Raw genomic sequence first — 72089 nt, 5'->3', positions numbered from 1 at the left:
TTCCTACCATAAAATTGTCAGAATTTCTGGTCTAGCCAATAAGTACAGTTTATTATTCAAAGTCTCCCCTATTTCTCTATTCGACAGTTTCGACCCCTCTACATTAAAATAATTATCTCTTCGTACAATATTTAGATAATGTTCTTGCTTGTTTCTTTCAAAAATATACTCATTAAGGATTTTAAGCATATAAATTATAACCCATAATTATTTTTTTACAATTTTTAATGATTTTTCCAAATCAGAACAAGGGATTCCGAAATCATTCTGACTCTATCTCACAAAAATTTAAATATCTCATAATATGAATTTTTTTTGCTTACAACGTTTCCCTTTATATGAAAATAAACTTAATAAGATTTTATTTCATATCTTATTCAACTTATAATTCGATTTCCACCAATTTTGGTGATTTTTCAAAGTCACACAACTGCTGCTGTCCAAAACTGTTTTATTACTAAATTTCACTCTTTCATGTTTTCTTTGTAGTAACTTTCATTATAACACTTACTCTATATCAATCTTACCAAAGCTCGATCACATTTTGAGCACGTTGCTCATAAGTTTACACACACGAACCTTCACTTATTCATTACATAGTCATGTTCATATGTATTTTCACTTAGTAAATTTCCTGTTGAACTCATTGAAATAATAATAGATACTCGATGGCCTATACATATTACCACCCTTGTAATTGAAGCTCTCTGGTATGCATAGTAGCCTACACTTAGTACTACACATGCGACCTAATAATCTGGTACACGTAGTAGCCTACAGTTAGTACTACACACGTGACCTAACCATCTGATACACGTAGTAGCCTACACTTAGTACTACACGCGTGATCAAAGCTATCGGGTACGCATAGTAGCCTGCACTTAGTACTACACATGCGACCTAACAATCTGGTACACGTAGTAGCCTACACTTAGTACTACACACGTGACCTAAAACCGTCTTAAACTCATAGTAGCTTGTACATAGTACTACACATGTGTTCTCACAATGGATCATTTGTATCTTTTCTATTCCGAAGGTCCAACCGGGAAATTCTTCACTTTTCAACATTTTACTAATTCATTTTTATTCAATTTCGATTCGTAATTTACATCAAATGATCATTCTATAGGCAGCTACATCTTATATAATAACAAAAGATAATAACATAAAAAAAAGAATCGATATATTATTTACATACAAACTTACTCGTTTCAAAGAAATGTCATGTTTCATCAAATTTCCATTATATTCAATCATCCAATCACATGTTATCGACATTTGAGCTATCGATTACTTCATGGGTACATCACGTTCCCATACATAATATCATTAACATACAAATCATTTCAACCAAAGCAAAATAGATTTCAAGTGTAACAACAATAAGATGAATATCATGCTTATTTAATCACATAAACTTACTTGTCGAAATCTTGTCGGGTACAACCGTGTAGCAATTCACATAACTGTAATAGTAATTTAACATTCATCACATTTTCCACATCATATTCATCATCCATAAATTATTCTAATATATTAAATCATACATATTATGCCATAATAATAGATAATTACAATTCAAGCATGATATTGCATTATTATTACCATACGAACTTACCTCGGGACCAAAATAGCAAAAAGGAACCTAACCGTCGATTTTCCATTTTTCACCCGATCTAGGTCCAATCCTCATTTTCCTTGATCTATAATATCACATTTAGTCTTATTAGTCACATTATTTAATGTGATCCAAAAACCATATTTTGGCGAAATTACATTTTTGCCTTAAAACTTTGTCAACATTACACTTTTTCCCCAAGTCTCGTAAAGTGATTTTTATTCAATTTTCTCACTCTATAGGCCTAGCTGAACCATTTTCATAACTATAGAAAACTACAATTCTCATCAAAGCACCCTTTTATATCACTTTTACAACTTTTACAAAATGGTCCTTTTGGACGTTTTCATTGAAATCACTTAGTAAAAGTCGTTTATTTAACACCCAACACTCATTTTCTACCACTAGACCTCAAAATGCATGCATGTCACACATGTTTCAATTTTTAAACATGAACCCTAGCTCAAATTAATGGAAGAAATAGATAGATCTTGTTAAGGAGATTGCAAAACGTAAAAATCATTAAAAACGGGGCTAGAACGGACTTACAATCAAGCTTGGAAGCTTGAAAAACCCTAGCCATGGTTTCTCCATGCAAGTTTTGGCCAAGAGGTTGAAGATGGATAAAACTTGGCTTTTAATTTTGTTTTTAATTCATTTTAATAACTAAATGACCAAAATTCCCTTAATGAAAAACTTTGGAAACATGCTTAACCATGTCCATTTTTGTCCACCAACTTAACCAATGGTCTAATTACCATATAAGGACCTCCAATGTAAAATTTCATAATAATTGGACACCTCTAGCATATAGATTTCAACTTTTTCACTTTTTACTATTTAGCCCTTTTGACTAAATTGAGTGCCCAAACGTCAAAATTTTCGAACGAAATTTTCATGAAATCATTCCGTGAAATTTAGACCATAAAAATATAATAAAAATAAAATTTTCCTCATCGAATATGTGGTCCTGAAACCACTATTCTGACTAGGCCCAAATTCGGGATGTTCCATTTCTCCCCCTTTGGGGATTTTCGTCCCTAAAAATCTTACCAGAAAAATGGTTTTGGTTTTTCACTTATTTTTCTCAATCCTATAATCGATGTCAAAGAACTTTCACTCAAGCAGAGCTTTTACTACTAGCTCTTAATTCCACATACAAGAATCATGAGTGGTTTTCGCTTTACACAACTTTCACTGAAACTTAATCTCTATTAGAAAGTTCATGTACTTAAAAGTCCGATCCATACTATCATGTTACATATACATTCTGTAACAGCCCGATTTAGACCCTAATCAGAACGGTGGTTTCGGGACCACGAACCCGAGTCAGAAAAATATTTAAAAATGATTTTTTGTTTATTTTGTGTGAATTTATATCTGTAAAATTTTCATGATTTAATTTGGTCATTTAGATACCGGATTAAATAAAATGACTTAATCGCGTAAAATAAAAATTAGGTGGTTATTTCTAAAAAGGGCCTAATTTCTATTGGCTTTATTAGTGGAAGCCTTTATGTTGCAATTAGCCCATTAAAAGAAAAAGTGGACGGTAATAAACAAATACATGTGTTATATGATTTTTATATTATTTCATTAAAGTTAATTTAATAAACTAATATAATATAACATATATCATACAATAAAAAGCCATGTTCATTCTACTTTTTTTAACCGAATCTAAAACAAGAAAAAGAAAGAAAACCAAGGTAGGTTTCGGCATATATTCATGCTCAATCAAGGTTCGTTTTTGTTCATTTTTTTGATAATTTCTACGTTTTTGAGATCGTTGCGTAGTAATCTTCAAGACCCATGCTTTAATTTTTGATTTTTATGAATATTTTGAGTTGTGCCATTGTTGATAGCTTGTGATTTTTGTTGTTTGATGATGAAATATGAAATATATGTTTTAGATTAACATATTTTGTATTGGAGTTTTTGATGATTTTGAGTAATTAGGACTAAATTACAAAAATAATAATTTTAGGGATTAAAATGTAAAATAAATGAATTGTATGGGCTTGTATGAGCACTAGGAACATTCAGCCTAACATGAGTATTTTGAGATTTTGCATATTTTGTATTTTGTGCAATAGAGACTAAATTGTAAAAATTGTAAAAATTGTAAATGTCAGGGGTAAAATGGTAATTTGACCATTTATGTGTTTTTGGACTCAATTGAATGAAAATATGTTTGAATCAGCTTAATTTGAATATGTTAGATCAAGAACCAAAGAAATCAGATTTGGATCGGGGAAAAACGAAAGTTGTCGACTAGTCGTCCTGTTTTATTTTACATCATCCGAGGTAAGTTTATAGGCAAACAGACATGTTTAATTGTAGATAAATGTTAAATATATATGCTGGTATGGAAAATATGAATTTATATATGCTTTTTTCGAATGTGAATAAGCTTGGTAACCATGTTCAAGCATTCGTCTCGATCGAGTTACGACGTCTGAAAGCCCCGTATGAACCTTAGGAATAGTTAGGATACATATCTCATGACATAGAATTTTGATATGTGATGTGCGAGTAAGACCCTGTCTGGGACAGTGGCATCGATATGTGGTTACATGTAAGACCACGTCTAGGACGTTGGTATTGTACGATATATGTGTAATTATCCGAGTGACCTATCCAATTTCAAATGGTTCAATGGGCATCGATCAGTTGTGATAAAATGTGCAAAAGTGAGCTAAAATGATCAGGTATGAAATGGTTTATTACCTATTTGAAACAAAGTGAGTAAGTTACTTAATATTTGTTGCAAAATATGCTTGAAGTAAAGTAAGAATATATGTGTGAATGTGAAAAAGGTATTCGGCCTTGTAAATAAATAATATGAACATTATTGAAATTATTTGTGAATATATGCAAATGGTGGTATATTCAGCCATTGATAAATATATATGATTGATATACTTTGACTTACAAGTATATGCATAAAAGTGTATGTATATTTGGTATGATAAAGATGTTTTGGCTTAATCATTGAATGAAAGTTTGTTAATGTACCTTTATATATGAAAGTGTTCATTCGGTCATTTCTATGCTTATGCATAAAAAGTTGTATTTTGATTCATGAGTATAAGTATATGTGTTCACGTAATGATATTTAGCTTTGAAATTGAAGGATATTTTGCATATATATATGTGTGTACTCGGCCATATAATATAAATATGTATGTGATTATTATCCTTTGACCTATGAATTTATGCATATAAGAGTTTATGAACTAGTTATGATAAAGATATTTTGGTTTGAAAATTTAATGATAGTTTGTTAATATATATATTCAATCGGCCATGAGTAATGTACAGGTGAAAGTACATATAAATTACATGAAATTGGAAGCTTAAGATTCAAAGTAACTATGATAGTATAATTTGGTTTAGTTTAAATGATTCTATTATGTAACTAAGTTGTTTATTTGCTTATGACTTACTAAGCTATGAAAGCTTACTCTGTGTGTGTTCATGTTCACCTCTGTTTTATAGATTTCGGATTCAAGTTTCGAGCTCAGGAATCGTCAGAGAAGCTTATCACACTATCGACTGTCTTCGGTATTTTATAAGCTGAATTTTCGAATCTATGGCATGTATAGGCTAGATTATAGTTTGAAATAAAGAATATTGGTTTTGTATAATTTAAGCCATGCGAAAATGGCCTAACTTCATTGTTTAAATTCGGTTTTGTTTGTCTATGATTTAGGTTCATTTTGGTTATTATGCTATGTGTTACGGATGAATATTATATGTGTTTAGGATATCTATCTTGTGCATTGAAATTTGTTGATGATCTTAGATGTGTGTAAATGAGTAACGTGCTATATGTGATTTAGCATTAAAGGTTGTTTGGCTATGTCCGATCATCATATAAGTTTGTCTTGACATGTTCATTATATGGTATGGGAGATTCATGTTTTGAATACATATCTATTTGTAGATAATGACTTACTCTAGTGAAATATAAATTGTAGTATGAGTTGGTTTGAAAATTATACTATAATGTATTATAAATTCGAATATAAGATAAAGGTTTATGAGATGGTTATGACTAAATTGTGATTCGGCATTTGTTTATATAAATATTTATGCATATGATGAATTAACTTAATATGTATCTTATCTTGAGGTATATATGTTTATGTTGGTGCTGAACATGTGTTCCGCTTATGAGTTAATAGGGGACGTGTAACGTGTTATCACTGCTTATGCATTAGTAAATTAAAATGCATGTTATTTATATGAGATATATTTGGTGTAAGCTTATCAAGTTTAGTAAAAATAGGTATTGACTTATAAAGTGATTGAATAAAGTTGGAAGTGAACAATTGCTAAAGTATTTTTGTTAAACACATTTGTATTCGGCTATATGCATTGAAAAATGACCAAATGAATAGTAATTTACACAATAGTAAATTATGAAAATTATATGAGTTTATATGTGATGTATAAATATCCTACTTGATAATAATTGAATGTCAAGTAGTACGTAAGTTAGTCCTTTAATTATGGTTATAAGTTGACTGAACATGCATTAATATAAAAGTGTTGAATATGATATGATCAAATTGAAATGATTAAGTGTACTTGTTGTTGTTAGTTCTATCTATATGTGACTTGTTAGTTTGCAATTGAAGTATAAAATAGTTTGTATGTTTGTGCATTCTATAAGTCGTATCCAAGTTATACTCGGCTATGTAGTTTTGAAAAAACAAAAAGAGAATTAAAAATTAATTCGACTATTTATATTAATAATTGATTGGTTTAAAAGTTTGCGCAAGTGTATGTCTATGATTGTTTGAATTTGTGTCATGACTGGTATTACCTTGTAACCCCAATTCGGCAACGGATACTGGTTAGGGGTGTTACACATTCATACCTGAATCTTTTTCGAATTTGAATAGTGAAACAAGCCAGTTCATCTCGGCCTCATACTCTTTATAATTCCACACAGTCCAATTATTTGCCAATTCAACTCTCAGTTACCTTTCATTTCAAAGCCTCCTCTGTCTTTCCCAAGCAATCATGATATGAAACCTGGATCTCAATCCGATTAGTGGAGACTAGGATCTCAAGGTGTCCAACATTCATAAAGACACGAAATTCCTCGAACCTAATGAGCAAAAATTCAGTACATACCAGCATGATTTACATATCTCGTCAAATATTTAGCAATAAGCTACATGACATTTTTCTCTTTCAAATAAAGGGATGATCCTGATAGGGCCTTGAGGATAATTCTTTCTCATTTTCCATCCTAATGTCAATACTAGTAGAGATAACTCTGGTAGAACCTGATGCTCAGCTTTAACCCCATTAACATTTCAAAATATTTTTACACAAGAATCATACAATAACCATATTTTCATCTTTTAATACCATATGAAACCCAGATCTCAATCCAATTACTGGAGACTAGGATCTCAAGATGTCCAACATTCATAAAGACACGAAATTCCTCGAACCTGATGAGCAAAAATTCAGTACATACCAGCATGATTTACATATCTCGTCAAATATTTAACAATAAGCTACATTACATTTTTCTCTTTCAAAGACAGGGATGATCCTGATAGGGCCTTGAGGATAATCCTTTCTCATTTTCCATCCTAATGTCAATACTGGCAGAGATAACTCTGGTAGAACCTGATGCTCGGCTTTAACCCCATTAACATTTCAAAATATTTTTACACAAGGATCATACAATAACCATCTTATCATCTTTTAATACCCAAGTCATTTACACTATAGCAAACTCAGGTCTTTTTTTGCCATCAGATATTTTAAGCTATCACTTGTCTTGTTGTCTTAAAGCGCATCACCATTCAAACAACAATACATCACTGAAAATTAGGAAGTCTTTGCTCAACCTAGATTAGACCAGTTCAAAGGCTTCAGTTAACAATGTTCTCATCTGTCCAAGCTTTGCCAATCATGAATTAAGCCATTAATTTCACAAGACAAAAATTTTACCACTTAAGCCTTTTCCAATGTTAAATACTTATACGGAAATTTAGAGACATCCAAATACTAAGATCACTAGATCACCATGATCAAATCAAAAGCATAATCATACTTGATATATATATCGCAAGCTAAAAGTCATACTTTAACTATAAGCCATGTTCGACAAGTTGCGAGATAAAGATGACCAAGAATTCAAGCTAAGGAAATCCATAACGGAGAAATCCAAAATATAGAAATCCATCATAAAGAAATCCAAAACAAGAAAATCCAATCAACTTGTAACACCCCTCGCCCGTATCCCTCACCGGAATAGGGTTCGAGGTGTTACCCGACTTAAACTCAGTCAATCACACAAAAACCGTGCTGAAAAATTTCAATCAATTTAAAACTTTTCTTTTCACATGCAATTTATCCCATATATGAGCTTACGAGGTCCAAAACATTAAAACCCTATACATACCATAGACTCGAAATACTAGGATTTACTTACACCGATAACGTGAGCTCGACAGTGTGATAATATCTCCGGCGAACTCCAACCCGAGCAGGTAACTGAAGTCGACAATCTATAAAACAGAGAAATGTAACAACGGAGTAAGCTTTCATAAGCTTAGTAAGTCTTAAGCAATGCAAACAAATAAACGCAATTATACTTCGATTATTTAATTTCTTAAGAGGCCAAATTCTAGGGATATTGCCATCTGGCCGAATATACACAAGCACATAATGCATGTTTCGCATTCTTATCACACTTAATCTGAATTCATATAACATATTTAAATCAAATACCCTCACATACTTTCACACCCTGACCAGTTGTATCATGATCGTTGGTATAGTTTTAACATTTATTCACGTACGTATCACATTACTCACTTATGATTCACTTCAAATCAAACTCACATCTGAGTACATACTGCGTACCTGGCCCACTTTACGTATTAAATGTTCATTTGAAAATCTAGCACGAGGTACCTTAGTCATAGGCTTTTCTCAAATCACCGGCATTTCTCCTACTAGGCTCGAGGCCCGATATCATTTCACCGGCTTTATAGCCTGCTATGCTCGAAAGCCCGAATAGTATCTTACCGACATTATAGTCTGCTAAGCTCAAAGGCCCGAATAATCAAATCAACAAGTTCCATATAACATATTCATATCAATTGAGTACTAACATCATTCGAACGTATATAATTATACATCTCAAACACTTTTCTTTCATCTCATTTTCACACTTAACATTTGATAGCTTATTCATAACATTTCACTCACATTCATTTCAAACTTATCATTTGATTATAAAAGCACATTGCATATTTACCAACATGTTATACTTGCCATTAGGCCATATAAGCATGATACAATACACTATCATTTCATCTTTAACATTCGGCTAAACCCTTATCTTACAAGGAACACCGAATTCACATAACATATCATTTCACCGGCATTACACCTGCTAGGCACGAAGGCCCGAATACACATCACCGGCATGAAGCCTGCTAGGCACGAAGGCCCGAATATAATACCAGCACTAGGCCTGCAGGATTTATCCCTGATATAATACCAGTACGAAGCCTGCGGGATTTAACTCGGATATTTTACCAGCATGAAGCCTGCGGGTCTTTAAGCCCGGATACACATCAAATATCATGCATATTTAATCATATATTAACACATCTCATTCAACATATCACATTTCCATTTCACCATTCAAACTTAACCCATAGTGACCATTCGACTATAAGTCATATGCATAAATTATTTATCATGCAACTTAGTTCAAGTAGAACCAAAAGGTCACGATTCATCTAATATATACATATTGCTCACTGATTCGCACACAACCTTTCAAATTAGCAATTATAAGATGGTTCCGCACATAGCTCATCCTTATCGATAATTTACAATGGTTTTACCCTTACTCACATATATGTCATAGGCATTTTTACCTATGCTTCTCAATTCACATTCATGATTCAATTTCAATCGATTTAACATGCCTAAGTACATATTGCATACCTGAATAATTTACTTTACGGACCGAATCCACATATCATATTAGCCCATAGTCTTATAGCACCATACTTTTAATGGTTTACCTCATCGAAGTTCACATTTAATCACTTTAGTGCCAAGCCATATTCGGCTACCACAAAAGACTAATAATAATAATTTTATACACATCATGGTTTCCTTTAAGTATTTAATAATCACAAATCGTGATATCTCCACCAGCACATATACGACATTGTTTATTCATTGTAACACTCATTTAGTGCATCAAATTTCCAAATCCAATTCAACTTAAGCATAATAGCCATAATCGACTTATAGCCTTAAATCATTACATATTCAGCACATTAACTAAATAAAATTTACATTCCCTTTACCATATTAATTTAACTCTTGGGCATATAAGAAGGAATCAAGCTTAAACACTTAATAACTTACCTCGAATGTTGCCAAACGATTACAACGGCTATTCGATTACTTTCTCTTTTCTCTTATCCGAATTTGCCCCTCTATGCTCTTGAGCTTAAAATTTAAAGATTTTAAACTAGTCATTATTCGACTATTCAAGCATCACTTTCAAAATATAATATATATATATTCAACTTTCACACCTACTGATCATAGTAAGCTTATAAGAAATCAATAAGCAACTCATTAACAAATTTTTGTCAATGTTTACCACATAATCATTATTTCACTGCAAGCTATCTTCCTGAGCAAACGTCACTAAATCATTTATAACTAGAGCTACGAAACTCCAAATCAAGTGCCGTTAATTTTCTATGAAAGTAGACCCATATATATTTTACCCATAAAATTTTCAGGATTTTTCGTTTGGCCAATCAATACCAAATTTTTCTTAAATTTTCCCTTATTTCACTGCTTGACTAATCTGACCACTCTTCACTACGAATCAAATTTCTCATCGTACAGAATTCAAAATATGTTATCGTTTATTTCATTTGCAACTAGACTCATTAAGGAGTCTAAGCATATAAACTCCATCTTATAAACATTTTTTTTACAATTTATAATGATTTTATAAAAACAGAACAAAGGATGTAGAAGTCATTCTGACCCTGTCCCACATCACTTCAAATATCTCATCATCGGAAATTCTTTTGCTTACACGGTTTCTTTTATAAGAAACTAGACTCATTAATATTTAATTAGATAATTTATTCAGCTTCTAACTCATCTCCCACAATTTATGGTGATTTTCCAAAATCACCTTACTGCTGCTGTCCCAAGCAGATTTATTACCAATTCACTCTTTCACACATACCTTGCATGCATGTTATTTAAACATGCATATCACAAAACAATCATCACATACCTATAACTTCACTTAAGCATAATCTTCCTTTCATCATTTTAAAGCACAACATTACTCAATATTATCCAAGTTCACATTCGGCCATAATACACACAACATGTTAGCCGATTCCCCCCAGCATCTAAGGCACATGCATGCTCATTTGCTTGGCTCAACTTCATCTATTCTCCATTTTTTATCAAAAGAACATGAAATAACAACCATTTCTCTCATTTCCATTCATGACCGAATGCTCACAACACAACCAAAAATCAAAAATATGCTTCATGGGTTAAGGTAGAAACAAGAAAAACCCATGAACATCAAAATAGAAGCAAAGCACCATGAACTCACCTTGGATTTTCTTCCCCAAGTGACTGAACATTCAAGAGCTCTTTTCCTCTCCTTTCTCTTCTATTTTCGGCTACCATGAACAAGGATGGACAAACTTTTCCCTTCTATCATTTTGTTATTTTTAGTCTTTATTTTATGACATAAAATAACACATATCAATTAGTACCATAACTTCATGTCTTAAATTATTATTATCTAATGCACATGTTGCTTCCCACCAACATCATGGCCGGCCACTACACATAAAATGGGGAGTCTTACATGCAAATCCTCCCATTTTACACTACAAATTATTTGCCCACTACAATTTGGCCTATAGCATTTTCAGAAATTTTCACATAGGTCCTATTTCATAATTTTACTCTCAAATGACAAAATCAAAGCATGAAATTTTCACACATGCACTTTCACATATAATAAATACAGAGTATAACATTTAATTATTTCTGTGACTCGGTTTTGTAATCCCCGAAACCACTTTCTGACTATGGCCAAATTAGGGCTGTCACACAACTGACAATGCCTTTTTCTATCATTAAGATCAGGGAACATTTCCATATTACAAAAATTCATCAGAGAATATACAACCAGTACAACAAATTTCCAGAAATAAATGGACTCCTAGAGTGCCTTCCGAGAGACAGCCAACATCTACTCACTGTAATTACCATACTAAACATCTCACATTTGAACATTATTCCTTTAACTATTTTCTGCATTAGAATTTCCATATTATTCTTTTCACTAAAGCAGATCAGCTCATGAGGGAATTTCAATCAATACATTTCTCGACGTCATACCAAGATAGGTCGTTTCACCAAAATTAACCTTTTTCACTAACTGCGATGTTATGAAAATTAATTAATCTTTCAGTCAATCCGATATTTTTCTAGCTTATGTCTGTACTTATCAACCCATTGTCAATCTCTAATCAAGTTTGTAACCATTCTATCACTAAACTCTTTGGTTTCTCACCCGAGAACTCATGACTTGACTTTCATATACATATACATGTAACACAATTTTTATCATCATAGCAACATCATCACAACCGTGTCATTCATTTCGGGTAAAATAACTTTTATATTGATTTTACGCCCACTTTCCAGTTATCTTATTTTAACAAGTATACTTATGCATGTATTCCATGTTTTCTGGAAATCATACAAGTCATGCACATGATATCATACAAGGGCCAACAACATGGTTAAGTTTATCACAATCTATACTTTTACCTCGTACACCATCATTTAGACATATCATTACAATCATATAAATTAGTCCAAGCAATTTAACAAATTTACTCAAGCTATAGGAGCTTGCTAATCATAATCATCCAAACAAAATACATGAATATTCATCCCATTAATATTTTTGATAAGTTATCTAAACACATGCATTTACTTGAGTAATTCAGTCACATACATCATGGAATTATCAACCAATCATACGTAAGCTCATTATGCCATATAATCATTTATCTCATTTCAATAATTCATTGCAATCTATCAAATTTTAATATTCAAAAGGGGCAATGACATTTTATCCGTAACAGGATATTATGAATCTCATTCGTACCTTTCCAAGTTTCAGCTCATCATAATTGTACTTTATTCAAATACCTCATTACCACAATCAATATGGTCGAATATAGCTCGATTGGAGGGTACCTTTGTCTAAACAAAACGGCTCTCATATGCATCGGGAGACATCACACTATCATAGATCGGTGGCATGTATAGCTAGACTCTCATACATATACTAGGTAAGTCCAAGAACCGACTAAATCATAGCTCTGATACCACTAAATGTAGCACCCCTTACCCCTGTCTGATGCCGAGATAGGATACGAGGCATTATCAGACTTAAACACAATCAATCATGCGAATTTGGCCATAAAATTTCATTCATATTTCGAAACATTCAATCACATGTAGATAGTCCCTTATTTGGGCCTATGAAACTCAAATCCTACTTAGAAGGGGTTCGAGACTAAATTGAGAACCTCCAAAAGTTTTACATCACTTAGAAAATTTTTCATGTTTTGGAGAGCCACACGGCCGTGTGGGTAGATCGTGTGGCTCTAGACACGCCCGTGTCCTCAACCCGTGTAACACTCTGTTTATGACGTTACAAACAAATAAGGGTCACACGGCCAAGTCACACACCCGTGTGCTAGACCGTGTCTTCCACATGGCTGAGACACACGACCGTGTCTCTGCCCGTGTGGTCAGCACATAGGCTATTTTCCAAGCCTTTTTGTCACCCTTTACATGCACACACACAAACATGGATGCAGAAGCATTCAGCATCCTTAATTATGATGCAGACATTTCATTTACTTATCAACATACATGTGTTACACATTTTCACATAAAATCAAGTCTAGGCACACCATATCTTATTCATTTGGCTTTATCAAATACCTTACCACTTATACCTTTATACCATAGGCATCTTCATGTCTATTTAATTCCAACTTATCATCAAGCATAACCTACTAGCCAAGTCATAACTTTATATAGTGTCCACATTTCACATGCATAAAACAATATGCTTGACTAAGACATTCTACACCAATTCCATATTCAATTTAACATTATTACTATTTCTCACTTTGTACCATTGTACCATGGTGACCAAACTATCCATCAAACGTCCATGTTCAAGGCATTATCATTTTATTTCTACATTACATATTTAAGTCATGGTCATGACCACCTCGATTGGTCATAAAACATGCATTCAACATACATGACATATTACCAACCATGCATGGCAAATAGACATATTCACACCACAATTATTAGACACAACATGAATAGCTAGATTTACAAGTCGAAATCAATAGCTCAATATAGGCCAATACATTTGGCCAAATTATAATAACACATGTTATAAAACTAGGTCCCTATACATGCCACTCACTTGATATTTCTAACTTATGTATAAATACTCCAAAGGTATTGGCTTGATAATGTGATGCTGCCTCTGACGATCTGATAAACGCCAAATTATACATATCTATACCCCAAATACTTAGCAAATTTATGGATGTTTATTACTAGATTTGTGGATTTTGGTGCTCTTAATCTGGTTATTTCATGTTTTGTACTCAGGAGAGCACAAAGAGTCGAAAGGAGCCAAAAACGAGCTAAAGAATGACAAAAATGGACCAAATTGAGAAGATGACACGGCCTAAACCTTGCCACACCAGCATCTCACACGCCCGTGGCCTTCGGGGTTGTCGACCAAGGTTTTCACGATTCACACGGCCTGGCCATTGAACCCACACGGCCGTGTGTAATTTAATGGATCGAACACAGCCTGGTAATCACGTCACACAGTCGTGGCACACGGGCGTGTCCCTTTTTCAAAGAGTTGTATTTTACACGGAAAAGGGTACTTAGGGAGGAAGAAAGCCATTCCAAAGCCTATAAATACGCACTAGATGAGGAGAAAAGGAGAGACGGAGAAGAGGGGTAAGGAATTACCCTAAGGAAGCTGATTGATCCATATCAGAAGCCGGATTCATCAAGACTGAAGATCTATCCTCAATTTCCCTTCAGGAGTTTTGGGTTTCCTTTATATTTTGTATTCTTTATTCTTCTGAGATGTTTTCTTATTTAGTTATGAACTAAATCCCCTAAATACCTAAGGGGAAAGAAACTTAAGACGAATCTTGTTATTATTTTCTGAATCGTATGATAAATATTTAACTTGTTCTTAATTATGTGTTCTTAATTCTTGTTCTGATATCCCAGGATACTGATTCAAGACACGCTCTTATTCAGAAGAGGAATAGACCCTGTCTAAGAGTACATTTGCCATAATTAAGCGGAGTTGATTGTGTGCCTAGAAATAGGGTGACAAGATTTTGTCGGATTAGGGTGAAACCTAATAAGGGGATCCATAGATCGAGTTAATGCAACCCTAGAGTGTTAATTAGAGAAAAGTCTCGGTTATCAATCTGGAGATTAGACGTTATTAGTCTTGAATAGAGATAATAACATAACTTAGGGATCTTTACAGAACAAGTTGAATGAATAAATCGTTCGATTTGGAGCCAGAATAACAAGTAAAGTCTAGGTGGATTTTTCCTTAGGTATTCTCTCAAGTCAATCGATTTTCCCAAAAGCAATTCCCCAATTCTTTTCTCTGTGCATCCTTAGTTTAAATAATTAGTTAATTAAAACAAACCCCTTTTATTCTTAGGCTAGATAATAAAAAGATAGTTATTACTAGTACTTTTGGTTCCCTTGAGTACGATATCCCGGTCTTGCCATTACTATACTATTGCTTGATAGGTGCGCTTGCCTTTTCGTCGTGATAATAGTTAGTCTAGGTTGATCTTCATTATAAATATTTATTACTTGTTAAGAATCACGCGATTAAGTTTTTGGCACCGTTGCTGGGGAACTGAAATATTAAGAACACTAAATTTTTATTACTTTAGCCATTTATTTTTCTTGCAATTTTATTTTATTATTTATTAATTTACTTTTTCTCTCTCGTGGTAGGTTTGTATAGTTTATAACTAGAAAAAACCCGTCAGGACCATTACTTTTTGATGAAGAAATAGATCGTACAATTCGCAAAAATCAAAGAGAAATAAGGCATAGTTTACGATACACGGAGAACGAACGAGAAGACGATACTCAAACCCCAACCAAAGTGATGGCCGAAAATCCAGGCAATCAGCTGCCTCCTGCAATTGCAGCTAATCAAAATCCTGCTCCACGTACTATGTATGATTATGCTAAACCTTTTTTAACAGGAACTGAGTCTAGTATAGTTAGACCTACTATTTCTGCGAATAATTTCGAACTAAAACCTAACACAATTCAGATGATACAACAGTTTGTTCAGTTTGATGGTTTGCAGGATGAGGATCCCAACACGCACTTGGTGAATTTTCTTGAATTTTACGATACATTCAAAATCAATGGCGTTTTTATGATGCCATTTGTCTTCGGTTATTTCCCTTTTCACTAAGAAACAAAGCTAAATAGTGGTTGAACTCGTTACCACGAGGGTCTATCACTACTTGGGAACAAATGACCGAGAAATTTTTACTAATATATTTTCCACCGGCTAAAACGGCTAAATTGCGTAATGATATCTCTTCTTTTGTGCAAATGGATTTAGAAACACTTTACGATGCATGGGAGAGATACAAGGACTTACTGAGAAGGTGCCGTCACCATGGGTTACCGTTTTGCATGCAAGTTCAAACGTTCTACAATGGTGTGAATCCCTCGACAAGACAAATGATTGACGCAGCTCCTAGCGGAACCATCAACAATAAAACACCAGAAGATGCCTATGAATTTATAGAGGAGATGTCACTGAATAACTATCAGTGGCAAGTTATGAGGACAAAGCCAACGAAAATAGTCGGCGTTTATAACATCGATTCAGTCACCATGCTCTCTAATCAGGTAGAACTTCTCAATAAAAAGATTGACGGTTTACTTAGTTCTATGCAGGTACATCCAGTAATGAGGTGTGACTCAAGCGGAGGAGGTGTGCATACAGAATATCAATCTTTCAATCCCACAACCGAAGAGGAACAAGTCAACTATATGGGTAATAATAACTTTAGATCTCAAAATAACCCATACAGTAATACTTATAATGCAAGTTGGAGGAACCACCCAAATTTCTCCTAGGGTGGTCAAGGGAATCAAAAGCCAAAAAATCCTCAAGGTTTTCAATAGCCACCTTATCAACAAGAGAAGAAATCGAACCATCAAGAGATGCTTTCTAAATTCATCTCGGTGTCAGAAACCCATTTCCAAAATACCGAGACAGCACTTAAGAATCAACAAGCATCAATCCAAGGACTCAAAACTCAAATAGGCTAGTTGTCCAAACTAATCTCTGAACGACCACAAGGTAGCCTACCAAGTAATACTAAACCTAATCCGAGGGAACACCTCAATGCAATTAGCACTCAAGATAAGGAAGAATTCATTGCACCTGAACTAGAATTATAGTAAGACAATGCGATGAACAAAGGACGAGAATAGGTAAACAATAATGATCCCAAACAGGTAAGTACAAATCATGAACCTCGTGTGCCATATCCTAAAGTGATGACGAAAGACAGAACAGAAGAACAATTCGGTAAGTTTGTCAAACTCTTAAAGAAATTACATATTAACTTACCCTTTATTGAAGTTCTTTCGCAGATACCCAACTTAGCAAAATTCTTAAAGGAACTTCTGAGCCATAAAAGGAAATTAGATGCTACATCACATGTGAAACTCAATGCAGTCTGCTCAGCTATTCTAAAGACTGAGCTACCTAACAAATTGAAAGATGCAGGGAGCTTTACAATTCCTTGCTTAATTGGTAGTCTATCTGTGAATAATACTTTAGCTGATCTAGGGGCAAGTATAAATGTTATGCCATATAAGATTTTTAAACGAATAGGTCTCGGTAAACCCAAATAGACTAGGATGAGCATACAATTGGCTGACAAAACAGTTAGATTTCCTAAGGGTATTATTGAAGGCGTTCTCGTTAAAATTGATAAATTTATTTACCCAGTAGACTTCGTTGTCTTAGACATGGATGAGGATAACGAGGTACCTTTAATTTTAGGACGACCATTTTTAGAAACTGCCAGAACCATTATTAATGTAGGCACATGAGAGCTAACACTTCGTGCAGGTGACAACACAGTAACACTCCAAGCACGCGACTCAGTCAAAACCTCTAAGACTCAAGATAATGTTATAAAAACTATCGATGATAAAACTAATATTCAATCGTCCTTGCAGGAACTTCCTCAAACAAAGACAACAGAGACAGTGCGCTACTATCATGAAGAGAACAAATACGTCCATGAAGAACGAAGACTACGAATAGAGGAGCTAGACGAATGGCGAGAACAAAAATCGAGAAAATATGATAAACCAAAACTACGCAAAAACAAGCCCGATACCTCTCCTAATCAACTTTAGGTCGGTGATACAGTCTTACTAGATGCCGTTGATCCTCACATTGTCACTACCACACCAAATGAGGAAATCCCTCTTACGGTACTTAGTATTTTTCCATTCAGTGCAGTAGAGGTGAGTCATCCCAAGTTCGGCACTTTTAAGGTAAAGAACACTCGATTAAAACCTTATTTTAAAATTGACAACATGAATGAGGAGTATGAACTCCTCGAACCACCATGATCACTCAACGGAGAGGTAAGTAGAGCTTAGACTATAAATAAGCGCTTCTCGGAAGGTAACCCGAGCACTAACAAATTTTGATTTCTTTATTTTTATTTTCTCACACTTCGAATCAATTAACTTAATCTTTGAATTGCAAAGTTTTTAGCACACACGGCCAGGCACACGGGCATGCCTAAAGCCGTGGCCAAACAGGGGAAGAACGACGACCGTGCGATACGACCGTGTTGAAGCAGGACATGATTTCCCCAAAATACGGGCTGCAATAAATTCCCATAGCTGTGCGACATGGCCGTGGGTGAATTTCATAGGAGATCACGGGCGTGGGAATGAAAACCCATGGGCGTGCCAGGGACAAGGCACTGTACACAAGCAAATGCTTAAGTGTGGGGGTATTTGATAAACGCCAAATTATACATATCTATACCCCAAGTACTTAGCATATTTATGGATGTTTATTACTAGATCTATGGATTTTGATGCTCTTAATCCGGTTATTTCATGTTTTGAACTCAGCAGAGCACCAAGAGTCGAAAAGAGCCAAAAACGAGCTAAAAAGGGACAAAAATAGACTAAATCGAGAAGATGGCACGGCCTAATCCTTGCCACGTGTCCTTCGGGGGTGTCAACCAAGGTTTCACGATTCACACGGCCTGCCCATTAAGCCCACACGGCCGTGTGCAATTTAATGGATTGATCACGGCCTGGTAATCACGTCACATGGCCGTGGCACACGGACATGTCCCTTTTTTAAAGAGTTGTATTTTACACAGAAAAAGGTACTTAGGGAGGAAGAAAGCCATTCCAAAGCCTATAAATAAGCACTAGATGAGGAGAAAAGGAGAGACAGAGAAGAGGGGTAAGGAATTACCATAAGGAAGCCAATTGATCCATCTCAGAAGCCGGATTCATCAAGACTGAAGATCTATCCTCAATTTCCCTTCAGGAGTTTTGGGTTTTCTTTACGTTTTGAATTCTTTATTCTTCTGAGATGTTTTCTTATTTATTTATGAACTAAATCCCCTAAATACCTAAGGGGAATGAAACCTAAGACGAATCTTGTTATTATTTTCTGAATCGTATGATAAAAATTTAACTTGTTCTTAATTATGTGTTCTTAATTCTTGTTTTGATATCCCAGGATACTGATTCAAGACACGCTCTTATTCAGAAGAGAAATATACACTGTCTAAGAGTACATTTTCCATAATTAAGTGGAGTTGATTACGCGCCTAGAAATAGAGTGACAAGATATTGCCGAATTAGGGTGAAACCTAATAAGGGGATCCATATATCGAGTTAATGCAACCCTAGAGTGTTAATTAATGAAAAGTCTCAGTTATTCAATCTAGGGATTAGACGTTATTAGTCTTGAATAGGGATAATAACATATCTTAGGGATCTCTACGGAACAAGTTGAATGAATAAATCATTCGATTCGGAGTCAGAATAACAAGTAAAGTCTAGGTGGATTTTTCCTTAGGTGTTGCCTCAAGTCAATTGATTTTCCCAAAAGTAATTCCCCAATTCTTTTCTCTATACGTCTTTAGTTTAAATAATTAGTTAATTAAAACAAACCCCTTTTATTCTTAGGCTAGATAATAAAAAGATAGTTATTACTAGTACTTTTGGTTCCCTTAGGTACGATATCCCAATCTTGCCATTACTATACTATTGCTCGATAGGTGCGCTTGCCTTTTCATCGTGATAATAGTTAGTCTAGGTTTTATCTTCATTAAAAATATTTATTACTTGTTACGAATCACACGATCACGATCTCCAACCCTGAGCCGACCTGAGAACACTAAGGAATGGAAAGGAGGGAGCTTGCATGAAAAATAATAAGCAATGTATTAACAAGCTATTTTCAAATTCTTTCTAATTATTCAAAGTCCAGTCAAACTATTTTTTCAAGTCACAGTGATTAAATTATTTATATCTGGACCTACGAAACTCCAAATTAAGATCTATTAATTTTTCCTAAAACTACACTCACATATCTTCCTACTATAAAATTTTCATAATTTTTGGTCTAGCCAATCAGTACAGTTTATTATTCAAAGTCTTCCCTGTTTCGCTATTCGACAGTTCTGACCCCTCTATATTAAAATTAATTTTCTCTTCGTACAATTTTTGGATAATGCTCCTCTTTGTTTCTTTAAAAAATAGACTCATTAAGGATTTTAAGCATAATTATTTTATTACAAATTTTAATTATTTTCCCAAATCAGAACAAGGGATTCCAAAATCATTCTGACTCTGTCTCACAAAAATTCAAATATCTCATAATATGAAAACCTTTTGCTTACAACATTTTCTTTATATGAAAATAGACTCAATAAGATTTTATTTCATATCTGATTCAATTTATAATTCGATTTCCACCATTTTTGGTGATTTTTCAAAGTCACACAACAGCTACTATCCAAAAGTGTTTTATTACTAAATTTCACTCTTTCATGTTTTCTTTGTAGTAACTTTCATTATAACACTTACTCCATATCAATCTTACCAAAGTTTGATCACATATCGAGCACATTGCTCATATGTTTACACACATGAACCTTCAATTATTCATTACACAGTCATGTTCATATGTATTTTCACTTAGTAAATTTCTCGTTTAACTCATCGGAATAATAACAGATACTCGGTAGCCTGTACATATTAGCACCCTTGTAATCGAAGCTCTCTGGTATGCATAGTAGCCTGCACTTAGTACTGCACATGTGACCTAACCATTTGAAACACGTAATAGCCTGCACTTAGTACTACACACGTGATCGAAGCTATCGGGTACGCATAGTAGCCTGTACTTAGCACTACACATGCAACCCAACAATCTGGTCACATGTGATCGAAGCTATCAGGTACGCATAGTAGCCTGGACTTAGTACTACACATGCGACCTAACAATCTGGTACACGTAGTAGCCTACACTTAGTACTACACACGTGACCTAAAACCGTCTTAAACACATAGTAGCCTGCACATAGTACTACACATGTGTTCTCACAATGGATCATTCATATCTTTTCTATTCCGAAGGTCCAACCGGGAAATTCTTCACTTTTCGACATTTTACTAATTCATTCTTAGTCAATTTCGATTTGTAATTTACATCAAATGATCATTCCATAGGCAGCTACATCTCATATAATAACAAAAGATAATAACATAAAAAAAAGAATCAATATATTATTTACATACAAACTTACTCGTTTCAAAGAAATATCATGTTTCATCAAATTTCCATTATATTCAATCATCCAATCACATGTTATCGACATTTGAGCTATTGATTACTTCATGGGTACATCACGTTCCCATACACAATATCATTAACATATAAATCAATACAACCAGAGCAAAATAGATTTCAAGTGTAACAACAATAACATGAATATCATGCTTATTTAATCACATGAACTTACTTGTCAAAATCTCATCGGATACAACCATGTAGCAATTCACACAACTCACGTAATAGTAATTTAACATTCATCACATTTTCCACATCATATTCATCATCCATAAATTCTTCTAACATATTAAATCATACATATTATGCCATAATAATAGATAATGACAATTCAAGCATGATAGTGCATTTTTACTACCATACGAACTTATCTCGGGACCAAAATAGCAAAAAGGAACCTAACCGTCGATTTTCCATTTTTCACCCAATCTAGGTCCAATCCTCGTTTTCCTTAATCTATAATATCACATTTAGTCTAATTATTAGTCACATTATTTAATGTGATCCAAAAACCATATTTTGGAAAATTACATTTTTGCCCCTAAACTTTGTCAAAATTACACTTTTGCCCCTAGGCTCGTAAAGTGATTTTTATTCAATTTTCTCACTCTATAAGCCTATCCAAACCGTTTTCATAACTATAGAAACTACAATTCTCATCAAAACACACTTTTATATCACTTTTACAACTTTTACAAAATGGTCCTTTTGGACGTTTTCATCGAAAATCACTTAGTAAAATTCGTTTATTTAACACCCAACACTTATTTTATACCATTATCCATCAAAATGCATGCATGTCACACATGGTTCAATTTTTAAACATGAACCCTAGCTCAAATTAATGGTGGAAATAGATAGATCTTGTTAAGGGGATTGCAAAAACGTAAAAATTATTAAAAATTGAGGTAGAACGGACTTACAATCGAGATTAGAAGAAACCCTAGCCATGGTTTCTCCATATAGGTTTCAGCCAAGAGGTTGAAGATGGACAAAAATTGGATTTTAATTTTGTTTTTTATTCATTTTAATAACTAAATGACCAAAATGCCCTTAATGAAAAACTTTGGAAACATGCCTAACCATGTCCATTTTTGTCCACCAACTTAACCAATGGTATAATTACCATATAAGGACCTCCAATGTAAAATTTCATAACAATTGGACACCTCTAGCATGTAGAGCTCAACTTTTGCACTTTTTACGATTTAGTCCTTTTGACTAAATTGAGTGCCCAAACATCAAAATTTTTGAATGAAATGTTCGCAAAATCATTTTGTGAAATCGTAGACCATAAAAATAAAATAAGAATAAAATTTTACTCATCAAATTTGTGGTCCCGAAACCACTGTTCTGACTAGGCCCAAAATTCGGATGTTATATTACGGTTGATCCTCGAAAAATTGAGGTTGTTTTAGATTGGAAGTAGCCTCGGACTGTGTCAAAAATTCATGCTTTTCTGGGACTGGCTGGGTGGGGTTTTCACTGATTGTTGTGCCCTTAACTAAGTTGCTATGTAAGGGCGTGCCGTTTAACTGGACTGATAAGCAATAAGAGAGCTTTGAAAACTCAAGAAAGTTCTGACTGAGGCCCCTGTCTTAATTCAGCCGGTGTCTTGGAAAGAATTTACTGTTTACAGCGATGCATCACACATTGGATTGGGTTGTGTGTTGATCTAAGAGGGTAATGTGGTAGCTTATGCGTCTCGCCAACTTAACACTCATGAGGTGAATTACCCAACACATGACTTGGAGTTGGCCGCAGTGGTATTCGTATTGAAAATTTGGAGGCATTACTTATACGGTGAAAAGTGTACCATTTACACGAATCACAAGAGCCTTAAGTATCTCCTCACTTAGAAGAAATTAAATCTTAGGTAGCGTAGATGGATTGAGCTGCTTAAGGATTATGACTGTTCGATTGAATACCATCCTGGTAAGGCTAACGTGGTGGTTGACGCACTAAGCTATAGGGCTATGACTGATCTGAGATCAATATTTGCTCGTCTTAGCTTATTTGATGATGGTAGCTTGTTAGCTGAGCTTCAAGTTAAACCAGTATGGATTGAATAGATTAAAAGTAAACAGTTAGAAGATGAGTCATTGGGTCTTCGATTCCTTAGATCAAGAATGGTAATACTGTGGATTTTGGGCTGAATAATGAAGGGGTACTTTGTTTCTGAGTTAGAATTTGCGTACCTAAGGATACTGATTTGAGACAAACTTTACTACAAGAGGCGCTTAGTAGCCCCTATGCTATGCACCCAAGTGGAAATAAGATGTACAAAGATCTCCGTGCGTTTTATTGGTGGCCGGGTATTAAGTGTAAGATTACTGACTTTGTGGGGAAATATTTGATTTGCCAATAGGTTAAACCGGAACATCAGTTGCCTTCTGGGTTGCTTCAGCCAGTTAAGATTCTGCTGTGGAAGTGGGAAAGAGTAACCATGGACTTTGTAAATTGGCTACCCCTAACGCCTTTTAAGAAAGATTCAGTGTGGGTCATCGTGGATCAATTGACCAAAACTACCTATTTTATACCAGTTTGCACAGATTATGCATTACAAAAACTGGCTAAGCTGTATGTATCCGAGATAGTGAGACTACATGGGGTACCAATTTTCATAATATCTAATAGAGATCCTCGCTTCACGTCTCGGCTCTGGAAGAAGTTACATGAAGCTTTGGTTACATAGTTAGACTTCAGTACTGCGTTCCATCCTCAGACAGATGGTTAGTCGGAGAGGGTGATTCAGATACTAGACTGAACCATTTGCATCCTTACCAAAGGTCATAAACATGACTTACTTATTTGCATCCTTACCAAAGGTGCATCTTAAACCGAACCATTTCTCATGAGTTTTGCGTACATACATGTACTACTTCATGACATAATCATTCCTTATCACAACTTTGATATAATCTTTGAATTACCCGTTGAACCACTTAGAATACTAAAGGACGTTCGAAATCATCATGCACCAAATAGAGTGCCAAAGACATGTCCCAAACATGGTCTTACATGGATCCACATATCGATGCCATATCCCAGATATGGTCTTATATGAAATCTCATATCAGTGCTGATACCATGTCCCAGACATGGTTTTACATTGGCTCACATATCAACGCAGATGCCATATCCCAGACATGGTCCTACACTGGCTCACATATCAACACCGATGCCATGTCCCAGACATGGTCTTACACTGGCTCACATATCAACGCCGATGCTATGTCCTAGACATGGTCTTACATTGGCTCACATATTAATGCTGATGCCATGTATCAGACTATAGTCTTACACTAGCTCACATATCAACGTCGATGCCATGTCTCAGACATGGTCTTACATGGGTTCTCATTAACCATGGTGTCATGATATTCGAATCCTAAGCATTCCTCAGGGTTCCCCGGAACTTTCTAGATACAAAGCTATCATCAAGTTTCCATTGAATCATCACAAGCCAATTTCATTAGGGCATACATACATGTATCTTATAATATCAAATATTAAACACATAGTAATGGAATTGTTGAATTACTTATACACATATCGATGCCAATGCCATGTCCTAGACATGGTCTTACATGGGATCTTGTATCAGTGCTGATGCCATGTCCCAGACATGGTCTTATACGGGACCTTATCTCAAAATTTTGTCGAATGTCATCGAGTCATCGTGAATACTTTTCATAAAAACAAATACATATACATATACATATACATATACATTTCATGTAATATTTAAACATTAGACATATAATAATAACAGGATGTTGCATTATTTTTATACAAACTTACCTCGATACCAAAAATAATGAAAATGACCTAACCGTCAAATGTGCGTTTTTCCCCGTTCTTAGTCCAAACCTCATTTTATTTTATCTAAAACATCATATTTAACTTATTTATTAGTCACATTATTCAATGTGATCCAAAAATCATATTATGGAAAATTTATATTTTTGCCCCTAAACTTTGTCATATTTACACTTTTGCCCCTAGGCTCGTAAAATAATTTCTTTGCACTTTAAGCCTAGTCGAATCATTTTGATAACTATAGAAGCCCACAATTTTCCCTAAATCACACTTTTATGATAAATTTTATAACTTTTACAAATAGGCCCTTTATGCATTTTCACCAAAAATCACTTAGTAAAAGTCATTTCTCTAACATCAAACTTACATATTCCTCCATTAATTATCAAAACACACACATGTCACACATGGGTAAAATTTTAAACATGAACCATAACTCAAAATAAGGCTAGAAATAGGTAGATCATGCTTAAAGGATCTCAAAAACATGAAAATCATTAAAAACGGGGTAAGAATGGACTTACTATTGAGCTTGGAAAGCTTGAAAAAAACCCTAGCCATAGCATCCATGCAAATTTTGGAAAAAGGTTGAAGGTGAGCATAAATTTTGCTTTTATTTTCCCTTTTTATTATTTTAATTACCAAATGATCAAAATGCCCCTAACTTAAAAATATTCTATTTCACCCATTTCATGTCCATTTTTGTCCAACAAATTAAAAAACGGTCTTATTACCATTTAAATACCTCTAATGTAAAATTTTATAATAATTGGACACCTCTAGCATGTAGAACTTAACTTTTGCACTTTTTACAATTTAGTCCTTTTAACTAAATTGATGCCCAAACGTCAAAATTTTTGAACAAGATTTTCACAAAATCATTCCGTGAAATCGTAGAACGTAATAATATAATAAAAACAAATTTTCTTACATCGAATTTGTGGTCCCAAAACCACTGTTCCAACTAGGCCAAAAATCGGGCTATTATAGAGATAGTTTGTATGCAAGGATGAATGATGATTTTATCTGAGTGGAAGTATGTAACAGCCTGTTTTCAGTCAAATCAGAATAGTGGTTTTGAAAACAAAAAAATAAGATCAAAATATTTATTTTATATCATTTTAAGTGTTTACAGCATGATAGCATGTATGTGTGAAAGTTTAGTGAAGTAATTTTATCATTTGAATGCTTAATTCAGTAAAAAGGACTAAATCACGTAAAGTGTAAAAGTGGAGTTCTATTAGCTAAAAGTATCTAATAGTTATAGAACCTTAAAGTTAAGGTCCTTATGTTGTAATTAGACCAAAATTAGTGTGAGTGGACAAAGATGGACATGTATAATGAATTTTAATGAATGTATAATAAGGTTAAATAGGTAATTGGTAAATTAAAGTTAAATTAAATTAAATAAACATTAGTATCATCTTTCTTCTTCAGTTTCTCAATCAAAAATAAGCAGAAAATAACTCCATGGATGCATGTTGATTCGGCTAAGCTTGGTAGCTCAATTACTGAGTAAATTTTGTTCTGTTTTGAATGATTTCTATGTTTTTATGATCGTTGCATCTAGTACTAGCTAGCCCAGGGACTATTTTGCAAACATGTTAAAGATTTTGGAAGTTACCGTTGATGAATATGTATGAGTTTTGATGATTGATGATAGATTTTGAATGGTTGTTAATAGTTGGACAAGTTTTGTTAAGTGATTTTTGATGAAAATGCAATATAAGGATTAAAATGTGAAATGTGTATGGTTAGTGGTTAAAATGTGAAATAAATGAAAATTATGGACTTTTAGGGGCATAATAGTAATTCGGCTAGCATGGGTTTAATTGAAATTACATTAATTTGTGATTTTATGAAATAAGGACTAAATTGTGAAAATGTGAAATATGTGGGGCAAAAGTGTAAATGTGTTTTAAAGTGTGTTTTGGACTAAATTGAATAAATATATGATTGAATAAGTTAATTTTGAATTTATTTAGATCAAGAAAGGAGAAATACAGACCTAGATCGGGGAAAGAATAAAGTTACAGAATAGTTGACTCAATTCGCCAGTTTAGCATCTGAAGTAAGTTTGTATGTTATAATTTCATTTCAAATTTATTTTATATGCTTTGATATATCATAAATTGTGATTATGTGACTTCGGACAAGTTTGGTAATGATTCGACAACTGGAAGCTTTGTTGAACCTTAGGAATAGTTTAGGATGCTAGTGACATGTCATAAGGGATACTTTGAGTTGGCTTCGGGCCATGATATAGCACTTCGAGTGTGAGATAAGCCGATTTTGCTTCGGGCCATGCACATCGGCCAATTTGGCTTCAGGCCATGATATTAGTAATTTGGATAAGTTACCTTGATTTGGCTTCGGGCCATGGTATAGGTACTTATCTTGTGAGACCCTTAAGTGTACGACTTCTATTCCGAATGGTTCAAAGAAAGACGAGAATGTATATGAGATTGGTACGAGATGGTCCAGGTATGTGTATTAACTATTTTAGCATTAAATCGAAGAAATGATGATGAAAGTATATAGATTTGTGAATAAGTATTTGAAAGGTTAGATAGTTAAGTAAAGCTATATATTGATGTATTCAAATTATTGAGTTATGTTTATGTGATTGCATTAAGTTTATCTCATACGAGCTTACTAAGCTTTATAGCTTACTTGGTTTATTTTCCCGTGTTTTATAGTGAATTCAAAGCTAGTTCAGATTCAACGGTCGTCGGAGATGACTTCACACTATCTACCTATCATTTGGTACCTAAGAACTTTGGTATTTTAAGTATATGGCATGTATAGGTATTTTGAGTCATTTTGATTATGAGTTGATAGTGATTTTGGTTATTTGTAGTAACTTGTAATGAAATATGTTTTGGTTTGTAAATATAGCCATGAGTGATGGCTTAATTTAGTGGATTTTGTTATGTGCATATATGTGCATATATGGTTGATATGGAAATTGTTAAATGGTTGAATGTTGATATTGGTAATGTTAGTTGCTAGTGAACCAAAGTAAAGAATGCATGTTTTTGAGTAGCTATATTGATGATTTAAGGTTGTGGGATTTTGGCATAAATGAATTGGTTTATTTCACTGCTTGTGTGTATTGAGAAATTTAGTATAGAATACATGATTCATGTTTGAATTGGCAGGTTTAAATGCCTATTTATGTTTTAAAATGGTGCAAATTGATGTCTTGTAGGTACATTTAAATTTGGGTTATAAATAGGCTTGGTAAATAGCCTATTTTTGTCGACACGGGTAGAGACATGGACGTGTGTCTCAGCCGTGTGTGACACACGGTTATGTTACACAGCCTTGTGTCTTCTGGTGTGGTTTTAGAAATCAATTCAGTATGCTCCACACGACCTCACACACGGACGTGTGACATGGCCGTGTGGCAAAAGTCGATATACATTACAGGTTTGGCACGGCATAGCACACGGCCTGGTACATGGGCATGTGTGTTGGCCGTGTGACCCAAGTCAGAGAGTTACATGGGGTTAGACAAGGGCTGGGACACGGCCATATGCTCCCATTTCGAATGTCTACACGGCCTGTGACACGGGCGTGTCTGAGCCACACGGGCGTATGTCTTCTATTTTGAGGAAAATTTTTTAAGTTTCGTAAAAGTTTTATAAGTTATCGGTTTAGTCCTTAACCACTACCAAAGCATGTTTAGGGCATCATAGGCTCGTATTAGGGACAAATTTATTGAGATGGAATGACGATTGTATGATTTGATGAAATGTATGTGAAAAGTATGTTTAATTGTATTGTGAGTCAGGTAATGCTTCGTAAGCTTATTCCAGTGATGAATACGGGTGAGGGGTGTTTCATTTATTGGTATCAGAGATACGGTTTAGTTGATTTTAGGACTAATGTAGCATATGCGAAAGTCCAGCTATACATGCCATATATAAACTATGATAGTGTGATGACTCCTGACATTTTAAAATGTGTTTTTATATAGTAAGTGGATCCCAATCGAGCTATAGCTGATGAGGTTGAGAGTAACGCTCCCGTTCCCCCTTAAGAGACAGTGTTGTCTGATTCTAAACCCGTGTCGGGTAGCTAGGGAGGAGAGGCTTGTGAAGCCTTCTTCAAAATGATGAACGAGTGGTTCACACAATATATTAGAACGGACTCGACTACTCAACAACCTCCACCCCCTCCTAATCCCCAACCGGTTCCCGTAGCTCCTCAAGGTGTCGAGCTTTTAAGATTGAATAGGCCTCCATTTGACAAGATCCGTAAATAAGGGGCTAAAGAGTTTAGAGCTAATGTTGATGATGGTCTTGAGAGAGCAGAGTTTTGGCTTGAAAATACGATTTGAGTGTTTGATGAACTTTCTTGCACATTGACTGAATGTTTAAAATGTGCTATATCACTATTGAGGGACACCGCGTATCAATGGTGGAATACGCTAGTATCAGTTCTGCCAAAAGAGAGTCACCTAGGAGTTCTTTCAGACCGAGTTCAAGAAGAAATATATAAGCCAACGGTTTCTAGATCAAAAACATAAAGAGTTTCTAGAACTGTAATAGGGTTGTATGACCGTAACAGAGTACGAGAAAGAATTTGTGCGGTTGAGTAAATATGCTCGAGAGTATGTTTCTACTGAAGAGATTATGTGTAAGTGGTTTGTCGATAGGCTGAACGAAGACATTAAACTTCTGGTCAGGATTCTAGACTTGAAAGTGTTTGTTGTTCTAGTTGATAGAGCTTGCAAAGCCGAAGATTTTAGCCGAGAAAAGAAGAAAGTTTATTCAGAGGCTAAAGATTCAAAGAAAATACCGATGAATAAACCTTATCATTTTTCATTAAAGAAATTCTGAGATTCGTATAATCGATCAAATGCATCATTGGGTTATCAGAATAGAGATCGTGGAAATCAACATGTGAGTCCTAATGCTCAAGTTACTTCTGTCTCGAGTGTTGGCAGTGTAAGAAATAACAAACCCTAGTGTCAACAATGTGGGAGAAGACATTTTGGTGACTGCTGAAATAAGAGTAGTAATGCTTGCTTCAATCATGGCTCGCCAGATCATTTTATTAGAGATTGCCCAGAATTATCTGACAAAGATAAATTTCAGAATGCTAGATTGAGCAATACGACTGCGAGAGGAAGACCACCGAGAAATACAGGGAATGTGTCCAATGGTAGAGGTGTGACTGGGGACTTAGTTGTGAAATCCAAAGCCAGAGCACCTACTAGAGCCTATGCTATTTTTGCTCACGAAGAGGCGTCGTCCCTAAATGTTATTACCGGTACATTCTCTCTTTACAACTCTAATATGATTGCTTTAATTGATCCTGGATTGACATATTTGTATGTTTTTGAGAATTTAGTATCTAGTAAGAAATTTCCTATTGAATCTACAGAATTTGTAATTAAAGTATTGAACCCCTTAGGAAAGTATGTTCTAGTTGACAAAGTATGCAAGAACTGTCCTTTAATGACTAGAGGTTACTATTTTCTAGCTGACTTGATGCTTTTACCATTTGATGAGTTTGATGTGATTCTGGGCATGGATTGGTTGAATCTACACGATGCAGTTGTAAACTGTAGATGAAAGATTATAGAATTGAAATGTTAGAATAATGAAATTCTTCGAATTGAATCTGATAAACCAGGTGGATTACCAGTTCTGATATCGACTATGTCAACTCAAAGATATGTGAGAAAAGGTTGTGATGCGTACCTAGAATATGTTTTAGATACTAAGGTGTCAGAAAAGAAGATTGAATCGGTGCCTGTGGTTTGTGAATATCCGGATGTGTTTCCAGAAGAATTGCCTAGGTTGCCACCGGTCAGAGAGATTGAGTTTGCTATTGAATTAGTACTAGGAACATCTTCGATATCTATAGCTTCGTACAGAATGGCTCCTATAGAGTTGGAAGAGTTGAAAGCTCAGTTGCAAGATTTAACAGATAGAGGTTTTGCACGATCGAGTTTTTCGCCCTGGGGTGCAACTGTATTGTTAGTAAAGAAGATAGGCAGGTCAATAAGAATGTGTATTAACTATTGTCAGCTCAACAAGATTACGATAAAGAATGAGTATCTGTTACCGAGAATAGACAATTTGTTTGATCAGTTGAAAGGTGCAACAATGTTTTAAAAGATTGATTTGAGATCTGGTTATTATCAGTTGCAAGTTAAAGATTCAGATGTGCAAAAAACTGCATTCAGAATTTAGGTATGGGCATTATGAATTCCTTGTTATGCCTTTTAGATTGACTAATGCTCCTGCCATTTTTATGGATTTGATGAATCAGATATTTAGACCGTATTCAGACAGATTTGTTGTTGTGTTCATTGACGACATTTTGATCCATTCACGAGATGAGTCTGAGCATGCTGAGCACTTGAGGATTGTGTTGCAAACATTTAGAGATAAGCAGCTGTATGCTAAATTCAGAAAATGTGAGTTTTGGCTCCGGGAAGTTAGATTTTTGGGACATATTGTCTTGGTGGATCACATTCGAGTGGATCCGAGTAAGATTTCTGCAATTATTGACTGGAAACCACCTAGAAATATATTTGAGGTTAGAAGTTTTCTTGGATTGGCTAGTTACTATTGATGTTTCATTAAAGGGTTCTCGATGTTTACTACACAGATGACCAGACTGCTACAGAAAGATGTAAAGTTTGAATGGTCCGTGAAATGTCAACAAAGTTTCGATCAATTGAAAGCGTTTTTAACTGAGGCACCAGTGTTGGTTCAACCTGAATCGGGTAAAGAATTTGTTATTTACAGCGATGTGTCATTGAACAGTCTGGGTTGCGTATTGATGCAAGAGGGAAAAGTTGTAGCTTATGCCTCCAGTCAGTTGAAAGCAAATGAAAAAAATTATCTGATGCATGATTTAAAATTGGCCACTATTGTATTTGCATTGAAAATTTGGCGTCATTATTTGTACGATGAAAAATGTCACATCTTTACTGATCAAAAAAGTTTAAAATATATTATGACTCAGAGATTTGAAATTGAGACAACAGAGATGGCTCGAGTTATTAAAAGACTATGAGTTAGTAATCGATTATCATCCAAGGAAAGCGATTGTGGTCGCAGATGCTTTAAGTAGAAAATCGTTGCTTGCTTTGAGAGCAATGAATACATGGTTGACATTATCTAATGATGGTTCGATTTTAGCTGAGTTAAAAGCTAAACCAGTATTTCTTCAACAAATTTACGAAGCTCAGAAATGTGATAATGAATTGCAAGCTATAAGAGTGCAGTGCGAGTCAACTAGTGATTCAGAGTACCAAATCAGATCCGATGATTGTTTGATGTTCCGAGATAGAATCTGCATACCAAAAAATTCAGAGTTAATTCACAAAATTTTATACGAGGCACATAGTGGTTGCTTATCCGTTCATCCTGGGAATACCAAAATGTACAATGATTTGAAGAAGTTGTATTGGTGGTCGGGTATGAAACGAGACATTTCTGAGTTTGTATCAAAGTGTTTGATTTGTCAGCAAGTGAAAGTCGAGCATCAAGTACCTTTGGGTTTGATTCAGCCTGTGATGATACCGGAGTGGGAATGGAATAGAGTGACTATGGACTTTGTATCAGAATTGCCTTTGTCTCCAAAGAAAAAAGATGCAATTTGGATTGTTGTTGATCGACTGACGAAATCGACACATTTCATCCTGGCACGTACTAACTTTTCAGTTGATAAAATGGCTGAGTTGTATGTTTCTGAGATTGTTAGATTGCATAGGGTACCAGTTTCAATTATTTCAATTAGAGATCCGAGGTTCACATCGCGATTTTAGAAGAAATTGCAAAAAGCTTTGGGTATGAAGTTGAATTTCAGTACAACTTTTCATCCACAAACCGATTGTCAGTCTGAGAGAGTAATTTAGATTCTCGAAGATATGCTTAGATGTTATGTTTTAGAGTTCGAAGGCAATTAGGAGCAATATTTGTCGTTGGTTGAATTCATGTATAATAATAGCTATCAATCAAGCATAAAGATGCCACCTTACGAAGCTTTGTATGGTCGCAACTGCCAAACTCATTGTATTAGATCGAGTTTGGTGAGAAACAGATTCACGGGGTTGATTTGGTTAGAGAAACAGAAGAGAAAGTGAAAGTAATTCGTGACTGTTTAAAAACAGCTTCAGATCGTCAAAAATCATATACAGATTTAAAAAGAAAAGACATTGAATTTCAGATTGGTGATAAAGTATTTTTGAAAGTGTCTTCGTGGAAGGAAATTTCAATTTGGTCGTAAAGGTAAACTGAGTTCGCATTTCATTGGGTCGTATGAGATCATCGAAAGAATAGGGTTAGTGGCATATCGACTAGCTTTACCATCAAAGTTAGAAAAGATCCATAATGTATTTCTTGTGTTGATGTTACGTCATTACAGATTTGATCCATCACATGTGATATCTCCATCAGAGATCGAAATTCAATATGATATGATGTACAATGAAGAACTGATCAAAATTCTAGTACATGAGGTTAAACAGTTGAGAAATAAGAGTGTAGCTCTCGTGAAAGTACTTTGGCAACGACACATTGTCAAAGAGGCTACCTGGAACTCCGAGGAAGCTATGAGAAAATAGTACCCTAACCTATTCACTAGTAAGAATTTCAGGGACGAAAATCCCTAAGGGGGAGAGATGTAATAGCCCATTTTTAATCAAATTGGAACAGTGGTTTCGAGACACAAATCCGAGGTCAAAATATTTATTTTGTGTCATTTTAAGTGTTTACAACATGATAGCATGTATATGAGAAAGTTTAGTGAACTAATTTTATCATTTGAATGCTTAATTCGGTAAAAAGGACTAAATCGCGTAAAGTGTAAAAGTTGAGTTCTATTAGCTAAAAGAATCTAATAGCTATAGAACCTTAAATTTAAGGCCCTTATGTTGTAATTAGACCAAAATTAGTGTGAATGGACAAATATGGACATGTATAATGAATTTTAATGAATGTATAATAAGGTTAAATAGGTAATTGATAATTTAAAGTTAAATTAAATAAAATAAACATTTGTATCATCTTTCTTCTTCAGTTTCTCAATCGAAGATAATAAGAAAAGAACTCCATGGATGCATGTTGATTCGGCTAGTAAGTCACTTGGTAAGTAAATTTTGTTCTGTTTTTAATGATTTCTATGTTTTTGTGATCGTTGCATCTAGTACTAACTAGCCCAAGGACTATTTTGCAAACCTGTTAAATATTTTGGAAGTTACCATTGATGAATATGTATGAGTTTTGATGATTTATGATAGATTTTAAATGGTTGTTGATAGTTAGACAAGTTTTGTTAAGTGATTTTTGATAAAAATGCAAAATAGGGATTAAATTGTGAAATGTGTAAAGTTAGTGGTTAAAATGTGAAATAAATGAAAACTTTGGACTTTTAGGGGCATAATAGTAATTCAGCTAGCATGGGTTTAATTGAAATTGCATTAATTTGTGATTTTATGAAATAAGGACTAAATTGTAAAAATGTGAAATATGTGGGGCAAAAGTGTAAATGTGTTTTAAAGTGTATTTTGGACTAAATTGAATGAATAGATGATTGAATAAGTTAATTTTGAATTTATTTAGATCAAGAAAGGAGAAATACAGACTTAGATCGGGGAAAGAATAAAGTTACGGAAAAGTTGACTCGATTCGCCATTTTAGCATCCGAAGTAAGTTCGTATGTTATAATTTAATTTCAAATGTATTTTATATGATTTGATATAGCATAAATTGTGATTATGTGACTTTGGTCAAGTTTGGGAATGATTCGATGATAATTCGGCAGTTGGAAGCTTTGTTGAACCTTAAGAATAGTTTAGGATGCTAGTGACATGTCATTAGGGATATTTTGAGTTGGCTTCGGGCCATGATATAGCACTTCGGGCCATGCATATCAGCTGATTTGGCTTTGGGCCATGATATTAGTAATTTGGATAAGTTACCTTGATTTGGCTTTGGGCTATGGTATAGGTACTTAGCAAGTGAGACCCTTGAGTATCCGACTTCTATTCCAAATGGTTAAACAGGTAAATGAAAGACGAAAATGAATATGAGATTGGTACGAGATGGTACAGGTATGTGTATAAAGTATTTTAGCATTGAATCAAACAAATGATTATGAAAGTATATAGATTTGTGAATGAGTATTTGAAAGGTTTGATAGTTAAGTAAAGCTACATATTGATGTATTAAAATTATTGAGTTATGTTTATGTGATTGCATTAAGTGTATCTCATATGAGCTTACTAAGCTTTATAGCTTACTTTGTTTTTTTTTTCGTGTTTTATAGTTAATTCAAAGCTAGCTTGGATTCAGGGGTCATCGGAGATCACTTTACACTATCTACCTATCATTTGGTACCTAAGAACTTTGGTATTTTAAGTATATGGCATGTATAGGTATTTTGAGTCATTTTGATTACGGGTTGATAGTGATTTTGGTTATTTGTAGTAACTTGTAATGAAATATGTTTTGGTTTGTAAATATGGCCGTGAGTGATGGCTTAATTTAGTGGATTTGGTTATGTGCATATATGGCTGATATGGAAATTGTTAAATGGTTGAATGTTGAGATTGTTAATGTTAGTTGCTAGTGGACCAAAGTAAAGAATGCATGTTTTTGAGTAGCTATATTGATGATTTAAGGTTATGGGTTTTAGTATAAATGAATTGGTCTATTTGACTACTTGTGTGTATTGAAAAATGTAGTATAGAATATGCATTATTCATGTTTGAATTGGCTGGTTTAAATGCCTATTTATGTTTTAAGATGGTGCAAATTGATGTATTGTAGGTACATTTAAATTTGGGTGGCAAATAGGCTTGGTAAATAGCCTATTTTTGTCCACATAGGCAGAGACACGGGCGTGTGTCTCAGCCGTGTGTGACACACGGTTATGTTACACAGCTGTGTGTCCCCTGGTGTGGTTCTAGAAATCAAGTCAGTATGCTCCACACGGCCTCACACAAGGGCATGTAACTTGGTCATGTGGCATAAGTCAGTATACCCTACAGGTTTGACTCGGCCTAGCACACGGCTTGGTACACAGGTGTGTGCGGCCATTTTTAGGGCACACGAGCTAGCTACATGGGCGTGTGTGTTGGCTGTGTGACCCAATTAAGAGAGCTACATGGGGTCGGACACTAGCCGGGATATTGCCATGTGCTCCCATTTTGAATGTATACTTTGCCTGTGACATGGGCGTGTCTGATGGCCGTGTGAGAGACACGGCCTGCCCACACGGGCGTGTGTCCCCTGTTTTGAGGAAAATTTTCTAAGTTTCATAAAAGTTTTATAAGTTATTGATTTAGTCCCTAACTACTCCTAAAGCATGTTTAGGGCCACGTAGGCTCGTATTAGGGACAAATTGATTAAGATGGAATGATGATTGTATGATTTGATGAAATGTATGTGAAAAGTATGTTTAATTGTATTGTAAGTTAGGAAATGCTCCGTAGCCCTATTCTGGCGATGAATACGGGTGAGGGGTGTTTCAAAGTATCCTATCATGAAGAATGGATGCTTGAATGATCTTAGCTTTAGTAATATTTGCCATGAAAACTTAGTTTCTCTTAAGATTAGGCATGCATAACGGTTTATATCTTTAGAATTGACTTAGTAACTTTTTTTAGGCGAAATCCTAGGGGACATAAAAATCCAAAATGATATAGGCACTATTTTTTTTGGAACGTTTGAGCCTTTTCAAGCCAACCCTATGATATTAGACCCTTGAAACTGTAATTTTGAGCTTAAAGGTCTATTTATTGCAATGAACCTACATTATAAGCCACATTACCATATTTTAAAGTTAACCTAATTTTGTGCACCCATTTTAACTAAAGTTGTCTTGGTAATCAACATTTGAGGAAATTTTCAAAAAGATGTATGTGCTCATGCTAAAAAAAATGAGAAACGAAGGAAGAGAGAAGAAAAGTTTGCTCAGTATCCAAAAAGGAAAAATATATGAGCTTGAGTTCAAAATAAGTTTGGGGGAGTTCCAAAGGTTCACTTAAAGAAAAAGGTTGTATTTCGAGAAATCCAAGACTAAGTTAAAGGTTAAGATTTTGAAATCGAAATGTCTCATCTCTTAAAATCCCTACCTTTAACCGAGCCCCATTACAACCTTATAAAAGACTTATTGATTAGATGATTATGTCAACTATATTAGTGGAGAGGAAGTACTAAGTTCAATATATGAAGATCATAAATAAGCCTTATGATTATTTGCTTGATTGATAAGAAATTATGTTGAATGAAGAATTTTATTTGTGGCTGTGACATACATGCAAACTATGATTCATGTTGGCATATTTTGAAACTTTGTATGAAATTCTATAGATGTTTGCATATGAATTACTTGTTAATAAAAAAGATCTATGAACATGAAGTTATTAATGCATGATTAAACTTTCTATCACAACATGTTAACATTTCACCATAACATCACATGTTATTTCAAGAATTAAGAATCAATTTTTCCATGGCATGCAAAATCAACTTTTAACACATAAACATTCCATTACATTGGCACAATCAACCAATTTTATTGGCATAATACATCCATGGCAATAAGTAAACGTGTGATCATACATTGGATAAACGGAATCTCTAAACTTCGACAAATCAAATACAGTCCTCCGAATTGAGCGGGCCGAAGCAACATGTTCCCTTATAGCGTCTCAAATAACCTGATGAGTGGAGACTCAAGCTCAACAATCCCTTATATACTCCAAACAAATCAGTCTACCGAGAGCTATATGCTCACAATATCACAAATCCTATGGCATGCCAACTATATCCAATGGATCCACCATGCAATGTTACCAATATAATCATACATACAAGGCATAAAATATGTTGTTTAATCACTTAATTTAGGATGTTAAAATGCAAGTAAAAGCATGTTGCTAAGCAATTTTAACATCAATAAAATTAAGCATAGCAAATATCATTTTCCCAGTATTCATATACCAATTAGAACACCTTTATCAAATGTTTAATAAATCAGCAATTCATGCTCCAAATATCATTTATTCCATACAATTGAATCATGCTAAAAGCATAATACATAACATACTAAACCAATTATCATTTTGCTCTTTTATAAAATAAAACCTATTTTTGCAAATCCAACCATCCAATATGATATTAAGTCATTAATAATACGAATTAACCCTTGAATTGAACACATAATCATGCCAATTTACTAAATTACCCTTAATATCACTCACCTCCTCACGTAGCTCTTTAAGCAAAAATATGTTCAAACAAGTAAGTTTGAGCTTCAATTCTAATTTGCACGTTCCTCCTCTTGTTATGGTGCTTTAACAGAGACAAAGTATGCATTACAAACTAACAATAGCAACAAGAAACATGAAATTTGATAAAGTATACGAATCTAAATCATTGCTTTAAACTACCTTACCGATGTTGCTCAACTAAGCCAAAATATGAAATTCCTCAACTAAACACCCTTTTCAGCACCTCAAATCTTCATTGCTAGTCCAATAACATGTATTCTACGTGTTCATTTCATCATTAATCCATTTCATAATTTTTCGAAACAATCATCCGTGTTTTTCATCGAATTCGAATTTCTCAAAATTGATCCATAAAACGTGTTTGATCTTTTGGTTTAATATTAAAAACCTCTTATTAGACCTATTTTGAGTTAAGACATCCATTAATATTTGGATTCCAACTCAAAATTAAAGATCCACCATTGTTGATCCTCAAGTTCAAGACAGAAGAAATTAAAGATGAAAATCCATTAAAATCACTTTAATTAACAAATAATGATTGAAATCAACTTTAAAAAAAGTTTAGAGATGAGGATTACCTTCAATTGAACTCAAATAATTGATTTGGAAGTTTGAATCAAAATGCTTGAACAAATTTGGATGACGTTTTGCCCCACTTTGAAAATTATTTCGAGAGATTTTAGAGAGAACTTTGGGAGAGAAAAGATTTAGATCAATTCTCTAATATTTGGTTTATGAAAATAAGCAAAAAAATGAGAGAGAAATATCTCAATTTTGGTGAAAAATGAGTGAAAATTGAGGTAGTTGTAGAGTTTTTTAAAACTCAAAACCCCCACCCGATTTTCAAAATTTGAGGAATTTGCCATCAGGCCACTCCCTTTTTTCCCTTGTTTTACAACTTGCTCATTTCCCTCCAAAATTCTGAAAAAAATGGTTTATTTGATAAAAAACGTCTTACACATTTCCCTTATTTTTCAAATTATTCCCATTTAATTAATCCTTTAAATCACTACAAACTGAAAAATATATAGGATTTTTCCTATGCAATTTATCACATTTTTACTTAAATTCATTGTTAAAACTAATCAATTGTTTAATTAATTAATGAAATATGTGAAAATATGAAATTAGGACATAGAAATTATTAAAATGTGATTTTATACTTTATTATATAGTTTTCATGCATAAAATGGCTTATTCTATATTTATTTGAACATATTATATTTTTAAGACATAAAATGGGACATGCATGATTAAATTAAATAATAAAATATAAAATTATATTTAAAATTTAATTTTAAAATATTTCATTAATAATTTGGGTTTTAATTGTTTATTTATTTTATTCTTTGGTCCTTTAATTTATTGTAGGTCTAATAGTTCTGTTGGATTACAAAAACCGTCCAAATTGAAGACCAAGTCAACCCAATTTCGACTACACATGGCTGTCCACCTAAACTACTTTTTGGTTTAATTTCACAAGATCCTTGCAATGTTGAAGAAATTAGAGATTTGCCCGAAGATTTACATTTGACCAAGTCTCAATCCTGAGTTGTTATGGCATTTAAATTACTTAAAAATCAAGCAAAATTCAACTCAAAATCCACTAATCATGGCCGACCACTCATTGAAGAAGCATGAAAAGACTAAACCTCTCTATTTTTAGCAAACTACTCTCCTCTCTTCACCTATAAATAAGACTTCATTTCACCATTCCTAATAATCCCTCATTTTTCTCTCTTTTCTCTCAACTCTCTTTAGCATTTTCCATTCCCCGCGCCTAGCATCATCTCTTCGTAAAGATTTTAGCAATTAAGCCTCTTAAAGAGCCCTTGGTCGGCAACCTTGGGGAGCCATCAGTAAAGGAGCAAAGCGAAGGAGCAAAGGAGCCTCGTCAGTCAAAGTCTTGGGTAACAGCCACTTTGATTTGGGTTTAATCTTTCTTTTCTTTGATTTAATCTGAAAATGTTTGCTATGTGTTCTTTGTTCTTGTTACAACAATGTTAGCTTAATTTTATTTAAGCTAGGATGATTGCTTTGATTAAATAATATTTATTTGATTCATGCTTATAATGTTTGTGCCTCAATCGATCATGTTTTCAAATAAAATCAAGTATGTATTTCGTTCACACGTGATTGAAATGCACCTAAATTAGCTGAGCGATCCTAACCAGACGATGGCTAGTGAACACATAATTGAAATGTGCATGCTCAATTTAAATCCTAATTTATTAAATTGCAGGTTGCATAACAACTCTAACCAAGCTCTGTTATTTGCATAGTTGTTAGATTTGTGTGATTAAACTGTTTCAAACCTAACACGTCCCTGTTACCTCGCGCGAATGCTAAGAAACCCTTAGTAAATAAGGATCAGTAAAATGCATATTTACTAAGTAAAGGATTCCGAAAGGACCTAATATGGTTTCCAAACTCATGAAAGATCGAGTTGCCATGGAATGTTTTTTCGAATGTTATTAAGCATGTTGATAATAAATTGAGTTTAATTAAAGTAATTATCCTAGTTTATTTCTGTTATAATTGTTGCAAATTTTGTTTAATTTTGCTAAAGTCTATTTCATTCATATAGTTTGCATATTTAGTATAATTTTCATTGGGGATCTGCAACACCCCTCACTCATATTCAACTCCGGAATACAGTTACGGAGCATAACCGGACTTATAACATAAATAAACATCCATCTCACATACATTTTCAATATCATGTAATCATCATTCACACTCAATCACATTGTCCCTAATACGAGCCTACGAGGCCCTAAACATGCATTCGGGGTGGTTCGGGACTAAACTGATAACTTAAAAATTTTTTACAAAACTTAGAAAAAATTTCAAACTATAAGAGACACACACCTGTGTGGCTCAGCCGTGTGTCTCACACGGCCAAAGACACGCCTATGTCACAGGCCATATGGACATTCGAAGTGGGATCACATGGTCGTGCTCTAGCCTGTGTTCGGCCCCATGTAACTCTTTGACTTGGGTTACATGGCAAACGCACACGGCCATTTGACTAGGCCCTGTACCCTAAAAATGGCCACACACGCCCGTGTGTTAGGCTGTGTGCTAGGCCGTGGCAAACCTGTAGGGTATACTGACTTATGCCGCACGGCCAAGTCACACGCCCGTGTGCTAAGCCATGTGGAGCATACTGACTTAATTTTTAATTCAACACCAGGGGACACAAGATTGTGTAACAAAACCGTGTGCCACACACGATTGAGATACACGCTCGTGTCTCTACCAGTGTAAACAAAAATAGGCAATTTACCAAGCCATTTTGCCATCCAATTTGCATGTACCTACACCAACTCAAATGGCACCAAAAACATAGCATATAATAGGAATTCAATCAACCTCAACCAAGCATATCTCATACCATTTCCAACACCAACTAATATAAGATACACAATCTCATAATGTGGCATCCAATTTCATACCAAAATTCCTAATCTCAAATCATCAATATAAACATTTCAATTTTTCCATCATTTAGTCTAATATCATAAATATACCAAATTCATTTCTCAACCATTTAGAACCCCTAATTACCAAATACCAACTAACATCACATAACCATAATCAAGCACATAATAAGAGTCATATGCACAAGTATATATACACAACCAAACCAAACTCTCAATATTTACAAGCCATTTCAAATGACTAAATTCATTAAACAACACATATACCAAAATCACCAAACTCCTATACATGCCATATACTTAATACACTTAAGTTCAAAAGTACCCAAGAGATAGTTGGATAGTGTGATGAAGTCTCTGACAATCCCGAATCCAAGCTAGCTTTTATTTCACTATAAAACACGAAAAATTAAACAAAGTAAGCTATAAAGCTTAGTAAGTTCGTATAGCATTTAAATCAACTCATCATATATGCTCAAATTAGGCAAATAAAGCATAATATAACATATCTTATAATGAAATAGTAGCCTACCACATTTGCATTTACTAAGTTAGATGTAACTTCCGTAATTTTTCCTCATTTCAATGTATTGCTCGGTTCATGTACATACTTGTACCATCCTGTATCAATCTCATACTTATCCACATCTTTGACATCCTCGTTGAACCATTTGGAATACTATCGGATACTCGGGAAATTCGTACCCTAAGTGCCACATATATAGCCGAAGCTATCTCGATATCATATCACATATAATGCTTACACTAGAGCTATCAACGGGTTTGCTCACACAAGCTGACGGTCTTGACGAAGCTACACGATGCTGCTCACACAAGCTAACGAGTATCCGTAACACATGCTGGATAACTCAGCCACCGGTAGGACGTACGGACCAGTACCCAAATCACATAACCCTTAATGACATGTCATTTGTATCCTAAACTATTCCTAAGGTTCAATCCGGATTTCACACTTGCCGAATCATTGTCGAACCTGTCTGCAGTGTCGTATTTACAATTTAGGAAATATCAAAGCATTTAAAACACAATTATAATAATGTTTAATACATACGAACTTACCTTGGATGTAAAAACGGTGAATTAAGTCGATTAATCCGAAACTTTGTTCTTTCCCTAATCTAAATCTGTATTTAGCCTTTCTTAATCTAAATGTAATTGAAGTTAACTTATTTAATTATCACTCTATTCAATTTAGTCCAAAATACACTTTAAAGCCACTTTACACTTTTGCCCCTAATGTTTCACATTTTTACAATTTAGTCATTATTTCATAAAATCAAAAATTCATGCAATTCAATCAAATCTGATGCTAGCCAAATTTCAATTAGGTCACTAGTAGTCCATGTTTTTCATTTATTTCACAATTTAACCACCAAATTTCAACATTTTACAAATTAATCCCTATTTGGACATTTTACTAAAAATCACTTAAGAAATGTTGTTTATCTAACAACAAACATGCATTTTCTATCATCAAACATCAAAACACACATAGATTCATCAATGGAAAAAACCCTAAACCTTTAACAGTTTTACAAAATCATCCCTAGGCTAGCTAGGTTAAGCTGCTACGATTTTAAAAACATGGAAATTACTAAAAATCTAGTCAAAATCACTTAACAATTTAACCATGAAATTGCCGAACCCTAAATAGCATCCATGATTTTTTTTTCTTAATTTCTGTTAGAAGGAAGAAGATGGACTAAAATATTTGGTTTATTAAACTTATTAAATCTTTATTAACCAATTACCATTATAACCTTTCATAAAACATTAATAAATCACATAAACCATGTACATAAATGTCCACTAAACATTAATAAAAATTTATAAAGATTTTGCATGATTAAACAATTCAATAATATAAATAATAAAAAATGTGAAATTTAATTCAATAATATAAATAGTAGAAATAAATTTAGAAAAAAAAAATTGGGGTTTGGGGGAAAGTAAAAGTTTCTGGAAAAAAAGTAAAAAAAATTTTGGGGGGTTGGGGAAAGTAAAATTTTTTAGGGGAAAATAAGAGGAAAAAAGTCTTAGGGGTTTGGGGGGAAGTTAATTTTTTGGGGGGGAAGTAAAGGGGTTTGAGGGGGGTTAGGGGGAAAGGAAGTAAAAAGGTTTGATATTTGATTTATTCGAATTATTCTAGTTATTCGAATTCAAAAATTCAAATCGATTTGAAGTCGAAATTAAAAAAAAAACTGAGTTGATTCAATTAACTTGATTAATTCGATTTGAATAATTCACAATTTGAACTTTTTTATATATTTTTTGAGTCAAATTGAATTTTGCTCACCCATACTGATTAAAATTTTAATCTTTCATGGCCAAATTTTGATGACAATGTGAAACCATTGCTAGAGACTAGTATTGGTAAATGTGTTTTTGGCAGCTACAAAATGCATTCATGAGTATATTGAATAGATATTGTATGGATTTATATAGGTAATAAGTTCAATTACGTAGAAAAGATTGGTAATAATATGAGGCCCTGCTAGGAAAGCTTCTATGTTGTCATTGAAATACGAGGATAAGAACGAATGAGAAAGGTGTAAGCGATGTGAAAAATAATGGATTGATGCTATGATCCTAGTCTATGGAATAGTCTTATGAAAACTAGAATATTTGTAGAATTACTTTAATGTGGATGAGGTGATCCTAGAAGCTTTTGAAGCTTATGATTGGGAAAGATATTGATGTTACTTGTAAGGTATGTGCTACATGGTTGATTTAAGTTTGGATCGTGAATGTCTAAAAGAAGATGAGCTCTGATCGCTAACGGTTACCTCGAGGCTCCACTGGCACTATAGGGTCAACAGGACTTAAAAGGAAGGATCAAGAGATGTCATTCTAGTCCAAACTAAACAAGGATCTAAGGATTCTTCTAAAGACATTCACTAGACCTAATGCTTTCCGGTATTCAACCTTATTCTTAGAAAGGATTTGGGAAATTATAATGAAGTAGCATGATAGTAACCTTGTTCCTGGACCTAAGTTTTTTGTGAAAATAGGATTTCTTACTCGTATATGCTCTAGTGGCATCTCCCATTTGTATCAACCGTTACATGAAGATTTGGAGATCATAGAGTCTTAGGTTTAAATCATACTATAGTAATATTTTATAAAAAAATTATGTAAAAATTAAAAGGTAAAAATACCCTCTTATTATTACTTAATTTTGATACAAGTAAATAATTTCATTACAATGGGAGACGGGTTTACAAACATATGGATCGAACCATGTACCTCATGTCAATCAACTTGAAACCCACACAAGTTTGCCTCTAAGCCAATGGCATGATTGGCCCTTCACATTAATATTCGTTACATTAAAAGTAGTAGTAGTGGTAAGCTTTTAATCATTTCTCAACTAAGTTAGTGTTTGGTTAACTCATAATAGCAACTCAACAAGGAGTTTAAATAATAGTACAAACTTTTTTTTTTGGGAGGGATAAAGACAAAGACTTTGAACTCGTTTTATTTAAGTTCCTAAAAATAGTTTTAACCACTACTCTAAGTAAGAGTTAGCAATTAACTATTATCAAATTTTAGCAACCCAACCTATCATGTTACAATAAAAATTTGAATTTAGTCAATTAAACCGTTGGGGAAGTGATAAAATATTTGTATTCAAATATTCAATTTACACCAATTTTGACAATCCTTATCCTTTATTTATTATTAAAAAATTCAAATTGAAAAGAAAAATCCTCTTTTTATCAAAAAGTACAAATATTTAAAATCATATTTATTAAAAGAATTAAACACGAGGCAAATGTGATTATAAACATAAATTTAAATACTATAAATAAGAATAATTGAATTGTAATTAGATAATTTTTATACCTATTTTAATTATTTATTTAAAAATGAAATTTTAATATAATTTAGTGAAGATATTTTATTTTGTATTTTAACCTCAAATCCACAGTCTAAATAAGTAGGCCTAAATTATCAACAACTAATACGCTAATGAATATAAAAAGATCGTAAATTACTTTATAAGTATGTAATCCAGTCGGGAAATTTATGAAAAGGAAAATTGGCAATCACAAGATTCACAACTAAGAAATAATCGGAAAATATTTATCAAACAAGGAAAATTGCAAGTATCTAGGAAAGTTCCACCCATCATCCATCTCACAGGGAAAGGGCATTCGCATTTAACGAAAGATGAGACCACTCATCCTCTGCCAACATCCATTCATTCATCAATTAAATACATCCCATCTTTTACTCTTATGTTATAACTTTTTCACTCCTTTTTTTAGATAATTTCTTGCACATCTTTAAATTTTAAAACTATTCTCTTCAAATTAAAATATTGTTTTAATAAAATCTTTTTATCAGTTTAACCTTTAGCTTTAATGTTAGTTTGAATTTTGGATTTTTTTCTAAAAATTAATGAAATAATACTGATTTAATTAAAATATTTTAAAATTTAAGAAATCTTTTACACATAATTTGAGAAATGGCATTTCTTTTTCCTCTCAAGTGGATCCCCACCACCGCAATTTGCCAACCAAGCTTGTCCTAAATCCACACATAGAAACAAAGAATCTGAAAAAGGAAGACCCTTTTTTAAATATATTTAGGAATAATGCTCAACCTTGACACTCATGTCAATTTAGCCCTCATAATTTAATTTTTTAAATATTATAATCTTAAAATGATGAAATTGTCTGTCAAATTGACAGAAATTATACAAGCTTTTAATCATTTCTCAACGATGAAATTGTGAAGCCCAAATTGATGAATTTATTTCAAATAGAAACTAGTGATCAAATTGACAGAAATCCAAAATAGATTGGAAAGAAAAAAGAAGGGGCACCGCCCAATTCCCACATGACTATTGAAGACCAGACAGCCGGATACGCCGGGCATTGCTAATTCCCCGCTGTTCAATTATTATTATTATTTTGGCCAGTCTAGTGTCGTTGTTTTGCTAACCTAACTCTACACTTCCAGTCACGACCGCTTCTTCCGGTAACCGATTTATTTCCACAAAAACCTAAAATATTGATTATTTATTTAAAGAGCATATGCATTATGGCCCCCATGTTCTCACTACCAAATCCCCAAACTACCCCCACTAAAACCTTTTGTCTCCTTAGTCCTTGCTTAATAAATTATTATACATTACGACTAATAATTTAATGCAATGATCGTGCAAAAAGCCAAAAACTTTACTTTAGAAAACAGACAGTCAATAATCAATCGTGCAAAAAGCCAAAAACTTTACTTTAGAAAACAGACAGTCAATAATCAATCATACATGTTAAATTAGCCCACTTATTATTAAAAAATATTTTCGTCTTCTCCTTTACTGCATAGAGTTAATAGTAGAGGGGAAGTATGAAGTTGAGTTGTATAAAAATTGATATATCTCTCTCGCCGTGTCTCACAAGTCTCATCCAATCTGGCCGTCCTTTAACGCGTTCACGCGTATACTTGTCGCTTCCTTGTGGCTGACCCCTATATATAAATCCCATTCTCACCTTCCCTCGATTAGCAGGTGCAGGAAAAAATAAAAACTCCCCTCCCTTTTTTTCTGCATCTGCTTTTATTTCTTTACAGCTCAAAATTAATAATTATAAATCAAATCAAATCAAATCTCTTTCTTCCTTATCCTTTCGATCTGCTAATCAAGTCATTTCAAGATTTTTTTTTCTGAACAAGAAAAATAGTAGGACAATGCCGTCCTTGGAGGATGAGCTGTTTCCGTCGACGCCAGGGAAGTTCAAGGTCGACAGAGCACACAATATGAACCGTCAATTCCATCGTTGCTTCGCTTCAACCAGCACCATGTTTTTATGGGCTCTTTTCTTGATCGCATTGACGGCGTCGTATTTGAGCTTCCAGAGTTTCGTTGATTCTGGTAGCCGATATTTCAGTGCTTCATGGGGTGGTATCCAATGGGAAAAACAAGTCCGTAACTCCGCTCAGATCCATCGTTCCGGAGGCATGTCCGTCCTGGTGACTGGAGCGGCTGGTTTCGTCGGTACACACGTTTCCCTTGCCCTCAAAAAACGCGGAGATGGAGTCGTTGGGCTTGACAATTTCAACAACTATTACGACCCTTCGTTGAAAAAGGCGAGGAAATCGCTGCTTAACAGCCACGGCATTTTGGTGGTTGAAGGCGATTTGAACGACGCCAAGCTGTTGGCTAAGCTTTTCGACGTGGTGGCTTTTACTCACGTGATGCATTTGGCGGCTCAAGCTGGAGTCAGGTACGCCATGGAAAACCCCAACTCTTATGTTCATAGCAACATCGCCGGTCTCGTCACGCTTCTCGAAATTTGCAAATCCGCTAATCCCCAGCCAGCCGTTGTCTGGGCCTCCTCCAGTTCCGTTTACGGTCTCAACGAAAAGGTTCCTTTCTCTGAGGCCGACAGGACCGACCAGCCGGCTAGTTTGTATGCCGCCACCAAGAAGGCAGGCGAAGAAATAACCCACACTTATAATCATATCTACGGGCTTTCAGTTACTGGATTAAGATTTTTCACCGTGTACGGTCCATGGGGAAGGCCTGATATGGCGTATTTTTCGTTTACGAGAAATATTCTGCAGGGGAAGCCCATCACCATTTATCGGGGAAAGAATCGGGTTGATTTGGCACGAGATTTTACCTACATTGACGATATCGTGAAAGGCTGTTTGGGATCGTTGGATACATCTGGGAAAAGCACCGGTTCTGGTGGGAAGAAAAAGGGGAACGCTCCATATAGGATTTTTAATTTGGGGAATACTTCGCCGGTTAAGGTGCCGGAGCTGGTGAACATCCTGGAAAGACATTTGAAGGTGAAAGCCAAAAGGAATATCGTAGATATGCCTGGAAACGGTGACGTTCCATTCACTCATGCAAATATCAGTTTGGCCCAAAGAGAATTCGGGTACAAGCCCACAACCGATTTGCAAACCGGGTTGAAGAAGTTTGTTAGATGGTATTTATCTTATTATGGTTATAACAACCGTAAAGGTCTACAATAAAATTTATTTTTGGTTTTAAATGTAAGGATTTTCTTGGTTTCCCGTTAGAATGAAATAGAAGGTAATGGGAAAACCGGAGGAACCGCAAGTTAAAAACAAGAGAAAGATGAGGATTACGTATTCTTTTCTTGGGGGAGCAGTGAAAAAAACACCTAGCCCCGGTATTTCTTGTCAGTTCTTTTTATTTTTTTCCTTTGTAAGTAAAGTTTTCATATTTTGCTATAGCTTATAATTTAAATTCATTGCTCTTTTTTCAAATAGTCTTTCCCTTTCTTACTTTTTTTGCCGACTGCCTCAGTGCTGTGGGACACACACCGTGAGTAGTCGCAGTCTTGGCACGCTCGCTGTGTGGGTGTCGGTGTCGTTTAATCCCTTATTGGGATTGCGACACGGGACGAATGATTCTCGCAACACGGGTGGTTTTGTGCCTCCCACTGCGGACCACTTGCAGCCGTGGATGTGTTCTTTTTAACCAATTCTTTTGTATGTTCAAATCTTTTAACCATTTTGTATGTTACTGTTTGTAATAAGCTCAATTTTGTGTGTTCTTTTCTTACCTTTAGTCATTGAAGCTAAAATTATTTATAAAATATTTATATGATTTTATAGATATCTAGTTTTACTTGAAATGTATGTTTAAAATCTCTCCATATTTGCGTTCAAAATTACTTGGGGATTTGTAAAATGGTCCCTAATTGAATTAAAACTCAATTGATATTTGTTACTAAAATTAAATATATAATTTTTATTTTTTTTTTGTTTTTATCTTTTATGTATTTTGCTATTTATATTGTGGATATCACTTTTAATAATATTATCTCTAAAATTTGGATTTACATTCTTATTTTGAGAGTAAAATACATTTTATTTTATTTAATTAACAATAATAACGGTTTAAATTATTTGCATGCTTTGTTTCTGTAAAATCCGACATTGATTATGGATGCAAACTTATTTTATTTCAAAAGTAACTAATATTTTTAACTGATTTTATTTAAGATGTAATTATTTAAGAAAATTACATCTAAAACAATATTTGAAAAGAAATAATCATCCACTCTCTATCACTCCCATAAAAAAATATCTGCGTGTATTATGATGTTAAAATTATTGAAAGTTTTGAGATATTATATTTGAATTTGATTATGCGTACATTCTTTTAATTCAAACATATTTTATAATAGTTATTTCTAAGTATAAAATTTTTGAAAGGCGCATAATTATATTTATAACATAAAAAAGTGGTATTATGAAATTAAAGAACCCAACTATTTTTGAAAGCAAAGAAAGACAGAGATGGGTGGGGTGGGGTGGGGTGGGGGCAATCCTGAACGACGGCTGGACAGGGGTCGAGTGGCAGGTATACACAAAATTCAAATCTAAAATTATTTTAGGAGCATGTTTGGTTCGGGCTTATAATAAATTTCAGCTCAATTTGGCGGGTCATTTCTAAATTAATATTATTACAGGAAAAGGCTGAACACTCATTCCCTTCACACTGAATAGCTATTCATTTCCTTGTGTGAAGTAAAAAAATTTTCTCCCTTTCCAATTTTTACCCAAACCTCTACTCCGAGAATAAAAAGCACGGGAACCATCATCTTCTTTCTTGATTCACGAGTAACTTTCTTTTTTTTTCTCATTTCTATGTTTTCCTTTTTCCCTTTGATTGCAGAAAAGACCTAGGTTAATCTATACTTCGTTCTTTCTTCTTTTTCTTCACCTTTTAAACTAATAAAACCCTTTGGTTGCATAGTCGCAACCTTTCTTTTTTCTTTTTTCCTTTTTTTTTGGCTTTTTCATTGCACTTTTGATTTCCCCTATTTGAACTTTTTGGTAGTTAGAGTCATCAAAAAGGAATCAAGAGATATTGGAATGGGGAAATTTGGGACTTTGAGCACGAAGTGGCAGTGGTAGCGTCGACAGTAATTTCACTCCCTCTCTCTGAATTTTTTTTATTTATTGTTATTTTTAAGCTTAGGGTTCTCATCTTTATTTTTCTTAGTTGGAAGCCAAAGACAATAAACTTTCATGCATTTAACAGAAAATAGTTTCATATTCGAATAATTAAAGCAACGAAGATTAACATTTTGTGAAGAAAAAAAAAACAAAGATATTATTTTGCTTTTATTGGCAGCATGATTATGTGAAAATACTAAAGTTGTCTCTTCATTAAAAACTTCTAAAGAACTAGTGAAAAAGAGGATTAGATAGTGCATGAAATGCATTTCGATATTTGATTGTGGTTACACGAATTATCATTCATTTGCTGGATAAGATAAAAACAACACTTTACCATCTAGTTTTTGTTGTTTATTTTTTAATATGGTTAGAATGTGGCAGAAAGGAAACGATGGAAAAGAACGTTAATGACTCCCATGAAAGCCAATTTCATAATTTATGGAAAATCAATGTTATAATCTATAAAAGTTAATCAAACTATAACTCTTAAAATATGGTACCTGCAAAGCGAATTAGAATAATAATTAGATATGAACAATGATTTAAGCTATGATTATGAAATGGATTAAAATTAAATTATGGTTTTGTATGGTTCAGCTTTTAGGTTTACTTTTGGACACTAATTAGTTTTATTTTCCTTCTGAAAATAAAGAAAATTTAAATTTTATATATGGGAAGTGGATGTGGAATTGAACTGTCTGTGTTTGTTTGATGAAGTAGCCAGTTTATGATGTTTATGATGTTTTGATGAAGTTGCAGATTGATTAGAACCAGATTAGGTGTTTTTTTAAAGTTTTAATTAGGTCATATTTTGAGGGAGCTTGCTCCTTTCCACTCGTGCGTACGACCCATTTGTGCTACCTACTACTCATTTTTTAATCTTCTTGAGATAGCTTTTTAGTTTTTGTTGTTTATTTCTTCTATTTCTGGCTTTAAAATAGACGTACTGTTAGTTCATGCCATTATTTTAGATGTCAATTTTCTGTACATTACAGAAACTGTGGTCAGGGAAACATTAGATCAAGTTATGGCAGATGCACTTTCAAAATCTGGTTCTAATCAATCTGCAACATACATTTCATGTCTTCTTTTTGCAATGGCATTTTAAGGATGCCTTTTTTTTTTCTTATTCCTAGAATGCTTATAAGTTATGACTCTTTTCGTGTACCATAATACTGTGAGAAATATGTCAAGCCTGAATATGTTGTAGGAGTAGAAGAAGTGAAGTGAAATGACGAAAAACTAAGTGAAGATGAATATGCTGCCTCGGATGATGAGGAAATTGCCAGAAAACTAGATCTCTAGACACATATTATTCCCTGCATACTCGCTATGAAAATTGTCTTGTGTTGTACATGATGTTCGGCTCTAGGAAAATTCGAACACGACAGAACCAAGGATCATGTGGAAATATTCCTACTTACCCCTTTTTGTTATTACTTTCCATGGATGTTTCCGTGAATTAATCCATTGTTGTTCAATAATTCAAATATTTATCCACTGCTGAGATTTAAAAAGCGATTCTCCCATATGCTCCTACTCCTTATATGCCTGCTTCAATTATACTACCGTTTATTTTGCTTTGTTAGTGTTCATTTATACATTGGTTGATCTAACTTTGGTGATAACTTGGTTGGTTGCCAATGGAATTTATATCTCCCATGTCTCTTGTTTGGTGTATATTATATTTTTCATATATATAAAAATGAGAGTAATTATTGCTTTTGGATTAATATTTGTAATTTTGGAAACTATGATCCCATGAGATTATGTTATGATTTTTATTAATTTATATTTTAATAAAAATTATATTAAGAATGTTATTAAATTATATATTTTTATTTTTATTTAATTATATTTAGTAATAATTATATTAAAATATGATTAAATTATTTATTATTTTAATAACAATCTTAGTAAAATTTAACAACAACAATTATGTACTTAAAAAAAATCTGTTAAGGGTATTCTGGTCATTTCAGCTTTTTTTCTTATACTATTATAACATCGTTTCATTCAATCAAACAATTGAATTACTGATTACAACTCTATTCTATTACAGCGAATGTTATTTGGAGAACTATTTTTTTTATGAGACCATTTTACTGAGAAAGGCTCATTTCTTATTTTATTTACGAAAATAAACTACTTTATTTATTATTTACCAGAATGGGTTAAAAATAAAAAAATGCGTCCATGTAGAAGCGTTTTAAGGGAAAATTCTAGAAAAGCGCATCCTTAGGGGAGCGCTTTTGCCATGTCAATAAAAAACGCGATGACGTGGACGCACTTTGTTGACATGGCAAAAGCACTGTAACACCCCGAACCCGAGGCCGTCGCCGGAGTCGAACACGAGGTGTTAACAAGCTTCAAACCACTTTAAAAAAATTTTCCAGACAAGCTGCCAATCTGTGTACTAGTCGCTTTAAAAATCATATCTTGAGTTCTGAAACTCGAAATCCAGTTCCGTAAAATTTCCCTGAAACTAGACTCATATGCCCATCTACATATTTTTTTCTAGAATTTTTGGTTGGGCCAATTAGTACAGTTTATTAGTCAAAGTATCCCATGTTACAGGGATCGACTACACTGACCTTTGCGCATTACGACTTGGATATCTCCCTGTACAGGGCTTCATTACTGATGTCGTTTGTTTCTATAGAAACTAGACTCGAAGGGGAATCTATGAACATATGGCATGACTTCTAATTATCTCTGGTTAATTTATAATGAATTTCCAAAGTCGGAACAGGGAATCCAGAAATCGCTCTGGCCCTGTTTCACAAGAGTTTAATTATCTCCTAACATACAGCTCATATGGTTGTTTCGTTTCTTCTATATGAAAATAGACTCATCGAGCTTCGATTACATAATTTATTCATTAATTAATTCCACTCCTACTATTTTTAGTTATTTTTCAATCTCACGTCACTGCTGCTGCCAGCATCTGTTACTAAAGCAACTATGCCTATTTCTTGATTTCTCCTTGATCTAACTAGTAATTCATCATACATATCACAAATTATGATCATGACTAGCCATGCCAAGGGCTAATCATTGTCAAACATCTCCCTACTAAACTATTTCCATATCATGAATTTTGACACAAAAAATAATCAACCATGACATATGGCATAAAAATCGAATTTCCAAGACTTACGACCTAACATTATAGAACCAAATCCAACCGAACATTTATGCCATTTTCGCATGGCTAAAAGTTTACATACCAAATTTCAACAAAACATATTAGCCTATACATGCCGAAATGTTCTCCTAGACCGACTAAAAAGAAGATACCAAAAGTTGCTAGCCGGTGTGATGACTTCGATGACGGCCCGATCACGCAAAAAGAGACGAGTCCAAGAAACCTAAAATAGGTGACAAGGAAACACCGAGTGAGTATATAACTCAGTAAGTCATAAGCAATGCACTACCATCCATTAATAACATTATCACAAGAGGAAATAAAATGGAACGAGGCTAGTTACTCCATCCATACCGAACCATACCATAGTTCCTTAGACCTATCGGTTCAATCTCATACCAAGTCATGCATTCACATTCCATATACTAATCAATAGGATATTTGAGGCATTTTCATACATCATTGTATTTTCGCTACAATCATACAAATAAACGACCTTTCACCTATTCCACGATAAATCTTATGTACGTGACTTCAATTATAATTGTCACATAGGTTCAAACTTACCAAGCTCAACTCCAAATATAAACATAGCGCCTATTAGCCATGAACTCAAGGTACTTACCCGATCCGCTGTCCGTGATCAACTCAATAATGTCGCACACTTAGTGTCCATAGTGATTCAAAAGTATATATTAAGTCCGCACACTCAGTGTTATATAATCAACTCGCACACTTAGTGCTATATAATCAAACTCGCACACTTAGTGCTGTACAATTTAAACCCGCACACTTAGTGCCAATCTCATGATCATAAATGTTTATACCCGCACACTTAGTGCCGAGATCAACAACTCAATACATCTCACCTCTTTTCTTTTCATTCAACACTTTCATCACCACATGCATACATGTATATATATATTTATCCTTCCATTCAGCATCATTACATAGACGTTATGACCATTTAAATTAATACAAACTATATGCTTAATGACTTACTTTGTGTTGGGTAAGACGGTTCCAACTCGGCTACTCGATGATCTTTTCTTTGCCTTTGCTTGATTCTCCTCCTTTAACTCCTTGAGCTTAATCAATAAATCAACTAGTTTAACCATCATGCTAAACATTCATAATTCAATTACACATGCATATGTATGTCTATATATTCGGCAACCATCCTCACTAATTACCCATTTAGTCGATTATACACATAATTAAAGGTAACATCACGAATGGGCATACTTATGTATATATATATGTATATATATATACTTCGGAATGGGCATCACAATTAGATTTAACACCACCTTCATACTCAATTAGATGGCCAAATGCATGTATATATGCACAATGTCAACTATAACATCATTTAAACACCTAATTTCATCTCATGAACACTCGTCCCATTTTTACCCCATATGGCCGAATGTGTAAGATTACATTCAACACCACCGATGTACTTAATTAGGTGGCCAAATATACCAAGTTAGACTTGACATTATACGTCACAAGAACTCTAATTTAATTTGTCAATTGCTTGGCCAAGAACTCACAAGTGCCTTATCTACAACCTATTCGGCCTTACTACTTAAACTTAGCCTTTCATACACTTATCTCTATTGTTTCAGAAGGCCGAATCCTTATGTGTTCCAACATCTAGCTTACTCAATTCAACACATCAAAACGACATTTAGGCCGATTTTGCTAGCACACAAGCCTTTGACCGAATGTCCTTGACCTCTAGTCACCTAAATTTTTATTCTTTAAAACTCATCCAACTCATATTTTTCATTGACAACCTCCTTAACTTCAATTTATTCACATCTTTAATCATGCTACATTCGACCATTATTTAACAATAATTCATGTATCCTTTTTATTAAACACTCAAAATCAACCATCTTCATACCTCATCACCAAAGACATCAAAATACCAACCAAGAATGTAACATTCATGGCCGAATATCATCTCCATCAATTAACAAAATTTGAACCATGGCTAGGTAGATTTCAAACTTACAACTTAAAATATACATGAATCTCAAAGAATAATATCAAACATACCTCAATCTAGTTACATGCATGGCCAAACTTCTTAGAAACTTTTCCCCTAGGCACTGAATATTCAAGAGCTTCTTAATCAACTTAAAGGTGACCAAATGCCTTAACTTCAATTTCTTCTTTTTCTTTCTTTAGGTACGGCAATTGTAATAAGGAAAAGGATGAACACTCCTTCTTCCTCCCTTATTTTATTCATCTTTTTCCTTTTTAATTCCTTTCTTTTATTTATTCTAATTTACTTACCAATATTAAATAATAAACAACATAAACTTGGAGGAATGGAACCATGCTTGGCCGGCCACTTATCAAGAATTGGGCACTTTGACATGCAAACCCAAACTTTCCTATTTTAATACTATTTGGTCCTTACTTATTTACCTATCATAATTTTCTAAGTCTCTCAACTAGATCCTTTCAAGCAAAATTCACATTCCTAATATAAAATTAAAACATCAAATTTTTATACAAGTACTATCACACATATAAGATATGCAAATAAAATTTTAACTAAATTTTATGACTCGGTTTTGTGGTCCCGAAACCACATTCCGACTAGGGTCGAATTAGGGCTGTCACAACTCTCCCCCACATAAGGAATTTTCGTCCCCGAAAATCTTACCAGTGAAAAATTTAGGATATCGATCCTTCATAGAGTCCTCAAGTTCCCAAGTGGCTTCTTCGATTCCGTGTTTATGCCACAACACCTTCACTAATGGGATTTTCTTATTTCGCAACTCTTTTACTTCACGCATCAAAATGCGAACTGGCTCTTCTTCATAACTCAAGTTAGGCTGAATCTCGATCTCAGATGGAGTGATTACGTGCGACGGGTCGGACCTATATCGTCGAAGCATCGAGACATGGAAAACGTTGTGAATCTTTTCAAGCTCAGGGGGTAAAATTAATCGGTATGCAACTGGTCCAACTCGTTCGGATACCTCATACGGACCGATGAACCTCGGACTTAGTTTGCCCTTACGACCAAATCTAAGCACCTTCTTCCAGGGTGAAACTTTGAGAAATACTTTGTCTCCGACCTGATATTCAATGTCTTTTCTTTTCAAATCCGCATACGACTTTTGACGATCCGAAGCGGCTTTCAAACTTTCGCGAATTACTCAGACTTTCTGCTCGGCATCCTTAATCAAATCAACCCCAAAGATCTTACTTTCACTAAGTTCAGTCCAAAATAATGGGGTACGGCATTTACGACCGTATAAAGCCTCGTAAGGTGCCATCTTAATGCTTGACTGAAAACTATTGTTGTAAGCGAATTCGATCAAAGGCAGATATCTTTCCCATGAACCACAAAACTCTAAAACACAACATCTCAACATATCCTCGAGTATTTGAATTATCCGCTCAGATTGGCCATCGGTCTGAGGATGGAATGCGGTGCTAAAGTGCATCTTGGTACCCAATGCTTCTTGTAATTTCTTCCAAAATCGCGAGGTAAATCTTGGGTCTCTATCCGACACGATGGAAATAGGTACCCCATGCAACCGAACTATTTGGGAGACATATAATTCTGCCAATTTATCGAGCAAAAAATCCATAGGACGGGGATAAAATGAGCAGACTTGGTTAATCTATCAACAATGACCCAGATTGCATCTTTCTTGCTTGATGACAATGGCAATCCAGATACAAAATCCATCGTTACCCGATCCCACTTCCATTCGGGTATCATGATCGGCTGAAGTAATCCCGACGGCACTTGATGTTCCGCTTTTACTTGTTGACATATCAGACACCTTGAAACAAATTCAGAAATGTCTCGTTTCATACCGGGCCACCAAAATTGGCGTTTCAGGTCATTGTACATTTTAGTACTACCCGGGTGGACTGACATTCGACTACTATGAGCCTCGTTCAAAATCATCGAAATAAGTTCCGAATTTCTTGGAACACATAATCGACCTCTGAACGTCAAGCAATCATTGTCGTCAATCCAAAACTCCGATTCCTTATTCGAAGCACATTCAGCTCGTTTGGTGACCAATTCAGCATCAACTTTCTGGGATTCAAGTATTTGACGAATCAATAATGGTTTGGCCTCTAATTCAGCTACTAGCACCCCATCGGGTGGGACGGATAAGTGAGCATTCACCGCTCTCAAAGCAAACAGTGCTTTCCGACTTAAAGCATCGGCAACCACGTTAGCCTTGCCCGGGTGATAATCAATAACAAGTTCGTAGTCTTTCAACAACTCAAGCCAACGTCTTTGTCGCAGATTTAGATCTCTTTGAGTCATCAAATATTTAAGACTTTTGTGGTCCGAATAAATATGACACCTTTCCCCAAACAAGTAATGCCGCCATATTTTCAGGGAGAACACTATGGCCGCCAATTCAAGATCATGGGTCGGATAGTTTCTCTCATGCGGCTTTAATTGTCTCGACGCGTAAGCCACAACTCGACCTTCTTGCATCAACACACAACCTAGCCCAAGTAAGGATGCATCACTATAAATGACAAACTCTTTGCCGGACTCCGGTTGTACTAGCACTGGAGCTTCGGTTAAACAGGTCTTTAGTCGATCGAAACTCATCTGACAGTTCTCTGTCCACTCAAACTCAACATCTTTTTGGAGTAGTTTCGTCAACGGTGCAGCTATCATCGAGAAACCTTTTACAAATCGTCGGTAATAACCGGCGAGCCCCAGGAAGCTCCGAACTTCGGTAATATTTCTTGGAGGCTTCCAGTTAAGTATGGCTGAAATTTTGCTCAGGTCAACTCGAATACCCGATGCGGATACCACATGACCCAAGAAGCTAACCTCTCTTAACCAGAACTCACACTTACTGAACTTAGCACATAACTTCTTATCCCGCAAAATTTGCAACACTAATCTCAGGTGCTCAGCATGTTCGGTCTCATCTCCTGAATAGACTAAGATGTCATCAATGAACACAACTTCGAACCGGTCCAAATACTGTCTGAAGATCCGATTCATCAAATCCATAAATACCGCAGGGGTATTAGTGAGCCCGAACGGCATCACTAAGAACTCGTAGTGACCGTAGCCCGTTCTGAAAGCAGTTTTGGGTACGTCCGAATCTCGAATCCGCAACTGATAATAACCCGATCTCAAATCTATCTTTGAAAACACTGAGGCTCCCTTTAGTTGATCAAACAAATCATCAATACGCGGTAATGGATATTTATTCTTTATCGTCACTTTATTCAGTTGACGATAGTCAATGCACAACCTCATGGTTCCGTCCTTCTTTTTCACGAACAATACTGGTGCACCCCAAGGTGAGAAACTTGGTCGAGCGAAACCTCTATCCGTCAACTCTTGCAATTGAGCTTTCAATTCCTTTAACTCGGTTGGTGCCATACGATACGGAGCAATCGAAATTGGCGTAGTTCCAGGTACAAGCTCAATACCAAACTCTACCTCCCGAACAGGTGGTAAACCCGGTAATTCTTCAGGAAAAACATCCGGGTATTCACAAACCACCGGTACAGATTCGGGTTTCTTTTCTAATTCTTTGTCATCAAGTACATACGCAAGGTATGCTTCGCACCCTTTTCTTACATATTTCTGGGCCAACATTGCTGATATTACAGCTGGCAACCCCCTTAAGTCCGTAGACTCAACTCGGATTATCTCGTTATTTGCGCACCTCAAATCGATGGTTCTTCTTTTGCAGTTCACCACTGCATCATGTACGGTCAACCAATCCATACCAAGAATAACATCAAATTCGTCAAACGGCAAAAGCATCAAATCGGCCGGAAAATAGGATTCTCGGATTATTAGAGGGCATCTCTTACACACTTTATCAACAAGTACGTATTGACCCAAAGGGTTTGACACTCGAATTACGAACTCAGTAGACTCAACAGGTAGAGTCTTACTGGATGCTAAGGTTTCACATACATATGAATGAGTAGAGCCAGGGTCAATCAATGCAATCACATTAGTATCAAAGAGAGTGAAGGTACCAGTGATGACGTCAGGGGAGGATGCCTCCTCTCGTGTGCGAATGGCATATGCTCTAGCAGGAGTACGGTTCTCGGCTCGAACAGCCGTATCAGAGGCCCCTCTCTGACTACCACCCCTACCTCCTAAAATTCTCGGTGGTCTACCTCTAGTTGTCACTCCACTAGGTCTTGCACCTTGAATCTTATTCTTCTCATCAAGCTCCGTGCAATCTCTAATGAAGTGGTCCTTCGAACCGCATCCGTAACAGGCCCTGTTAGTAGACTTACCCCAACATTCACCCAGGTGCCGTCTTCCGCATTGGGGACATTCAGGTTTCTCTTGACGATTATTGCCCACACTAGCTACCGAAGTAGCTCGGGAGTCCGTCGGTGGTCGTGCTCTGATGGAAATTCCCGCAGTCGTCCTCGACTTATTAGTGTCCTCCCTGAACTTCTTTACAGCTAAGAATGGAGCTTTACCCGTCGATCTTTTACGATAGTCTCTAGCTTCAAATTTAGCCTTCTTCTTCTCCTTTCCAAGTTCTTCCGCCTTGCACGCTCGTTCGACTAGTGTCACGAATTCTTTTATCTCCAAAATACCCACTAGTAGCTTTAAATCTTCATTCAACCCTTCTTCGAATCTTTTGCACATAGCAACCTCATCAGCTACACACTCCCGGGCATACCTACTGAGTCTTACGAATTCATGTTCGTATTCAGATACTGTCATACGGCCTTGCTTGAGTTCCAAGAATTCCTTACGCTTTTGGTCAATGAACCGTTGACTAATATATTTCTTTCGAAATTCCGTTTGAAAGAAGTCCCAAGTAACTCATTCATTTGGGACTATAGAAATCAGGGTCCTCCACCAATAGTAGGCTGAGTCCCGCAACAAGGATATAGCACACTTTAGACATTCATCGGGCGTGCATGACAGTTCATCAAACACCCGAATGGTGTTATCAAGCCAGAACTCGGCCCTTTCAGCATCATCAGTAACTATGGCCCTGAACTCCTCAGCCCCGCGCTTCCTAATCAAGTCTACAGGTGGCTTACTCAGCCTCACAGGATCAGTAACTGATGGCATTACGGGCTCTTGGGGTGGATTATTCAAATTAGGGAATTGTTGGACAGCCGGATTGGTTCGGGCATATTGCGTGACCCACTCATTCATCATGGTAAAGAAGGCTTGTTTAGCCCCCCCACCTTGATTATTCGCAGATGACTGAGGTTCAACAGGCGGCGTCCCTTGTGCAGGAGCAGCTGCTACACTTTCAACGTCATCCGCCAAGGTTCTCTCTACACCGGGATCCATTTACTAATCAAAACAAAAATTTTAACCGTTAGAAGTCATCACACATTTAAACATTAACATTAAGGCATGTACAGCTAGACTCATACGTGCTATGGTAGTCCTAGAACCAACTAAACCATAGCTCTGATACCAATTAAATTTAACACCCCGAACCCGAGGCCGTCGCCGGAGTCGAACACGAGGTGTTAACAGACTTCAAACCACTTAAAAAAAATTTCCCAGACAAGCTGCCAATCTGCGTACTAGTCGCTTTAAAAATCATATCTTGAGTTCTAAAACTCGAAATCCAGTTCCGTAAATTTTCCCTGAAACTAGACTCATATGCCCATCTACATATTTTTTTCTAGAATTTTTGGTTGGTCCAATTATTACAGTTTATTAGTCAAAGTATCCCCTGTTACAGGGATCGACTACACTGACCTTTGCGCATTACGACTTGGATATCTCCCTGTACAGGGCTTCATTACTGATTTCGTTTGTTTCTATAGAAACTAGACTCGAAGGGGAATCTATGAACATATGGCATGACTTCTAATTATCTCTGGTTAATTTATAATGAATTTCCAAAGTTGGAACAGGGAATCCAGAAATCGCTCTGGCCCTGTTTCACAAGAGTTTAATTATCTCCTAGCATACAGCTCATATGGTCGTTTCGTTTCTCCTATATGAAAATAGACTCATCGAGATTCGATTACATAATTTATTCATTAATTAATTTCACTCCTACTATTTTTAGTGATTTTTCAATCTCACGTCACTGCTGCTGCCAGCATCTGTTACTAAAGCAACTATGCCTATTTCGTGATTTCTCCTTGATCTAACTAGTAATTCATCATACATATCACAAATTATGATCATGACTAGCCATGCCAAGGGCTAATCATTGTCAAACATCTCCCTACTACACTATTGCCATATCATGAATTTTGACACCAAAAATAATCAACCATGACATATGGCATAAAAATCGAATTTCCAAGACTTACGACCTAACATTATAGAACCAAATCCAACCGAACATTTATGCCATTTTCGCATGGCTAAAAGTTTACATACCAAATTTCAACAAAACATATTAGCCTATACATGCCGAAATGTTCTCCTAGACCGACTAAAAAGAAGATACCAAAAGTTGCTAGCCGGTGTGATGACTTCGATGACGGCCCGATCACGCAAAAAGAGACGAGTCCAAGAAACCTAAAATAGGTGACAAGGAAACACCGAGTGAGTATATAACTCAGTAAGTCATAAGCAATGCACTACCATCCATTAATAACATTATCACAAGAGGAAATAAAATGGAACGAGGCTAGTTACTCCATCCATACCGAACCATACCATAGTTCCTTAGACCTATCGGTTCAATCTCATACCAAGTCATGCATTCACATTCCATATACTAATCAATAGGATATTTGAGGCATTTTCATACATCATTGTATTTTCGTTACAATCATACAACTAAACGACCTTTCACCTATTCCACGATAAATCTTATGTACGTGACTTCAATTATAATTGTCACATAGGTTCAAACTTACCAAGCTCAACTCCAAATATAAACATAGCGCCTATTAGCCATGAACTCAAGGTACTTACCCGATCCGCTGTCCGTGATCAACTCAATAATGTCGCACACTTAGTGTCCATAGTGATTCAAAAGTATATATTAAGCAAAATATATACTTATTTACCTATCATAATTTTCTAAGTCTCTCAAGAATTGGGCACTTTGACATGCAAACCCAAACTTTCCTATTTTAATACTATTTGGTCCTTACTTATTTACCTATCATAATTTTCTAAGTCTCTCAACTAGATCCTTTCAAGCAAAATTCACATTCCTAATATAAAATTAAAACATCAAATTTTTATACAAGTACTATCACACATATAAGATATGCAAATAAAATTTTAACTAAATTTTATGACTCGGTTTTGTGGTCCCGAAACCACATTCCGACTAGGGTCGAATTAGGGCTGTCACAAGCACTCCCTCAAGGATGCGCTTTAGCCCGTGTTTTTTATTCTCAACGGTTATTTAAAATTTTAACCGTTGGGATCCAACGGTAAAAAAAAAACTATAAACTCCCTCCTATTTTTTTCACACAAATATTTCTTCCAAAATTCTCAAAAAAGCTCTCAAATTTCTCCCTAAATTTCTCAAAGCTCTCTTTAATTAACTATTTTCTTTAATTTTTTTCTAAATTAGTATTATTTTTTTTATAATTTCTAAGATATCTGATCGTGTTAGTAATGGCCAGAGAATTAATTCATCTCGATCATAAACATATCTCCGTCGAACAAATGAAAATAGTAAGGGTTAATTTCAATTTTTGAATAATATTTAATTTTTTTTCATTTATGTAATTTTAATTAATTTTTATTTTATAATTTTTTATAACAGTCAGTAGATCGGGTGTTATAATGTTATATTCGTAATATGTCTGGTCCTCCATCGCCGTTGATAGAAAATTACTTGAGGGAAGCGGGAATTTGACACGTAGCCAATATAGACTGGGGATGCAAGTTGGACCCAATACTCATCAGCGCGTTCATAGAGAGGTGGAGACCCGAGACGTGCACATTCCATCTTCCATGCGGGGAGTATACCATCACTTTGGAGGACATGCAGTTACAATTGGGATCGCCGGTGGTTGGACTCGTACTCACCGGGTCTGTTCAATCTACTAATTGGGGAGGCATATGCTACGATCTTTTCGGTGCGACTCTGGATAATATTCACGGAGATCGAATTGATATGGGCTGGTTAAGAAACACATTCTCGGAGCTGGGGGATGATTCGACTGAAGTAGAAAGAATACGATGTGTTCGGGCATACATCCTTGAGATCATTAGAGGTTATCTGATGTCAGACTTGTCATGAAACCTCGTTCATTTGAGGTGACAGCTGAAACTCTTTAATTTTAGAGTAGCTGATGAACTTAGTTGGGGGTCTACTGTGTTGGCAACATTGTACCGAGAGATGTGCGGGGCAACGAAACCAAATAAAGCCAAAATTAGAGGTTGCCTATCACTACTACAATCATGGGCTCAGTTTCGCTTTTCATTTTTACGTCCTTAAGTGAACCACCCATATACATTCCCACTCATAATGAACAGTAGTAGATGTTGAAGTTGCAAATGTTTCATTTGGAGATGAAAATTGTACATATAACTCAAGATAGGGTGATCCAATAGCGAGATGAGTCTGTACTATCGCCTCTAAGCTACGACCACTTTTGATATCAAATGAGTCATATGTCACGGATCAACTGAAGCACAAAATCAATACTTAATAGATAACTCTCATTGGCGTCGATCTGAAGATTTTGCGCCTAATTCTTTTACGAAGTTCTGTCAAATCTATGTTCTGGTTAAAAACAGTAGTGTTGTGTTCTCCAATAAAAAAACAACGCCGTTCTCGGTGTCACGGACCTCACCATCATAGTAAATAATAGCACTAAACGTTCACTCATCTTCAATTTCTATTCTTCTAAACTTTTCTAATTTTTCTTGCAGTAATTTATGCAACATGAGAATGAAATTTGACTCATTTATAGCCTAAGGCCAAGCAGGAACTAATATAGAAAAAGAGTGTCCACGTGGGAGCTTTTTTCAGTAATTTTGCTGACAGTACATCCTACTTGGAGTGTTTTTGACACTATTTTTTTTTATTTTTTCAGGAACTATTGTAGAAAAAAGAACGTCCACGTAGGAGCTTTTTTCAATAATTTTGTTGACAGTGCATCCTGCTTAAAGCGCTTTTGGCACTATTTTTTTAGAACCGTCTTCTCAAAATTATTTTTTCAGGAACTACTATAGAAAAAGAACGTCCACATGGGAGCTTTTTTCAGTAATTTTGATGACTGTGCATCCTGCTTGAAGCGTTTTTGAAGCTATTTTTTCAGAACTGTCTTCTTAAAATTATTTTTTCAGAAACTACTAGAGAAAAAAGCGTCCACGTGACAACTTTTTTTAGTACTTTTGTTAACAGTGTATCCTGCTTGAAGCTTTTTTTGTCACTATTTTTTTAGGGTCGTCTTCTCAAAATTAATTTTTTTAGAAGCTACTGTAGAAAAAAAAAATCCATCTTGTCAATATAATTTTTTCAAGACTCAACCCAAAATCCTTTTACAAAAATCTTAAAACCTAAACACTAAATTATTTTTTTAAAAACTCTAAACCTTAATTTAATTAATTTTCTTAAAAACCCTAAACCTAATTTAATTAATTTTTTTAAAAACTTAAACCTTAATTTATTTTTTAAAATTCCTAAACCTTGATTTATTTTTTAAAATTCTTAAACCTTAAACAAATAAATTCTTAAATTATTTTAACAAAACCCTAACCCTAAATAACCAAAACCCTAAACCCATAAATCCTAAGCACTAAACATGCAAATAGCCCTAACCCTAGAAAAACACGGGCTAAAGCACGTCCACGACAGCGCGTTTTTTGTTGACATGGCAAAAGCACTCCCTCAGGGTTTTTCTGGAATTTCCCTTTAAAATTCTCCTACGTGGACGTGTTTTTTTTAGCCCATTCTGGTAAATAATAAATAAAGTGAGTGACCCATTTCCGTAAATCAAGTAGGAAATGGACATTTCTTAGTAAAATGGTCTAGTTACAAACTTGGAAGGAAATTGAAATCTTCTTGATTGTCAAAAAATTCCTCTAAATCCTCATTGCAGTTTAACTCATATATTTTATTTCTGAGAATTGATCTTAGAAGAGTGAGTTTTTTCAAGTGTTATAGTGATTTGTTTTTAAAATGTGTTTTAACTTGTTTCAAGTGAGATAGAGACTTGCTTTTGAAATGTATTTAGATCTATATTTAATTGAATAAAATTGAATTGCATATTTCTTTAAAATCGATATGGTCTTCATCAAGATTTCTTCAAGTTCAATTTTTTCAAAAATTTCTTGATATTTTAGAGACTTTTGAGTCTACAAAATCTTCCTTTAAAAAAATTGGTTTTTTGTAACTTTTAAATGTGTAAAATGGCTTGGAGATTACTTCAATTTACAGTGTAAATCCTTCAAGTAAAAGTCATTGTTTTTAGAATCGAATCGATCCAATCGGGGTACTAGTCTCGAATAAGAAATTGTATTAATTGTCTCACGAATTGGTTGAATCGGCCAATCATATTGGTTCAACTGATGATCGAACTAGTTGAACTGATTTTTTATTTTTAAATTTTTTTAATAATTTATTTAATTAAACCAGACAAATGGATTGGATCAGAAACAAATGGCTTAATTAGTTTGACAATCAGTCCAGTTTTGAAAGCATTAAAAAAAAGAAGAGTTCTTATAGAATATAAACTCTTCACTTGATTGTCTACAAATATTTAAACTCATTTATTTATTATTTATCTCATTTTAATTTAATCAAATAGATATAAAATAATCATTTACAATTATCACTTATTGAATTTAAATAATGATAATATAAATCCTCATTATTTATCACTTTATATTAGTTAGAGATAAGATATTTTGTAATTAGTCCAAAAAATTCTTCTTTTGTAAATGCCCCTTCAAAATTTGATCACATAGACCAATTTTGAAATGTAACAAATGACCCGATCTTAAATTTTGATTTTTTTTTGATAAATAAAGAGAAGGTTGGGCGTTAAAAACTAAATCCTATAGAGTCTCCCACTAGTTACACCTAAATTATTAGCTAGCAAAGTGTGAAGTTGTTCCTACTAGTGATTGACTAAATTCTTACATAAATAAATCCTCTCCTGTAGGCATCTTCACCATAAAGTCAGTTGCAAAGCTTGCTTCACTTAAAATATGATTTACATGGACATCCCATTCTCAGTTGCAAAGGAGCATTGTCCTATGAACCAGTGCCTTCTCTCCAAGCTATTGATAGGCTATCATGAATGGCCTAAAGTTCTGCGTGAACCAATCAACACCCCTCAATTTTTCTGCAATAGCTTAAAATCCAATTGCAACCATAATCTCTTCATACACCAATTGTAATAGCGTCATCAATACCTTAACTAACCACACCATTAGAATTAATCTTTATCCACCCTTCAAGTAGCGATATCTGTAACGCCCAAAAAAATTTAGGTTACTATACACTGTTATGCTGAGAAATGTATTAGAATTATGATATGAGAAATTTAATTTTTTTATGAAATAATTTGTTTTAAATTATTGAAAAACCATTAGAAGGTAATTTATGCCAACTAAACTATATATGACCCACTTGGGTAAAAATATGAGACTAGGGCATTGGGGGTAGTTTGGTCATTTGGAATTTGTATATAATTAAATATTAGAGTATAATTAGACTTGTGGTGCTGAAATGATGATATGAGGATGATGATGCCTTTTTATTTATATTTAAGTGCTAAAAATAGCCATTTTATCACATGTTTAATAACCTTTAACTTGTTGACCATTTACTATGTATTTTATATTGTTAAAATATATTAAAAGATGAGAAATATATTCTCATCTCTTTCAAGTAGTAGTTGTGTAACACCCCAATTGTTTAGTCAAACGATCAGCCAAACGGGGATGATACTCATAGATTGAAGACAACTTAATATGCTACTGTGTGATTTCTACTTGCTTGCAAGCTAAAATGCAAAATCCACATATCCATAAGGATGAGTTAAAAGAATTTCATTTCTTTAGTGCATTAACCAAGAATCAATCAATATGAAACGACATTCTTATAGCATTTGACCCACACAACGTCTTGTAGTTCAGTTACATAGCCAATTATAACCCTGAGCTTAAATCCTACAATTCGTCCCAAATGTATGCATGTTATCATCAAAGGAATCAAGATCACTCTATCCTTAAGGATCTTGGCTTCGTTCCAATTTTGAATATCATCTAGATCAGTGTACCTAAAAACAAAAACGAGGAAACAGGGTAAATTCAAGTAAACTTAGTAAGTTTGTGAATGTCAATTACTCCATCATGATATTAAGCTTGATAAATTTCTGCTAGGCTGGCCTGTAACACCTCTAACTCAAATATGTCGCCAGAATAGGGTTACAGAGCATTACCAGAGTTTCTAGATTGATAATAGACATTTCATATTATTTAACATTTATATCAGCAATCAATTGTAATCATTCATATTGTCCCTTGTATGGACCCTCAAGGCCCAAAATATAAATTAAAAACAAGTCGGGACTAAACCAGGAGCTCCGAGAAATTTTCGTGAAATTTTCAAAATTTTTCACAAGTGCAGGGGACACATGCTCGTGTGGGTTGGCCGTATGGCTCATATGGCCAAATGACACGCCCATGTTTCAAGCCGTGTGGGCATTCGATGTGAGGCACACGATGTGTCCATACCCGTTTAACTCTTTGACTTATGTCACACGATCAGCCACACGCCTGTATGCTAGGCCGTGTGGACAATTTAATTTTCAAAAATTAGGTGTAGTATTCACACGGCCAAGACACACGCCCGTTTATTGGGCTGTGTGTTTCTCATGGCTGAGACACATGCCCGTGTCTCTACTCGTGTGGATGAAATTAGGTCATTTCCAAAGCCACATTTCTCACCTAATTTGTTATCCATCCACTATGACATTTTAACATGTTCACAAACCAGTACATAACATTCAAATCAAGCCAAATTCAAGTTTAAAACTTGGCTTAGCACTTTATATGTCCAAGTATTCAATCCTACATAATTAATCATATATACATATATGCATCTTTCACCAAGCATACCAAATCAAATCATGTCTTAATATGTTTAGTAGCTAACCATTATTCAACCACACTAAGATACATAACAATCATAACAAGGCAATTTACATATACCAATTACAAGCCATACCAAAGGCTAGTTCCAACCAAGTATTTACATGCCATTATTTGGTCAATTTAACCTATACATGCCATTGTAACCAAAAAATTAATTTACCATTTTTACCAAATGGACCAATGGATAGTGTGAAATATCTCTGCCAAGCTTCCAACCCAACGAGCTTCCAAATTACTCTAAAATAGGGAAAAATAAAATATAGTAAGCTTTTAAAGCTTAGTAACTTCATAGTACATGAAATTTAACTTACCACTATTATATATAAGGTAAGCATACAATTCATTGCCAAGTCGTGTTGGCCAAGTGCCTAAACACATATCCTCATCAACAATGTTAATCACTGTAATCCATATAATATTTCATAATCACAAATTTACATAATCATCAGGCAAATTTTATACACATGTACCATCCATATCACATTTCAACATGTTTTGTAATATCAATTTCATGTATTTCAGGCATATACCGGATTATAGGTGAACAAAGTCATTAAACATGTTCCACATTTGTGTATCAAGCATACTGTGCTTCAATATATCAAGTGATATCATTTATATGTTCAAATACTTCTCACATCATGTGTTTATGTACCATGTACAAATCATGTTAGTCATATGTATTTCATATGAATATCAATAAACTTGTATGAGCTTAATAATAATAATCCTTTTTCCATATGCCCATACTTTCCACATCAAGTATTCAAATATCAGGTATAATTCATGTCCATGTAATTCAAGTATGTACCCATAATATTTTGTCACAATTTAGATTGCTTCATGTCAAAATTTTACCCATTGAACTATTTAAAATATCGATGAAAACACGAAAAGTATACTTGTACTCGAGATGTACAAATCTATAATCATTGATAAACATATTCATCAAATAATTTCCACGTTCATATGTCATCATCTCATACTTCCATATATCATGTATCATCATTTTCATGTATTTCAAGTAGATACGTGTATTAATTCATTTCATGTCCATATTTTCTCATGTCAAGATTTTGCCCGTTGAATTTATTTGAAATATCGATGGATACATATGTAGTACACTAAAAGTGTACAAACTGTAATCTGTCAACTATATTCAAGCGTAGCCAGTAGGACACATAATCAGGAAACACTCTTTTGAGCCATATAATAGGATGCTCATATAAGCCATGTAACAGGAAACTTATCCAAGCTATAACAGGAAGCTCATAAGAGTTTAAAACAGGCAGCTCGTAAGAGCTATAAACAAGAAGTTCACAAAGAACTTTTAATCATGAAGCTCACGAAGAGTCTATTAGAAAGCTCACAAAGAGCCATATAATAAGAGCTTCGGATAGCCATATATCAAGAAGTTCAAGCGAGCTATATTAGGACGTTCACAAAGAGCTACGTTTGTGTCTGCAATATATACATGATCACAACTGATCATAAAACAGGATGCTCACAAAGAGCTACAGTAGTCCACAACACATGCAGGATCACTACCGATCAGTATGCTTGTAGGAACCATGTAACAGGAAGCTCAAGAGGTCTTATAACAGAATGCTCATAAGAGTGATGGTGTGTCCGCAACATATGCAGGACTACAACCAATTCAGGAAATCCTGTATCCATCGAATTTCATTATTCAAACGAGATTTAACATTTATCTGGCTTTGTTGGTTATGTAATCAAATTTATGTATTTGGAATTTATAAAATTCACATATACAACATTCAATTCAAGCGTACAATTATATACAATTTAGTTACACAAACTTACCTTGACAAGTGTTCGTTTATGTAAAATCTACTAATCTGACACTCTCTTTTCCTCGTTCTAACTTTGAATTTGGTCTATCCGGATCTATACGAGTAAATTTAAAATCAATTTAATACAAATTATATTCAATTTAGTCCAATTCACATCTTAAGCAAAATTACCATTTTGCCCTATACTTTTAATTAATGACGATTTCGTCCCTAGGCTCGAAAAATAAAATTCATACAATTTAATCCTTATTTCAAGCCTAACCAATTTTTACATGTCATAATAGCAGCCCATGAATTTCACAAAAATCAGAATCTTTCCATGAGTTTTATAATTTTTCAATTTAGTCCCTAAATCATAATTTCATTAGAATTCTCTTTGCAAAAGTTGTTTATCTATCAACAACCTTTCATTTTCTACCATGAACTTCAAAATTTTAGCATACTCATCCATGGGAAAACCCTATTACTTTAATAACTTTTCAAATTAATCCCCGAGATAGGTAAATTAAGCGATTACAATCTCAAAAATATAAAAATGATTAAAAATGGGACATGAAAACATACCTAATTAAGCAAAATAAGCTTGTCCGTCCTCAAGCTCCATAACTAGGGTTTCCATGTCTTTTAATTGGGAAAGATGTATTTTGTTTATTTTATTATTTATCATCTTTTCATCTTTTTCTTTCCAATTTCATCCTTTTGTTTAATTAAATTTCCATGGATGAATCATCATCCTTATCTACTAACCCCAATAATTGGTCTATTTGTTATATAAGGACCTCAAATTTTGAATTTCATAGCTATTTGATACATATAGC

At 34.5% G+C, this 72089-nt stretch overlaps 1 protein-coding gene, 1 long non-coding RNA gene and 1 other non-coding gene across 3 annotated transcripts; 2 read left to right on the top strand and 1 right to left on the bottom strand.

The window, feature by feature from the left end:
- Positions 1 to 16387: 16387 nt before the first annotated feature.
- Positions 16388 to 16494, bottom strand: LOC121230027 (small nucleolar RNA R71). The gene has a single exon (XR_005927979.1). It is a non-coding gene; the product is annotated as a small nucleolar RNA R71 (small nucleolar RNA).
- Positions 16495 to 47565: 31071 nt separating this feature from the next.
- Positions 47566 to 49535, top strand: LOC107957136 (UDP-glucuronate 4-epimerase 1). Its single transcript, XM_016892574.2, has one exon. The coding sequence runs from the start codon at positions 47982 to 47984 to the stop codon at positions 49275 to 49277; it is 1296 nt and encodes a 431-aa protein (XP_016748063.1). The 5' UTR covers positions 47566 to 47981; the 3' UTR covers positions 49278 to 49535.
- A 1067-nt stretch (positions 49536 to 50602) lies between these two features.
- On the top strand, positions 50603 to 52768 carry LOC107957135 (uncharacterized). The gene is made up of 2 exons (XR_001700374.2): positions 50603 to 51202; positions 52450 to 52768. It is a non-coding gene; the product is annotated as an uncharacterized lncRNA (long non-coding RNA).
- Positions 52769 to 72089: the final 19321 nt, after the last annotated feature.

The sequence above is a fragment of the Gossypium hirsutum genome, chromosome A05 (assembly GCF_007990345.1).
Source record: "Gossypium hirsutum isolate 1008001.06 chromosome A05, Gossypium_hirsutum_v2.1, whole genome shotgun sequence".
Lineage (NCBI taxonomy): Eukaryota > Viridiplantae > Streptophyta > Magnoliopsida > Malvales > Malvaceae > Gossypium > Gossypium hirsutum.
Note: the sequence above shows the minus strand (reverse complement) of the source record. Positions and strands in the feature narration are given on the sequence as shown.

Coding starts and splice junctions, on each gene's coding strand:
- LOC107957136 (XM_016892574.2), top strand. CDS start 47,982: ATGCCGTCCTTGGAGGATGAGCTGTTTCCGTCGACGCCAGGGAAGTTC.